This window comes from Triticum urartu, chromosome 5 (assembly GCF_003073215.2).
Source record: "Triticum urartu cultivar G1812 chromosome 5, Tu2.1, whole genome shotgun sequence".
NCBI classification, from domain to species: Eukaryota; Viridiplantae; Streptophyta; class Magnoliopsida; order Poales; family Poaceae; genus Triticum; species Triticum urartu.
The window spans coordinates 122,555,770-122,626,872 of NC_053026.1; the positions used below are offsets into that span (position 1 = coordinate 122,555,770).

A 71,103-nucleotide genomic window follows, 5' to 3' on the forward strand; every position below is an offset into this window, starting at 1 on the left:
AACAGTTTTCTGTGATGTACTACTTTCCAATAAGGGAGCAGGTACAGTTACCTCGTCAAGTTCTACTTTCCTCCCACTCACTTCTTTCGAGAGAAACTCCTTCTCTAGAAAGGATCCATTCTTAGCAACGAATGTCTTGCCTTCGGATCTGTGATAGAAGGTGTACCCAACAGTCTCCTTTGGGTATCCTATGAAGACACATTTCTCGGATTTGGGTTCGAGCTTATCAGGTTGAAGCTTTTTCACATAAGCATCGCAGCCCCAAACTTTAAGAAACGACAACTTTGGTTTCTTGCCAAACCATAGTTCATAAGGCGTCGTCTCAATGGATTTTGATGGTGCCCTATTTAACGTGAATGCGGCCGTCTCTAGAGCATAACCCCAAAACGATAGCGGTAAATCGGTAAGAGACATCATAGATCGCACCATATCTAATAAAGTACGATTACGACGTTCGGACACACCATTACGCTGTGGTGTTCCGGGTGGCGTGAGTTGCGAAACTATTCCACAATTTTTCAAATGTACACCAAAATCGTAACTCAAATATTCTCCTCCACGATCAGATCGTAGAAACTTTATTTTCTTGTTACGATGATTTTCAACTTCACTCTGAAATTCTTTGAACTTTTCAAATGTTTCAGACTTATGTTTCATTAAGTAGATATACCCATATCTGCTTAAATCATCTGTGAAGGTGAGAAAATAACGATATCTGCCACGAGCCTCAATATTCATTGGACCACATACATCTGTATGTATGATTTCCAACAAATCTGTTGCTCTCTCCATAGTTCCGGAGAACGGTGTTTTAGTCATCTTGCCCATGAGGCACGGTTCGCAAGTACCAAGTGATTCATAATCAAGTGGTTCCAAAAGCCCATCAATATGGAGTTTCTTCATGCGTTTTACACCGATATGACCTAAACGGCAGTGCCACAAATAAGTTGCACTATCATTATCAACTCTGCATCTTTTGGTTTCAACATTATGAATATGTGTATCACTACTATCGAGATTCATCAAAAATAGACCACTCTTCAAAGGTGCATGACCATAAAAGATATTACTCATATAAATAGAACAACCATTATTCTCTGATTTAAATGAATAACCGTCTCGCATCAAACAAGATCCAGATATAATGTTCATGCTCAACGCTGGCACCAAATAACAATTATTTAGGTCTAATACTAATCCCGAAGGTAGATGTAGAGGTAGCGTGCCGACCGCGATCACATCGACTTTGGAACCATTTCCCACGCGCATCATCACCTCATCCTTTGCCAGTGTTCGCTTAATCCGTAGTCCCTGTTTCGAGTTGCAAATATTAGCAACAGAACCAGTATCAAATACCCAGGTGCTACTGCGAGCTCTAGTAAGGTACACATCAATAACATGTATATCACATATACCTTTGTTCACCTTGCCATCCTTCTTATCCGCCAAGTACTTGGGGCAGTTCCGCTTCCAGTGACCAGTCTGCTTGCAGTAGAAGCACTCAGTTTCAGGCTTAGGTCCAGAGTTGGGTTTCTTCTCTTGAGTAGCAACTTGCTTGCCGTTCTTTTTGAAGTTCCCCTTCTTCTTCCCTTTGCCCTTTTTCTTGAAACTAGTGGTCTTGTTGACCATCAACACTTGATGCTCCTTCCTGATTTCTACCTCCGCAGCTTTCAGCATTGCGAAGAGCTCGGGAATAGTCTTATTCATCCCTCGCATATTATAGTTCATAACGAAGCTCTTGTAGCTTGGTGGCAGTGATTGGAGAATTCTGTCAATGACGCAATCATCTGGAAGATTAACTCCCAATTGAATCAAGTGATTATCATACCCAGACATTTTGAGTATATGCTCACTGACAGAACTATTCTCCTCCATCTTGCAGCTATAGAACTTATTGGAGACTTCATATCTCTCAATCCGGGCATTTGCTTGAAATATTAACTTCAACTCCTGGAACATCTCATATGCTCCATGACGTTCAAAACGTCGTTGACGTCCCGATTCTAAGCCGTAAAGCATGGCACACTGAACTATCGAGTAGTCATCAGCTTTGCTCTGCCAAACGTTCATAACATCTGGTGTTGCTCCAGCAGCAGGCCTGGCACCCAGCGGTGCTTCCAGGACGTAATTCTTCTGTGCAGCAATGAGGATAATCCTCAAGTTTACGGACCCAGTCCGTGTAATTGCTACCATCATCTTTCAACTTTGCTTTCTCAAGGAACGCATTAAAATTCAATGGAACAACAGCACGAGCCATCTATCTACAATCAACATAAACAAGCAAGATACTATCAGGGACTAAGTTCACGATAAATTTAAGTTCAATTAATCAAATTTAAAGAACTCCCACTTAGATAGACATCCCTCTAATCCTCTAAGTGATCACGTGATCCAAATCAACTAAACCATAACCGATCATCACATGAGATGGAGTAGTTTTCAATGGTGAACATCGTTATGTTGATCATATCTACTATATGATTCACGCTCGACCTTTCGGTCTCCGTGTTCCGAGGCCATATCTGCATATGCTAGGCTCGTCAAGTTTAACCTGAGTATTCTGCGTGTGCAAAAACTGGCTTGCACCCGTTGTAGATGGACGTAGAGCTTATCACACCCGATCATCACGTGGTGTCTGGGCACGACGAACTTTGGCAACGGTGCATACTCAGGGAGAACACTTCTTGATAATTTAGTGAGAGATCATCTTATAATGCTACCGTCAATCAAAGCAAGATAAGATGCATAAAAGATAAACATCACATGCAATCAATATAAGTGATATGATATGGCCATCATCATCTTGTGCCTGTGATCTCCATCTCCGAAGCACCATCATGATCACCATCGTCACCGGCGCGACACCTTGATCTCCATCGTAGCATCGTTGTCGTCTCGCCAATCTTATGCTTCCACGACTATCGCTACCGCTTAGTGATAAAGTAAAGCATTACATCGTGATTGCATTGCATACAATAAAGCGACAACCATATGGCTCCTGCCAGTTGCCGATAACTCGGTTACAAAACATGATCATCTCATACAATAAAATTTAGCATCATGCCTTGACCATATCACATCACAACATGCCCTGCAAAAACAAGTTAGACGTCATCTACTTTGTTGTGGCAAGTTTTACGTGGCTGCTACGGGCTTAAGTAAGAACCAATCTCACCTACGCATCAAAACCACAATGATAGTTTGTCAATTTGACTCCGTTTTAACCTTCGCAAGGACCGGGCGTAGCCACACTCGGTTCAACTAAAGTTGGAGAAACTGTCACCCACAAGCCACCTCTGTACAAAGCACGTCGGGAGAACCGGTCTCGCGTAAGCGTACGCGTAATGTCGGTCTGGGCCGCTTCATCCAACAATACCGCCGAACCAAAGTATGACATGCTGGTAGGCAGTATGACTTATATCGCCCACAAATCACTTGTGTTCTACTCGTGCATATAACATCAAACCATAAAACCTAGGCTCGGATGCCACTGTTGGGGAACGTAGTAATTTCAAAATTTTCCTACGCACACGCAAGATCATGGTGATGCATAGCAACGAGAGGGGAGAGTGTTGTCTACGTACCCACGCAGACCGACTGCGGAAGCGTTGACGCAATGTAGAGGAAGTAGTCGTACGTCTTCCCGATCCGACCGATCCAAGCACCGTTACTCCGGCACCTCCGAGTTCTTAGCACACGTACAGCTCGATGACGCTCCCCGGGCTCCGATCCAGCAAAGCTTCGGGGATGAGTTCCGTCAGCACGACGGAGTGGTGACGATGATGATGTTCTACCGACGCAGGGCTTCGCCTAAGCACTACAACGGTATGACCGAGGTGGAATATGGTGGCAGGGGGCACCGCACACGGCTAAGGAACGATCATGAGGATCAACTTGTGTGTTCTAGGGTGCCCCCTTGCCTCCGTATATAAAGGAGCCAAGGGGAGGGGTGCGGCCGGCCAGGAGGTGGGCGCAGGAGGAGTCCTACTCCTACCGGGAGTAGGACTCCTCCCCCTCTTCCTTGTCCAAGTAGGAGAGAGGGGGGAGAGAAGGAAAGGGGGGGCGCCGCCCCTCCCTCCTTGTCCAATTCGGACTAGGGGGAGAGGGGGTGCGCGGCCTGCCCTGGCAGCCCCTTCCTCTTCTCCACATTAGGCCCATAAGGCCCATTAACCCCCCGGGGGGTTCCGGTAACCCCTCGGTGCTCCGGTTTTATCCGAAACTTCCTTGGAACCCTTCCGGTGTCCGAATATAGTCGTCCAATATATCAATCTTTATGTCTCAACCATTTCGAGACTCCTCGTCATGTCCGTGATCACATCCGGGACTCCGAACTAACTTCGGTACATCAAAATGCATAAACTCATAATAACTGTCATCGTAACGTTAAGCGTGCGGACCCTACGGTTCGAGAACAATGTAGACATGACTGAGACAAATCTCCGGTCACTAACCAATAGCGGGACCTGGATGCCCATATTGGCTCCTACATATTCTACGAAGATCTTTATCGGTCAGACCGCATAACAACATACGTTGTTCCCTTTGTCATCGGTATGTTACTTGCCCGAGATTCGATCGTCGGTATCCAATACCTAGTTCAATCTCGTTACCGGCAAGTCTCTTTACTCGTTCCGTAATACATCATCTCACAACTAACATATTAGTTGTAATGCTTGCAAGGCTTATGTGATGTGCATTACCGAGAGGGCCCAGAGATACCTCTCCGACAATCGGAGTGACAAATCCTAATCTCGAAATACGCCAACCCAACATCTACCTTTGGAGACACCTGTAGTACTCCTTTATAATCACCCAGTTACGTTGTGACGTTTGGTAGTACCCAAAGTGTTCCTCCGGTAAACGGGAGTTGCATAATCTCATAGTCATAGGAACATGTATAAGTTATGAAGAAAGCAATAGCAACATACTAAAATGATCGGGTGCTAAGCTAATGGAATGGGTCATGTCAATCAGATCATTCAACTAATGATGTGATCCCATTAATCAATTAACAACTATTTTGTCTATGGTTAGGAAACATAACCATCTTTGATCAATGAGCTAGTCAAGTAGAGGCATACTAGTGACACTCTGTTTGTCTATGTATTCACACATGCATTATGTTTCCGGTTAATACAATTCTAGCATGAATAATAAACATTTATCATGATATAAGGAAATAAATAATAACTTTATTATTGCCTCTAGGGCATATTTCCTTCACTTGGATGGTCGAGGTACTCTCCTTCACCTTCGTTGGACGAATCTTGCCAATAGACAAGTCTTGGATTGCTTCCGAAGGGTCTTTGTCTCCTACATCAATTGGCAATTGCTCTACTTGCGATCCGTTAGATTCATAAAACTTCACATCCACTGTCTCTTCAACCTTTCGGGTGAAATTATTGTAGACACGATATGTGTGAGAGTTTGAGCCATAACCAAGTAGAAAACCTTCATGAGACTTAGGAGAAAATTTAGAGCGACGATGCTTATAAAGAATGTAGCACTTTGAGCCAAATACTCGAAAGTATCCAACTTGGGGTTTGTTACCGGTGAGGAGCTTGTATGCCATCTTGCCGGGTAGCTTGTGAATATACAAGCGATTTGTAGCATGACAAGCTATCTCAACCGCTTCTGCCCAAAAGTGTTTTGGCGTCTTGTACTCATCAAGCATCATTCTTGCCATCTCAATAAGAGTCCGGTTCTTCCTCTCAACGACTCCATTTTGTTGAGGTGTGTACGTAGCCGAGAACTCATGTGAAATCCCTTCTTCGTCAAGAAAGGTATCCACATTTGCGTTCTTGAACTCTGTTCTGTTGTTGCTTTGAACCTTCTTGATCTTCACATCAAATTGATTCTGGGCCTTCCTAGCAAAGTTTTTGAAGATCTTTTGGACCTGCGATTTGTCATCAAGAAAGAACACCCACGTAAATCTTGAAAAATCATCAACTATGACTAGTCCAAATGAGTTATCACCGAGACTCTTGTAGGCATTTGGACCAAAGAGATCCATGTGAAGTAGCTCGAGTGGTCTTCTCGTGGTCATGATGTTCTTCGTGCGATGACTTCCTCCAACTTGTTTCCTTGCCTGACAAGCACTACAAAGTCTATCCTTGTCAAATATAACATCTTTTACCCCCAAGGATATTATCACCTTTAATGAGCTTGTCAAGGTTTCGCATACCAACATGACCTAATCGTCTATGCCATAACCAACCTTTAGAGGATTTAGCAATTAAGAAAGTTCTAGGTTGAGCCTTTTTAGTGAAATCAACAATGTAAAGATCACCTCTACGTATTCCGGTAAAGACCATTTTACGATTGTCTCTACAAAACACTTGGCAATCTACTTCAGTGAATAAAACATTGAAACCGAAATCAGCAAGTCTAGAAACTGAAAGCAAGTTGTACCCAAGAGATTCGACGAGCATGACATTTTGTATGGAGCTATCATGTAAGATGGCCACCTTACCGAGGCCAACCACCTTACCCTTTGAGTTATCACCAAAGGTGACATATTTTCGAGGGCCGTCATTTTCAGCAAGCTCACGGAACATATCTTTATCTCCGGTCATATGATCAGTACATCCACTATCAAGAACCCATTCCTTTCCTCCAGCCATGTAGCCGCGAAGATTTGCCATAAGACCAAAGTGTCTCATTGCATCATTAAGATCATAGTCACTGTCATCATCATCCTCATCAGAGTATCCATGTTCAACATCATCTTGTGATTGATCAATTCGTAGAGAGGGTAATTCATTAGATAAATGATCATTTCTATAATTATCTTTATGAATTCTAATATCTCTGGAAATGATATTGCTAATGATTCCAACATCTCCTTTGGCACTCATAAGATTAGTAAACTCAAATAAGCAGTCACCAAATTTGGGATCATTGGAACTCATCTTAATCAAGGCAGTATACTTATGGAGGATTTCATCTAGATCTTTCAAGGAATAATTTGGAAAGCGTTCCTCAAGAAATCTCCATATAGTGTAGGCACACTCAAGAGTAGGCAAACATTCAATCAAGTTTCTAGGCAAGCCTCTAGCGATAAGATTAACAGTTCTAAGGTTGCGGATCATGTCAATAGACTCATCAAGGGTAGGATGCAAAGGATCAACATGAGGTGCACAAGGGCTAGTAATGTACTTGTTCAAATGATATTCATTGAAAATCTCAAGCATTTCATTTTTCCACTCATGAAAATATTCTCCATCAAGAATAGGCACTCTACGTCTAAGACTCCCCAAAGAACACTCATCCATCTTCCTCCAATGGTGTTTAAACCAAAGCAATGGAGACCAAAGCTCTGATACCAATTGAAAGGACCGAGAAGAGGTGTCTAGAGGGGGGTGATTAGACACTAAGTACCAAAAGTTGCAGTTTTTAAATTCTTTAGGTTGAAGTGGATTCTTGGCACAAGTTTAACGAACACAATACATATCACGCAAGCATGCAACAAGTAAATGAACAGCGGAAAGTAAAGCATGCAACTTGCAAGAATGTAAAGGGAAGGGTTTGGAAGATTCAAACGCAATTGGAGACAAGGATGTTTTTGTCGTGGTTCCGATAGGTGGTGCTATCATACATCCACGTTGATGGAGACTTCAACCCACGAAGGGTAACGGTTGCGCGAGTCCATGGAGGGCTCCACCCACGAAGGGTCCACGAAGAAGCAACCTTGTCTATCCCACCATGGTCATCGCCCATGAAGGACTTGCCTCACTAGCGGTAGATCTTCATGAAGTAGGCGATCTCCTTGCCCTTACAAACTCCTTGGTTCAACTCTACAATCTTGTCGGAGGCTCCCAAGTCACACCTAGCCAATCTAGGAGACACCACTCTCCAAGAAGTAACAAATGGTGTGTTGATGATGAACTCCTTACTCTTGTGCTTCAAATGATAGTCTCCCCAATACTCAACTCTCTCTCTCTCACAGGATTTCGATTTGGTGGAAAGAATATTTGAGTGGAAAGCAACTTGGGAAGGCTAGAGATCAAGATTCATATGGTAGGAATGGAATATCTTGGTCTCAACACAAGTGTAGGTGGTTCTCTCTCAGAAAAAAATAAGTTGGAAGTGTAGGTTCATTCTGATGGCTCTCTCCACGAATGAAGAGGTGGTGGAGGGGTATATATAGCCTCCACACAAAATCTAACCGTTACACATAACTTCCCAAACTCGGTGGGACCGAATGGTTAAACTCGGTCGGACCGATTCAGCAAAGCTAGTGACTGTTAGGATTTTCGGTGGGACCGACATGCAACTCGGTAGGACCGATATGATTAGGGGTAGGGCAAAACGTAATCTCAGTGAGACCGATTACACAAAATCGGTGAGACCAATTTTGGTAATAAGCTAACCAGAGAGTTGGTCAGGTAAACTCGGTGGGACCGATCGCTCATTTCGGTGAGACCGGAACGTTACGAAGGGAAAACAGAGAGTTTACATTGCAATCTCGGTGGGACCGATCACAAGTTTCGGTGAGACCAAAAGTATTGCAATAGGCAACAGAGAGTTTGCAATCCCATCTCGGTGATACCGATTTGCCTAGGGTTTGTGGCAGTGGCTATGACATTTGAAACTCGGTGGCGCCGGATAGGAAGTATCGGTGGGGCCGAGTTTGACTTTTGGTTTAGGTCATATGTGGATGTGAGAAAGTAGTTGAGGGTTTTGGAGCATATCACTAAGCATTTTGAGCAAGAACCTCATTAAGCAACACCTCATCCCTCCTTGATAGTATTGACTTTTCCTATAGACTCAATGTGATCTTGGATCACTAAAATAGAAAATGTAGAGTCTTGAGCTTTGAGCTTGAGCCAATCCTTTGTCCTTAGCATCTTGAAGGGGTTTCACATCCTCTAGTCCATGCCACTTCACTGTTGAAACATACTAGATAAAAATGTTAGTCCAACAAGAGATATGTTGATATTAATTACCAAAACCACCTAGGGAGCACTTGTGCTTTCAGTAATATGCTTTGTGTATATTACAAGCCTAGAAAATGTGTACATTTGAGATATTGTCACCTAGTGTTGATATTGTAGATTATCTTGTTCCTAGGTGGCATGTTGGCTCTACAAGTTGCAAGTTGCTTATGTGTTTGGTGTGAAGATGATGTCAGATATCCTTGCTACCTACCACCGGGAATGATTTCCAAATACTTCTTATCTTTTGACAATTGGTACTCACTTATGTGTGGTGGAAATTATTGATCATCTTCATGTTGGCATTTGCTTCTTATTGCCTTATCTCTTGCCAAGGAATATATCAACTCCCTTCCTCTTCCATACCACGTGTGGATGTTGTTAATTTCTTGATCTTGTCTAGTGTTTTCTAGATATAGTGAAAGTGGTGATCCCACCTTGTGCATTTTTTATTCAAATGCAAATTCTCTATAATGCACTACCCTTGGGAGGGCTATCCTATTTTCTATAAAACACTCATCTTGTGATCCTTATCAAGTGTGTGTTATGGAAGGCAAGCCATTTTATTTTTGGTACTTTGTGCCATCATGAAACTTTGTAGAGGGCTTGGTTTGTTTGGAACCATCCTCTCTTTTGGGAGTTTGATATCTTTTACTTAGTGTGTATCAATGGATATCTCATTCCTTGATGTATCTTTTATTGATATACTCCAAGTGATGATTTATTCATTTGGTATCTTTTCTTCACTTGGTATTTCTTTGTCAATTGGTATCGGTTCTTGAAAGTTTCGAGCATGCATATGTACTTCATGTATTTTACTTGGCATGCTTTATTTCTGTGACCCAATATATAGGGGAAACTCCACCAAGTCTCAATTTGGATGAGATGTGCATGAAATTTATTTTCATATCTATATGCACACACACACACACACATATATATGGAGTTCGTTCAATGTATTGTTGGTTCTCTAACTCCTTGGTCCCAATGAGTTTGGGTACCATTTTGTTTGTGGTGTTGTTCTAGGAACAACGAGAGATGCATTGGATGCTCGACTCATTCAAAAGAAGGTGGTGTCACCATGTGCTTATTGGAGTCAAGCTAGGACGTTCAATGAACTACTATCGTTTACATTCAATTGGTATCTACTACATCCTTCCAATGCTATCTTGGTAACAAGTATCTACTCATGCATTCATTTCTTACATATAACCTTGTGTAGGTTGCATCATGGCATGAATTTCTTGATTAGTTCTTGTGATACTTGTTTCCCTTCTCAAAGCATCTCAACAATGATCTCTTGTTGATAGTTGTGATGTCTTTGATGTTCATTTAGTTGAAGCTCATTTATATACTATAAGATAATATTAAGCCATGCGCTATATGCTTTTCAAGCAAAGATCTTATCAGTATATTTTATGACTTCCATTTGGGTATCCTATTCTTTCCTTGAGTAACCATTTCTTGTGTGCATCCTTCTTTGTGGATTGATATCATCATGATTTTCATCTACCTAGAATCTTATACACTTGAGAGAAGTTACATCTTTAGTGGATATCCTTATTCTTTCACGTCCACCTTTCTTTCCTGTGTATTTCCTAGGTGGCTCCGTGAAAGGATTTGTCTTGAGTGCGGATCTTATATCTTTGCATCTTGTTGCACTATTTTGTGGTGAATATTGTTTTCCTCTTGCTTGTCATGACGAGGCTTTTGCCAATTCAATTGGTATCCTCCTCTTAACGAAGCTTCCTTTTATATCTTCACCACGCGTTGTCACAAGCATAGGTTCTTTATATGCTTATTAATGAGCTTGTGAACCCATTTTGCTAGTTGTGTGTTGGAATGACAAGCCTTGCACCGTGTATCTCATTCAGTCAAGACTATGTTGATGCTTTATGCTCATCTGTACATTAGTCTTCTCAAGTGCATTGCCTTGACTCACACACATCGGTTTTGGTTGAGCCTATTCCTAAGTTGCCTCTTTTACATGTTGCTCAACCATGTGTTTGTTGCTGTCGGATTTCGGGTTCCGGCAGACCCTTGAGGTTCGAACACTGCGGTGCGCATGGAGATTTCGCCTCCTACCTACCTGCACCCCTCCGCCTCGCTAAGATCTAAGCTAAGGAAAGAACAACACAAGAGACACAGGGTTTATACTGGTTCGGGCCACCGTTGTGGTGTAATACCCTACTCCAGTGTGTGGTGTGGTGGATTGCCTCTTGGGCTGATGGTGATGAACAATACAAGGAAGAACAGCCTCGCGAGGGTCTGCTCTTTGCTGGGGGGACGAACTGCTAGGAGGAGTTCAGTCACCCTTATCTCTCTCTAATCTCGATCTGATCCTTGATCCTTGATCTCTGTCTCTAACCTTCATTTTACCTCGAAACCGAACCCCTTATCCTTGTGGGTGGCTGGTCCTATTTATAGGCAATGGCCCTGGGCCTCTTCCCAAATATTGAGCGGGAAGGGCGCCAACAATTGGCCATTTTGAAGGGGAACATCTAGTACACTTATCCTGACTAAAGTTGGTCCTCGCCTGCACAAAGCTCTGGTGGTGACGCCGTCTTGGGCTCCACGATGACCTCCATCTTGCGGTCCTCCTGGTCTTGGTCTTGTTGCATCGAAACGGCAACCTTTGCCTGATGCCTCGGTACTCCGCGGCTGCGCTTGCCCCCTTTGCACCAAAGGGGAAAGGAGGACACTGCGCGGGCTGGCGCCCGCCTGGCGCCCTTGGTCGTCATGGCTTGCGTCACGGGCACCTCGTGAGGTACCCTGCCTTGATCTCTCTGCCTCCTCGCGAGCCAGCCTGGTGAGGCCGTGCCTGAGGAAGCTCCGTGTCGTCCGCCCCGCGAGGCTTGGCCCCTCGCGAGGGTCTTGGGTCTGTGTTGATGAAGATGAGCCGTGCTGGGGCCCCCTTTGAGCCACGCCGCAGGCCGCAGGCAAGCAAGTCTGGGAACCCCCGTTCCCAGAACACCGACAGTAGCCCCCGGGCCCAAGGCGCGCCCGGACTTGGCCGTGCAGGGAGGCGGAAGGGCAAGAGCGAAGCGTCGCGGGCCCTAACAGCCTGCGGTCTTGGGCGCCGCGTGGCGGTTGATTGGACGTGGGCGTCTCCACTTCCCCATGGCGCCTCGGCAACTGCACGGATTCGACAAGCCCCTGCAAGCAAAGCGGGTCATGATTACCTATGATTGTGGAGGTCGACGGTTGGCCTTCGCCGGCCATAAGTACGAAACGGCGCGCGCCCTTCCAGTCCATCCCTTCTTGCTTCTCCTTCTTCCCGGTCCTTGCTCCGTCTTGCTGCGATGACTCCGATCCGCCGGTTCTCGATGGCAGAGAAGGGAAAGGCTCCCCGAGAGAAACCAAACCCGCTCCCGCCGAAGAAACGGCTCGCCCTCCACGGCCCGGACGAGGGGGCCCATCAGGTGGTGTCGAGGCCCTGGTGTGAGCGGGCACCGCCGGGGTTCCCGCTTCCCTTGTACGCCCGCATCGAGGGCCCTGAAGGAGTTGATGCTGATCGCCCCGGGCGGCGCCGCCGTCGGCGCCGACGGGTCACGAAGGTGTGGGTCGTCCCCCCTGGGGTCCACACCGAGGGCTCCTTCCGAGAGTTCGTGCTCCACGCCGCCATGCCTCCTCAGTCTTGGATTCGCCTTCCTCCCTTCTTCTCCTCCATCATCCCGCAGGGAGAACTCCTGGAGCTTTGGCCGCAGCACGCCGGTTGCAGCACCCTCGCGACCGAGGCAGAGGTCGCGGTCGTCGCCCCGGGCAAGGTCTTCATGACTCGAGGCTGGAGCGAAGTCGCCCGGGTTTGCAGGACAAGCGGCGCCTTCACGATCCACTTGGAGTACGACGGTGCTTCGGTGATGTTATTCAAGGTCTTCGATGCGAACGGGCGTCAGCTAGAGTGCTGCCCCGGGAGAGGTGGCCGGGACCCTGCTGCGGCGAGGACCGGGCCCACCGACCGCTCCCTTGGCGGCTCCTCAGGCGGCGAAGGCGTCGGAGGTCCCAGCGACTCCGGCGAGCTCTTCGCGACTCCGGAGACGCGCGACGACAGCTACGAGCCCCCGAGCCAGCGCTGCTCCTGGAGCAGGGCGGGCTCGTCACGCCGTCGCCGCCTCTGATCTGGATGGGGTTGGCACTGGTGCTTGACGGCCCACTATTGATGATGGCGTCTTTTGTAGGGGCGTGCGTAGTTAGCGTCCTTTTAGGATCTGTTCCCTGCGAGGAATCAAAGACGCATCCCATGGGGGCTTGTAAGGTGCCTATGATCCTGTTTTGTTAATATAACCCTTGTAGTAGAATTGTGCGAGTTGCTCATTCCGTCTTAGCTTAGTTCTCCCTTTCAAACCTCACGAGGGCTTGGTGCTCTGCGCCGACAGGTGCTCTGCGCCAAGGCGGCTTCAGCCGTCGCTGGTATGCCAGGTCGCGATGTCGTGGTCAAGGCCAGGAGGTGAGAGACCCGGAGTCCGGTAAGAGCCCCTGAGTCGCGATGCTCAGGAGGTCCCCTTTGGCGCTCAAGCAGCCGTCGTTCGGTGAGAAAGGAGAGCGGCGTCTCTAACACGGGATTGCATTAGGTGCGGGGATGATGCCACGGTAGCTGGCACTTCCGGGTGGTGACTTATCTCGAGAATCAGTGGTCGCTGCAAGGCGCTGGAGGACGAGCTGCAAGGCCTGCGGGACCAGCTCGCGAAAGAGGTCCGCCTTCGCCAAGAGCAGGAAGAAGGTGTGAAGGCTCGCGAGGCGGCCGTCAAGGAGAGGGAGGTCAAGCTCAGGAAGCGCCACGACTGCCTAGGTGCGCTGGAGCAGGAGTTGGGGGCGAGGAAGGCCGAGCTGGACGACAAGGCTCTGGTTCTTGCCGAGGACCGCATGGCCTTCACGGAGATGGAGGCGAAGGCTCGCTCCTCGCTGAGGACGCTTTACGACAGCGGCCTGGAGAGCCCGCTGGCTGGCGCCGAGGACGGCCCCGCCAAGCTGCTTCCCTTCCTGGTTCGTGCTCTTGAAGATGTCGCCCTTGGCCTTGGCCCCACGGCCGAGGCCGAGGCGCGTGTCCTGTCTTCTGCAGCGCTGATGCGGGTCCTCACCCACATCTACCTTCGCGATCCCGGCGTCGACCTCGACAGCCTGCTGGAGCCAGTAAGCGGCGAGCGTGCCGCTGCCGCTGCCGAGGCCGTGAAGGGTCGTGCGGAGGCTCTGCTGGGGAAGTTCCGGACCTTCAGCACCAAGCCGAAGCAAGGCGCTGCCGACCCCACTGCTCCATGAGGCGAACCCACTCCGTGCTGCTCCACCGCCAACAAGTGACTCCGTTGTGGCTCCCGTCCTGCCTTTAATTCCTGCACATGTATCATGCCTCGGGGAGGCGTTTAAACTTGCGTTTGGCATTGAGATAACAGTGTGGACTGTAATATTTGCTTTGGAATTCCTTGAGATTTACGCTTTTCCTTCCTACTTGCTTATGTTCTACGCCGGCAGAGCCCGGCCCCGCGCATACCTCAGCCGCCGTTAGCCCCGACCGGAAACCAGGACGGGACCAAGGAGTGAGGGGCTATGTGACAAGTTAGGCTCCTGAGTCGCGATGCTCAGGGGTCCCCCTTGGCGCACGAACAACATGTAGGGAGGTATGATGTGGGTGGATCTACCGTTCTACGTCTGCAGAGCCCGGCCGCGCGCATACCTCAACCGCCGTTAGCCTTTCGGAACTAAGGAGTGAGGGGCTACGTGACCAGTTAGGCTCCTGAGTCGCGATGCTCAGGAGTCCCCCTTGACGCTCAAACGGCCTTCGTACCTTGGCTCCGCTCAGGGAGAGACGCATGACGAACCAGGCCCAGGGGGGGCCTGGCTGGGCGGCGTGCGTCTGGGCGTGACCCAGGCGCAGCCCCCGTGCCCAGCCCCCTCGCGCGGCACTCCCGAGGGGAGGCGTTACGATGAGGCTAGACAATGAGCTCTGGGCTCCCTGAGGTTGATGCGGCCCGGGGGCCACCCTCAGTTGTTTATCACCAGCGCGAAGCATAGCGCTTCCGTATGTGTATGGGCATAGCTGCTCCTCGGCAGTGTCGTCAGCCAGCGCGGAGCATGGTGCTTCCACTGGTACGTGGGAGGGGGGCCCCCTTCGGGAGGAGCCCCCGGGGCGTGTACAGCCTCGCCTTGACACGTGGCTGGCACGGTAGGGCCTGGTGAGGTGTATCTGGGCACCCGTGAGCCAGCGCGGGACTCACGGGGCCCTACCTCTAGGCGGGTTGCGCCTGGCACTGGGCCTTATCTTGTGACGTGTCCCTGCAAATTTGGTTAGATGCCGGCACTCTACGTCCTCGGGTCCCGGCCCTCGAGCTGGTCTCAGCCGTCGCTGGTATGCCAGGTCGTGATGCCGTGGACAAGGCCAGAGGGTGAGGGCTGGAGAGCCAGTAAGAGCCCTGAGTCGCGATGCTCAGGTACCCCCCCTTTAACGTGCAAGTGGTTGGCATGGAGAAGAAGAGGTGCCGTGGACTGGCATCAAATAATCAAGCATGGCGGGTCGAACGCATAACTGGAAATAAACGCAAAAGGGATACATGCCGCTGGGTCTGGCCCGAGCGACTTGGGGATGATGCACCCGAGGGGCGCCCCCAACAAAGTAAGCTATCAACATGAAATAAAAGGGATACATGCCGCAGGGACGGACCCACGCGGCCTGGGAATAATGCAGCCCTGGGGGGCGCTCCCAGCTGGAAATGAAACTTGTAAGATGTCACCTGATGATGTTGAGGACGAAGGACCGTTGGTGTAGCAGACTCGGTGGGCTGCGGAAGCCGATCCTCACGAGCCCCCAGGCCTAAGGGCCTCGGGAGGCTCCGGAGGCGCTGGTGGCTCCTCGCGGACCATTTCCATCTCTGCCAGGGTTGTGGAACGCCTGGCCTCTTGTGCCTCCATGATGCCCCTCATGAGGCGCTGGTACGTGGCAGCCGCGTTCGGTAAGCCGTAAGGCATGCGAACGTAGCTGTGGGGTGGACCTCCGCAGCCCCCACTCACGAGGGCCAGAGGCGCTCCAGAGAGGCGACTCAATTGAGCCCTGGTATGTCGATGCAGACGCGCAGCCCACCATCCTCGCCTGGATGGGGAGCCACTGCTGGTAGGCGGCGGCCGCCTTTCATGACTCTTGACTCCTGTAGCTCCTGAATGGCCTTGGTGACGAACTCCTAAGGGTCTGGCTCTCCTTGACTTACTCCTTCTTGAGGGAAACGTGCTTCGAAACACGCCTCCATGTGGTGCCCAAGCGCCTCCCTCGTGACCCTAGCCAGGTCGGTGGCCCTCCAGGGGAGAGCCCCCGAGCCCTGCCTGAGGAGGGCGCCGGGCGCGCTTTCCTATGCGATGGAAGGAGGTTCCCCCTGGGCAGGCGCGGGCCCAGAGGGGCCTGCCTCCTGAGGGGCCGGACCAGACGATGTCTTCTTCTTCTTGGGGGGCGGTCTCGGGAAGCCTCCTGCTTCCGCGATCCGGGTCTTCCAGTGACGCGGCCTGAAAGGCTCGCTCCAGGGAACACACCGCGTCCTTCTCTTCACAGGGCACCGTGATGACTCTGCCACTTCCTGGCATCTTGAGGACGTTGTAGCCGCGGTGAGTTACGGCCATGAACTTGGCCAACGCTGGGTACCCAAGGATGGCGTTGTACGGCAGGCGAATGTGAGCGACGTCGAAGTCGATGAGCTCGGTACAGTAGTTGTCGCGTGCCCCGAAGGTGACAGGGAGGCGGACCTGCCCAATCGGGACCGTGGAGCCGTCGGAGACTCCGGAGAAAGGCTTGGTTGGCTGAAGCTGGCTGTAGGGCACTTGGAGATTGTTGAATGTTTCCACGGACAGGACGTTGAGCCCTGCCCCGCCATCGATGAGGGTCCTGGTGACCACCACGTTGCTAATGATTGGGGAACAAAGCATCGGGAGGACTCCGGCTGTAGCCGCACACTTGAGCTGATCCGCTGGGCTGAACGTGATGGCGCACGCCGACCACCTGAGAGGACGCGTGGCTTCGAGCTTGGGGAGGACTGCATTCACTTCGCGGGCGAACTGCTTGAAGATGCGTTGAGAGGCTGGGGCTTGAGCCCCGCCCAGGATGCAGGCGATCGCGCGCGAATCCTGGAAGCCCCCAGCCCCCTCGTCCTGGTGGCGGTCCTCGTTCCTCCTTGGCTGCAGCGGCAGCGGAGGGAGGCCTGCGTTGCCTTGCGGGCGATCCTCGCGAGGCTGATCCCTCCAGTCTCCCTCGCGAGGCGGATCTTGCCAGCGATCCTCGCGAGGTTGATCGCGCCACCCTTGGCGCGGGCCACGGTCTTCCCAGAGTCCTGCGTTCCTTCCTCCTCCTCGGCCGTAGCCCCGGTCACCGCGGTCGGGGCGACGGCCGATCCTTCCTTCTCGCACGGCTCGGAGCTCTTGACATTCGTTGGTGTTGTGGGTGTGGAGGTCGTGGTACACACAGTATCGACTGCCCTTGGGAGGTTCGGGCAGATCTCTGCCCCGCTTGGTGTCTGGTTCTGCCGTGAGCACGGCAGCCCCCTTGCGCTTCACATCCTTGGCCTTGGGCTTCTTCTCTTCTGGGTCTGCGGCAGACAGCTCGAGGAGGGAGAGACGCCCTTCCTCAGCCCTGGCGCACTTGGTTGCCAAGTTGAACAGCTCCAAGGAAGTGCACAGGTCTTCATGCATCGCCAGCTCCTCCATCATCTTGACATCACGCACGCCGTCGGAGAAGGCTGAGATGATGGCCTCCTCAGTCACCTTGGGAATCTTTAGGCGTGCGTTGTTGAAGCGCTGGATGTACTTTTGCAGGGTCTCCCCAGGTTGTTGCTTGATGCGGCGCATGTCGCTCATGGTGGGTGGCCGGTCGCGAGTACCTTGGAAGTTGGCAATGAAGCGGGTGCGCATCTCGTCCCAGGAGGAGATCGTGCCTGGGGCCAGGTTCAGGAGCCAGGTGCGGGCCCCGTCCTTGAGCGCCATGGGAAACCAGTTCGTCATGACCTTCTCGTCTCCGTTGGCAGCTTTGATGCCCAGCTCATAGAGCTGGAGGAACTCCGCAGGGTCGGCCGTGCCGTCGTAACGAGGAGGCAGGTCCGGCTTGAACTTGCCGGGCCATGCGACGCTGCATAGCTCGGTGGTGAAGGCATGGCAGCCTACTGTGGCCACGGGAGGCCTTGGATGACGGAGAACTTGGTCTTGCATGTCCCCACGCGCTGCAGTTGGGAGCAGCGCGGGGTCTTGGCGTGCGGGAGCAGGAGCATGGTCGCGACGTGCTGGAGCAGGGAGCGCCCGGGCAGCTTCTTGCGTGCGAGGGACTTCTTGGCACCTCTGCTCTTGCCGCGCTGGCACCTGACGGAGCGGGTTCCGCCCAGGGGCCACGCGCCTTGGAGCCATGGCGCCTTCTTGAGGAGGAGGCGGCCGGGGCGCCGCCGGAGCCTCGTCGCCCGCGCGGGGCGGGGCGGGGTGCGGTGCAGCGGAACGGACGGCGCAGGAGAGCCCCCTGTGGCGCGGACGAGCTCGGCGACGCGGTCAAGCCATTCTTCGTAGACGTCGTCGACGGGATGGTAGCGCAGGAGCTCGTTTGCCGCGATGAGGGCAGCTCGAGCCTCCATGGGTGCGCGGAGCGTGCGGGACGAAGAACCAGCTGGGGTGAGCGAGGGAGTAGCGGTGCGGCCGTCTTGCCGCACTGACGGATGCTGGGACGATCCTTGCTACTCGTCCCCCGCCGGGCCGGTGGCGGTGTTGACGGCAGGTGACGGGGAACGGCAAGGATGCCCGCCGACAGGAGCCGTCTGGGCGATGCAGGAAGCGAGAGCGGCCCGGCGCTCGGCGCGGGCCCGACGAGCGTCAGACATGGGCGCGGTGGTCGGAGGAGAACAGGGTGGTGGAAGACGAATTCCGGCGCACCCCTACCTGGCGCGCCAAATGTCGGATTTCGGGTTCCGGCAGACCCTTGAGGTTCGAACACTCGGGTGCGCACGGAGATTTCGCCTCCTACCTACCTGCACCCCTCCGCCTCGCTAAGATCTAAGCTAAGGAAAGAACAACACAAGAGACACAGGGTTTATACTGGTTCGGGCCACCGTTGTGGTGTAATACCCTACTCCTGTGTGTGGTGTGGTGGATTGCCTCTTGGGCTGATGGTGATGAACAATACAAGGAAGAACAGCCTCGTGAGGGTCTGCTCTTTGCTGGGGGGACGAACTGCTAGGAGGAGTGCAGTCACCCTTCTCTCTCTCTTTGATCTCGATCCGATCCTTGATCCTTGATCTCTGTCTCTAACCTTCCTTTTACCTCAAAACCGAACCCCTTATCCTTGTGGGTGACTGGTCCTATTTATAGGCAATGGCCCTGGGCCTCTTCCAAAATATTGAGCGGGAAGGGCGCCAACAATTGGCCATTTTGAAGGGGAACATCTAGTAAACTTATCCTGACTAAAGTTGGTCCTCGCCTGCACAAAGCTCTGGTGGTGACGCCGTCTTGGGCTCCACGATGACCTCCATCTTGCGGTCCTCCTGGTCTTGGTCTTGTTGCACCAAAACGGCAACCTTTGCCTGATGCCTCGGTACTCCGCGGCTGCGCTTGCCCCCTTTGCACCAAAGGGGAAAGGAGGACACTGCGCGGGCTAGCGCCCGCCTGGCGCCCTTGGTCGTCATGGCTTGCGTCACGGGCACCTCGTGAGGTACCCCGCCTTGATCTCTCCGCCTCCTCGTGAGCCAGCCTGGTGAGGCCGTGCCTGAGGAAGCTCCGTGTCGTCCGCCCCGCGAGGCTTGGCCCCTCGCGAGGGTCTTGGGTCTGTGTTGATGAAGATGAGCCGTGCTAGGCCCCCCTTTGAGCCACGCCGCAGGCCGCAGGCAGGCAAGTCTGGGGACCCCCGTTCCCAGAACACCGACAGTTGCAAGTGCTAGGATTAGTTTCTTATATGCTTACTTGCACTTGTTGTGTGTTTCTATTGATTTTAGGGGAGTGATGATCCTATTTGTGCACTTTGTATCCAAATACAAAAATTCTTATTTATGCACAAATCATGTGGAGATTCTCTAGTTTCTTTAGAACACTCCTTTGCTCATATCATAGTATCCATTATTCATGTGGCTCATAGGATCTTTGGTCTAGTTGGTTCAATTGATATCCTTTGATTTCTTGCTTCAATTGGTATCTTTTGATTGCTTGATTGCTTGTGTCTCTCTTTGTTATGTCTTTGTGGCATATCATTCTTTAGCAATCTTTGTGCCTCAATATAGTTTGTCTTCCTCCAAGTATTTACCTTTGGATATGCGTATTGCATTCCACTCTCTTGTTGAGAAATACACAATTTATGGAGGACCACAATTTATATTGGCCTTCTAAGCTATTCTCCCATTTTGGCAATTGATGTCAATAGGGGAGAAGTTTCACAGAGTTTTGTGGAGAAGTTTAGAGAGTTATTTCTTATTCTTGCTTTGGTTTTGTTCCTAAGCATTTGCATCTCATACGCATGCATTCTTGGTTGTTGCATTGCATGGTGATGCATAATTCCTTATATAAACTCTCTTGAAAGTGATTGTCATCAATTACCAAAATGGGGGAGATTTAAAGGACATGCGGTGCCCCCATGTGTGGTTTTGGTAATTGATGACATTCTCTATGAACTAATGGTTGCATTGAGTTATATTTGAAGGATTTGTCCATAGGCATTTCTTGAAGTCCATGTGTTGGTTTCAAGGAGTTTATGTGTTGACCAAGGTGATATTAAGGAATTATCCAAAGACTGGTCATGTGAGAGTTGATCTTATTGCAAGCATGTCTTGAAGAAGAAGATTGTGTGATCATTCATGCTTACCTTCAAGGCATCCAAATGAAGAGAGTTGGAAAGGTTCAAGGTTGATCAAGACTAAGTCAAGAGTAAATCAAGTTGATCAACTCACAAAGCATAGAAGATGTACTAAGAGGGATCAAGTGATCCCATAGTATGGTAAGCATTGTCCATTACGCTTTGTGTACTAACCCATGATCTATATGTGAGTTCTATGTGGGGTTAGGTTTGTTTCCATGGGTTTGCATCAAGAGGAAGATCTCATACAACCCATGGAGGATGACATCAAGTGGTGATCGTAATCAAGATTGCGGTGTGCAAGTTCAAGTGGAGCATCACGAAGAGATCATCCTTGAAGCTTGCCGTCCATTGTGGTGTCAATGGACTTGTGAAGATGTGCCAAAAAGTGGCTCACCCATAGTGGAGTATGGGGGAGCAATCAACTAGTCTTCATCGAGCCAACACAATCAAGAAAGGTGGTCCAACTTGAGGGAGTCGAGATCCTCATCATCTAGCTCAAGTGGACTATGTGCAAGGCAAAGGTTTGCCCTTGATAGGTTTTCTATTTTACCGGTCTCATGGTGGTAGTTGGGAGACCGGGTTATAGGATCGATTGCCGTACTATCAAGGGGGGGTCTCGATGAGTAGCTTGATCGCATCGTTCGTAGAGAGCTCAAACCATTGCACCCTTGCATCATCTTTATTGGTTATTGTTTGGTTCTTCTCCTTGTGAGATTTGAAGCTTATGGTCATTTTCATGACAAGCTCGAGTTCATAGAAAATGGAGTTCACATGCATCTTCTATGATGTTTTTGATGTTGGAGGTTATGTTGGTTCTTCTCTTTTGGAGGTTTAACTCCTCTATATCTTAGGCATACCTCCCCTGCCTCTTCTTACTATAATCACTCGTTGTTGGATGCTACTCATCGTCATCTATCCAACAAGCTTGAATTTGCTCAATTCGGAGCTCATATGCAGAAGTTGTGGCAGTTTAGGCTTTATTGCATTCTCAGTTTTCTCTGGTGTGTTCCTGAAAGCCTCAAGTGGTAGTACTGCTCTCTAGAGTGGTTGTACCTCTTGTAAGCGGCAGTACCGCGGCCCTGTGCTGTGCATAGTACCGTTGCTTCTGGGGATGCATTTTTTCGTGTGGGTTTCGTGGTAGTGGAGCGGCAGTACCTCTTATAAGCGGTAAGCGGTAGTACCTCTCCGCCCGAGTGGTAGTACCTCTTATAAGCGGTAAGCAGTACTACCTCTCCACCCGAGCGGTAGTACCGCTTATAAGAGGTAAGCGGTATTACCTCTCCCCAGAGCGGTACTACCTCTCTGGTAGAACTACAACTCGTGTTTTTCTCTCTCGTTGGGCTGTTTTGACCGTGCTAAGCGGTAGTACCGCTCCTCCAAGCGGTAGTACCGCTTGTACACAACCTGAGCACATAACGGTTGGATTCGGGAGGTCCTATAAAAGGGGGTCTTCTTCCCCATTGAACTTTATCCCTTAAGCTTGTGTTCTTCCCCCATTGTTGACCTTCTTCGAGTTTGCTATCTCTCAATCCTCCCATGGATTCTTGCTAGTTTTGGGGGGAAAAGAGAGAGGAAATCTAGATCCACATTTCCACATATCACTTTCTTCGCTATGTGAGGGGAACCCCTTAGATCTAGATCTTGGAGTTCTTGGTGTTCTCCTTCTTGTTCTTCCTCTCATTTTCCTCCCTAGCATTAGTTGCTTTGGTGGGATTTGGGAGAGAAGGACTTGGGCATTCCGTGTGCCCTTGCCATTGCATTTGGTGCATCGATTTGAGTTCTCCATGGTGATACGTGGAAGTTTCCAGTTGAGAAGCTTATCACTTTTGGGTGCTTGGTACCCTTGAGCTTGTCCTCTTGGGTGCTTGGCCGCCCTAGACGGTTGGTGGTGTTCGGAGCTCAATCATTGTGGTGTAAACCTCCGGGCAAGCGTCGGGGTCTCCAATTAGGTTATGGAGATTGCTCCGAGCAATTTGACGTGTACCGGTGACCGTCCCCAAGGGTTGCCAAAGTGTACGGGTTTGGTGACCGCCCCCAAGTGTTGCCATTTGTACGGGTTCGATGACCGTCCTCAAGGGTCCCTTAGTGGAATCACGGCATCTTGCATTTGTGCGAGGGCATGAGGAGATTACGGTGGACCTAGTGGCTTCTTGGGGAGCATTGTGCCTCCAGACCGCTCCAAATGGAGATTAGCATCCTCAAGGGTGTGAACTTCGGGATACATCGTCGTATTCGCATGCCTTAGTTATCTCTTACACGAGCCCTCTACTTATGCACTTTACTTTGTGATAGCCATATTATTTCATGTTATATATCTTGCTATCACATAGTTGTTTATCTTGCTTAGCATAAGTTGTTGGTGCACATAGGCGAGCCTAGTTGTTGTAGGTTTTGTGCTTGACAAATTAACTGCTAGGTTTATTCCGCATTTGTTCAAGCCTAAACCGTAATTATTTTAAAGCACCTATTCATCCCCCTCTAGGCGACATCCTCGATCTTTCAACAGTAGTGCACACCTGCCATCAGATGGCAAGTTTGACTAACAAGCAACAAAATGACATGAGAGAGCGAGGAAGGCGAAACAGGAGGCATGCCACTTGCACATGCATCAGAGAATAGCCGACAAGCACTACCCAAATAGACGCGACCACAACCTCAGCACCCCATCCCGTCGATCGCACTAGTCACATCCCAGTACCCACACACCATTGAACACCATGACCAGTACGTCAGTCTCCCGAACCTCCATAATGCCGACAAGCGCACTTCGATAGTTAGAATTTGACAGCATGGAGCCTTACAAACATCCACTACTTATGGACAGTTACAAAACCGCACCTTGAGCTAGCGTTGGTTTTTCCCTTGAAGAGGAAAGGGTGATGCAACAAAGTAAAGATAAGTATTTCCCTCAGTTAAGAACCAAGGTATCAATCCAGTAGGAGGAACACACAAGTCTCCAATGATAGCACCTACACAAACAAACAAATACTTACACCCAACGCGATAAAGGGGTTGTCAATCCCTTCATGGTTACTTGCAAGGATGAGATCTGATAGAGATAGGTATAAAAGATAAATAAAAATGCAAAATAAGGTAAAGATAAATAAATTGTAGCAATGTATTTTTGGGTTTTTGGTTTTATAGATCTGAAAATAATATGATAAAAATAGATCGGGGGCCATAGTTTTCACTAGAGGCTTCTCTCTTGAAAGAACGCATATGGTGGGTAAACAAATTATTGTTGAGCGATTGATAGAAAAGCGCAAAGTTATGACGATATCTAAGGCAATGATCATGAAAATAGGCATCACATCCGTGACAAGTAGACCGACTCCTGCCTGCATCTACTACTATTACTCCACACATCGACCGATATCCAACATGCATCTAGTGTATTAAGTTAACAAGAACGGAGTAACGCCTTAAGCAAGATGACATGATGTAGAGGGATAGATCCAATCAATATGAAATAAACCCCATCCTTTTATCCTTGATGACAACAATACAATATGTGCCTCGCTACCCCTTCTCTCACTAGGTGAGGACACCGCAAGATTGAACCCAAAACAAAGCACCTCTCCCATTGAAAGAAAAATCAATCTAGTTGGCCAAACCAAATCAATAAATCAGAGAGAAATACAAAAGCTATCTTAATCATGCATAAAAGAGTTCAGAGAAGACTCGAATAATATTCATAGATAATTTGATCATAAATCCACAATTCATCGGATCTCAACAAATGCACCGCAAAAGAAGATTGCATCGAATAGATCTCCACGAACATTGCGGAGAACATTGTATTGAAGATCAAAGAGAGAGATGAAGCCATCTAGCTACTAGCTATGGACCTGTAGGCCTGTGGTAAACTACTCACACATCACCGGAGGGGCAACAAGGTTGATGTAGAAGCCTTCCGTGATCGAATCCCCTCCGGTAGAGTACTGGAGAAGGCCCCAAGATGGGATCTCACGAGGACATAAGCTTGCGGCAGCAGAAAAAGTATTTTTGGTGTGCCCTCTGGTATACGGGGAATATTTGGGTATTTATGGAGCTAAGATTAGGGTTGGAGGAGCCATGGGGGGCCCACAAGCTCATAGGGCGCCCCCTAGGGAGCGCCTGGTGAGCTTGTGGCTCACCCGTGGGTCTTCTGGCCTCCTACCGAAGCTTCCTAGGTGTCTTCTGGTCCGAGAAAAAAATCGTCAAAAAGTTTCGTTCCGTTTGGACTCCGTTTGATATTGATTTTCTATAAAAGACAAAATTATAGGAAAAAGCAATTGACACTGGGCAGTAGGTTAATAGGTTAGTCCCAAAAATGATATAAAATAGCATAATAATGCATGTAAAACATCCAAGATGGATACTATAATAGTATGGAACAATAAAAAAATTATAGATACCTTGAAAACGTATCAAGGCGTCATGCCATAGATGTGGACAAGCCCAATATCACCTGGAAACCACCCATAATAGCCGCCTCCATGCTACCTAGGTAACACCATCAACCACCTCATACGACGATTGTATCATCGCACCACTTCACAACCACGCCACTCAAGGAATGTCACCAGCCACCTGAGTCCACAACATGCCAGATTGTGGCCACACCACCAGGAGAAACATGAGACATTAATGTTCTCCTAGATCAAAGAGGGCATATGTGGGATTTTAAGATGCCTACACCTTTACCACCTTATTCTAATTGCCCGCATCAATACCTATACATCTAGGGTTTGGGTCGTCCCTATGGAGCCCTTGGAGCACCGATAACGTTTCCTAACCAGAAACCACCATTAATTTCAAACAAAGCTTATAATAAATGTCTACTTAGGGAATCCCCAACACGGACCCTTTAAATCGCCGAGAAACGTCCGGACCGAGATGCCCGGATGCGTTATGCCATCCGGCTCAGATTCATATATATCCGCAGACGTGCCTGCTTGTCCGAAGTCCTGCAAACCGGAAGCAAACTAGCAGGATGTTTGCGGTCGTCCTGATATCCGACTTGCCAATCAAAGCCACCACATACCCTCTTCGTCGAGATAGGGATGAAAATGGAGTGGAGATTTTCCGTTTTCCCGAAGAAAAATGAAAACGAAAATGGAAATTTGAAAAACGGGAGTGAAAATGGAAATTTTTTTATGCGGAGACGAAAAAACGAAATGGTGTTTTCTGATGAAATAGACGTGGAAACAAAACTTTCCGTTTCCGTGAATATGGCTGCTTTTTTTTGAACTTGCCTTATGGCTGCGTTGTAGCCCAACCACCAAACAACACATAATGACACAATTAGCAAAATGGATCATTTGAATCCCAACTTCTACTACCACACATAGTCAACTAGACCCTATACGCAATTATCCAGTACTACTGCAATACTATGCTGAGTTGCTAACATAATCATATCATTTGTAGCCATGTTACCAATTCATTAAATTTATTTGTTTTTCTGTGTATTTCTCTATGATTCAAGGGGTTTTTAACTTCCAGTCAACGCACACTTTTGTTTTTGTGTCCGCTCTGTATTTGCTCCGTATCTGTTTCTGATAGCATTTATTTCCGTATTCATTTCCGAAGTTTTTATATTCGTTTGCATTTTTGCAAAAAAAAAATGGAAACAGATATAGTAGCACTCAGCCCCGTCCGCTGTTGCTCCGTTTTTATTTCTACGTCCAGATGATGAAAGGGAGAAGCGCTGCTGTAGGCTTTGGTGGAAGGATGTTATTTCATATTGCTTTGTTTGGCGGGAGGTGATTTTGCAGGATTAAACACACATGGCGAAAGCCTGTGCATGAGCATGAGCATGATGGAAGGTGCATGAGCAATGACGCGTTTTTTTTAAATGATTCAAATCTATTATTAAAGTTCAGTGGAAATACAAAGCATTTCAAACATAATAAAAATTACATTGAGATTTCAAGACCCTCAAACAACCACTACTGCCGCCAGAACAAGCCGCTATCGCCACTCCCCTACCAGAGCCGGCTTGACCTTATCGATGATAGTCGGGAAGTCTTCATGCACGTGCCCCTAAGGGCTAGCGCCTTGGAGCCGCAGTCATCGCCGATGAACCCTTGTATAGATCTGAAACACCTTACACCAAATATTGCCACAAGACGAGAAACCCTAACCTTACCACCCTAAAGAGACGGCAGGAATCTACGCCGGAGCTCCGTCGACTACGTCCAGACGGATGAACTCGAGGAGGATCGAAGTCCGAAAAACAAACTCAGAGAAGTAGTGGCGCCATCCGTCAGAGCACCGCACCTGCGAGGATTAAAAAACCCTAAGCTAAACTACTAACCAGAGCGGAGACACGGGAATTCCCTTCCCTGTCACTAACCGCCCGAGCGGCGGCAGAGGGAAGGCAAGTCCATAGGCTTGCCGACGAAGTTTGCAGGGAAGAGTTTGCCTAACCACCTAGGGTTAGAGGTATTATACGTTTTGACGTGCTTTTTCGTTTCTTCCTTCACTCGACCTACTAAAATTATGCTCACCCGAGACTATTTAGCACATGTTTGGCGGAAGGCTATTGCTAGCAAATTTTTATGTTAATAAAGACGAATATTTAAGGTATAGAATTGAATGCTAATTCCCATATCCGCGGATTCGTCTAAACGTAGTCGGATCGTTTCAGATCCGTGTTAAAGATTTGCGAAAGAAAAAAGGTCCGCGTTGAAGATGCCGTTACTCCATAATATTCATCACCCTACTTGTCCACTTGCAGGGGCAACTACTACCCGATCTACGACTACGAGCTGATAGCATGACAGATCCATCCAGATCATACAAAACAAAAGAATCACACACACACGCACCATACGTGGGATTTGCCAGCACTGCACACCCAGCCGCACCCCAAGAAAGAAAGAAACCCAGCGAGGAGGAGGAGCAACAGCAACGACACTGCCAGTTGCCACCGGAACCGGAGCGTCCTCCCCTCCCCGCCTCTCTCCCTCCCGGAATATACCTCCTCCGAGCCAACCCAGCCTCCCGCGCTCCCTCCTTGCCTCCGGCCATGGCGTCGTCGGCGGAGGAGGAGGGCCGTGCGCCGACCAAGTACGTGCTGATTACCGGCGGCGTCGTCAGCGGCCTCGGCAAGGGCGTCACCGCCAGCAGCGTCGGCGTCGTCCTCAAGTCCTGCGGCCTGCGCGTCACCTGCATCAAGATCGGTCCGCATCCCTTCCCCTCCCGCCCTTCCCGCTTCATGTTTTCTCACTTCTCGCCCACTTCTGCGGCCCGCACAGGGTTGGGGTCTCGCGCCTCACGTCGCTGCGGTGTCGCGGGCGGGTCTGTCCTCATCATCTACTAGGGGGCGTCTCCCTTCCAACTTCGATTTTGGCTATTTAGAGTCTCGGCCCTAGAAAACCTTGCGACCCTGACCCATGTGAAATTGCGCTTCCCTGACCTCTTGGTCAGGTGAAAATGCCGCGTTTGTGCGCCTTCCCATGATTTCATGACGATTTCTCTTATTTATTTCCTCAATTTTGGGTGCCAAAGGGGCTACTAAGGAGATCGCATGCTAAGTTGCGTTCGTATTCCTTGTTCTGGTCAGAATTTGGGATGGGCGAATCAATCAACGAATGAAATAAACGACTGCTCCTTTTGGGAGTTCCAGTTATTGATTAAGCCTTCAAGATAGTTAGAGTCACGGTTGTCACTGCCCAAAAGGTACTGTGATTCTGGAGAATCAGTAGCTCTTGCCGCATTGAGTAATTGTCCAACTCATGTCAAGTTGCGGAGGTCTTTCATCTAACTAGTACTAGTTTTTTAGAACATTTTAATTGTTTATAAAAGGTGGCACAGGGTAGCTTTTGGGCCAAATGTGGATGCTGTGTCGGAACATTGAGGATAAATAAACATGTGATATTGTGTAACGTTTTAGTGCCTTTTCTTTACTGTGCTGGATTGGCTTTGCTACGATGACATTCCCATTTGCAGAGTTAGGAACTTGGGATCTTCCACTATTTTTAATATTGTCTATTTCCTGTGTTTTTACAGACCCATACTTAAACACAGATGCTGGTACTATGTCTCCCTTTGAGCATGGTGAGGTGTTTGTGCTTGATGATGGTGGAGAGGTATGCCCTCTTGGGTGCACATATAAATTTTAATCTTACACTTTCAGTGTTTGTGCTGTCTTGCACCTGACTTTTCAAATTTATAGGTGGACCTGGATTTAGGGAATTATGAGCGTTTCTTGGATGTTCCCCCCCCACACACACACACACACACAGACACAGGAAAAGGTTTCCTGATTGTCGCTTGAACTTCTAAACAGTGGATGCCTTTTTTTTTCAGTCTGTCATTGAGAAGGAGAGGAAGGGTGATTATCTTGGAAAGACGGTCCAGGTAACCACCTTGTGTTATTCAAAGCTATGTTCACATATGCACGGGATGCCAAATATGACAGCGTATGACACTCTTACAACTAAAATTTATCCAGGTTGTTCCTCATGTAACTGATGAGATAAAACAATGGATACAATCAGTATCCTCTGTTCCTGTGGATGGGCAGACTCGTCCAGCTGATGTTTGTGTTATCGAATTGGGCGGCACTGTAGGTAGGGTTTTGGGACATCTTATGTATGATACTTTACTTATTTCTATTGTAGAGGAGAAGTTGATTTTGTTCATGTTTCAGGTGATATTGAATCAATGCCATTCATTGAAGCTCTACGTCAGTTGTCATTTTCTCTTGGTATAGTTGGGTTTTCTTGTTGTAATTAATTCCCATATCCATGGTTGCTGAGAATGTGCTAGTTTACTGGGCTTCTGTGTCTGTTGTATCATTTCACATTGTCTCTCTTCTCTATTTATTCATTGACAGTACACTAATTTAGTCTTTCCTGCCTTCCTTTTTTGTGATTAACTGGACATACCGGTCATGTGGGGTTGGACTTATGGCTAGCACACAAACAGTAGGATTAGTTGGATTCTTTTTCCATTAAAATACGTATCTATAGGATTGAAGATGAGTCAAGGAGAGTTTGAATTAGGAAACCTTAAATTAAGGAATCTGCATCACGAAAGTATGGATAGGGTAGTTGGATTCTATCCCAGTTGTAATTTGATTGCATAATAAAGGGCAGTCAAGCAGTTATTAATATTTTTCCCAACCCGTTATTTTCTAGCCAGTTCATCATGCCTCATGTGCCTATCTCATGCACACTTCTTCTGTCTAATTACCACCATGATCACGGCACTTGATCAAGGTCATCCTGGTAGTGCCAAGGCCTCCCACCAATTACAGCTACACCTCTGATCTAACTCAGGCCATAAATTCTATGCTATGGAGTCAGACAATATTTTCTTTATTAAAAAACTTGTTTTTCTTGTTAGTGGTCGTACTTGGACATGTCACTCATCCATATATATTTTGTAGGTAAGGACAATTTCTGCCTCATACATGTGAGCCTTGTTCCAGTATTGGGTGTAGTTGGTGAGCAAGTAAATAATTCTCCCGTCATGAATTATACTAATCAGATCGTACTTGGACATGTCACTCGTCCTTGTATATTATTGTGTTGCAGTGTTTTGTCGAGGCAGCTAATCGTAAATATATGACCCTCATATTCTTGTCTCCTTTTTTTTTTGTAGAAAACTAAGCCAACACAACACAGTGTACGAGAACTAAGGGCCTTGGGTCTTACTCCTGATCTTCTAGCGTGCCGATCAGCACAGGTAACATGAATAATATCGTATGCTTTAAGATATGTCATCTCTCACATTGATAGATTTTAATTGTGTAAAAGTCATCTTCTGAGTTAAGATGCTTCTCCATATCACGAACACTAGTTGAAATGTGTGGTGAATTTGGACTTTCTTTTTCTTTCATGATAACAAGTCCTTTTCCAGAAGCCATTGTAATCTGGCTTGGTTTTTCCTATGTTTATCTCAATTTTCAGCCACTAATAGGATCCGCGAAGGAGAAGCTTTCACAATTTTGTCATGTACCGGTATGCTTTTGTAACGAGGAATTTGAAAAAGGCCATTTTGTTAACAATATTTCCCTACTTACGTTCTATATTGTTTCTTGCAGGTTGAGAACATACTTAACATCCATGATGTTCCAAATATATGGCATGTTCCCCTTATTCTTAGAGTGAGTTTCAATCTTAAACTAAAAGCTTAGCATTGACTATGTAGAGGAAGCTATCGAATTGGTACGAATTACATTTAGTCATCTCTTTGGTATAAGATTTTTATATGTGCTGCTTTCCAGAACCAAAAGGCTCACGAGGCTATAATCAAACAACTAAACCTTTCCAGGTGAGTCAAACGGTTAATGAAAACCATTGCTTATGAATGTTAAATGTGCTCAACTTTGCACGTATGAACTGTAATTTTCATATTACCTGTATAATTTTGGTAAAAATGGGCGCTGCTGATATTTTATGCATAATTAGCTTACACTTTGTATTTCTGGATATATTCGTTGCCTTTTAATGAATGTTAGAGAATGCTTGTTCTTGCATGATTAGTGTGCAGTTTGTGATTTGAGATAGTAATATCTTACCAGTTTCATACATGGCATTATTATTAGTATGTCTTGAAGCAATCATGTTTTGGTCTTATAGGTCTGCTGCCCCCCCTGAATTACGAGATTGGACGCTGATGGCCGAGTCATATGATAACCTCAGTACCTCTGTTAGCATTGTTCTACAAGTCCTCTCTTTATTGATTGCATGCTGCAAAATCAAATTTACTGAATATGGATCCATGCAGGTTAAAATTGCTTTGGTTGGGAAGTACACTAATCTGTCAGATTCTTACTTATCAGTGGTGAAGGTGGGTCAAGAATCAACTTTTAAACATATAAAAGCGTCTTTCCTAGTTACAAACATTACATCTCATACAAGGTTTATTATAGTTTTAAATCAAGCTTGCCAATGATGAAAATGATTCCAATAACTAGAATTTCTGCTTCTGCTGCGAAATAACTATTCAGTCAAAACTCTCCATGGGTGTCTACTGTAGAAGCAATCGGCTGGACTTCCCCATTTTTATGCTGTACTAATGATAAATATTGTCTCATTTATTATAGATGTAAACACTGTTTTTAATTCATGTATGCATCTCATTTTGTTCCAGGCTCTCCTACATGCCAGTGTTGCATGTTCACAGAAACCTTCTATCCAGTGGGTTTCAGCTTCAGATCTTGAAGATGCAGCTGCTGCAAGTGTAAGCCGCTAACAGTTTGCTTTTCATAAGATATGTTGGCTAGAGTACTAGCACAGTAGACCCGATGAACTTAATATGCGATGGGAAAGTGTACGTGAGCAATAGACATGTTGGTGTCCACAGGAATAGTAGTGACAGAAGCATTTACACAAGTTAGGGTGCAAGCGAAGGCAACACTACTTTTGCAGGTGTGCTCTGTGTCTGGCTGGAGGTAGGACTTTTTGTCCAGGAATGCCTGAGGCTGTGAGACACAGAGCACACCAGGCTTTGCTTCCTTGTATTATGCATCGGGAGAATGTGTGGTACAATCCTAAGTTATATACTCCCTCCATTCACAAATACAAGATGTTTTGGATATTTCAATATGGACTACATACGGAAAAAGTTAGAACAACTTGTATTAGTGAACGTAGGGAGCACCATTTATATACGCTTGTAACCCTGTGCAAACGATCTGAATTCATGATTGATGGGGCTACTAAAGCCAGGAAATTCCACAAGGGATGTGGTCTACAGTCTTCCATGGGACCCACCAAACAGGTTGATATATGCTGGTTTTCTCTCAGGCTGTACGGATTATCCTCAGAGGTTTTCTCCTGCCTCTGGAGACATTGACACCTTATCCCGCCTGGATATCTTTATCATTTCTCCAGAGCAAATGCTAAGGCTGTAAGAGTGGTACAGCCGGGGAGAAACTCATCTGGTGCACTGGAACTTGTGGTGCAACCAGTGCACCGAACCTCCGCCTACATATTTAGAAATTTTGCAAAATTCTACGAAAAATAGATGGTATAGACACAATGAGTACACTGCAGTCTAAAAATTTCAAATCCAAATTCAAAACATAACTTACGAAATAGAAATGACAAATTAAGTTGATAGCGATAATGGGTCGAATTCGCTGCCGAATTTAGATTAGCTACTATGCAGAGAGATTTGTCCTTTTGTTTCTTGAGCCGTATTCAAATTTTTATATTGGAACTTCACAGCTGTTAAATATATATACTGTGTCTGCATGCTGAATTTTTCCAAAACCTTTTAACATCTTCTAGACGAGTGAACCAAGGTTGGGTGCACCGGATACATACCCTTCCTTGGACACTGATGGGAATGGCCATGTGAGCCCAAGAAGATCTTGTCGTCGTTAAGCTCCTGAGCAGGGCTGCAGGCGGAATATTCATTGTTCTGCCAACACAACTGATGTTGATGATCTGTTCTATCTTGCTGCCGATTAGTATCTCAGTGCTGTAGATATCGATGTAATGCATACTATGCTACTAGCTCAACATGCTGCTGTACAAAGTCATTTTATTTGCAATGATTACATTTGTAGTGCATTTAGTATCTGTAGTCAATTTAGCAATTATATGACGTGTGTCCTTGCTTTGTTGTTGTGTCTTTGACTACCTTACTGTGGTATCATTTTTGTACAGGCACCAGATGCTCATGCTAAAGCTTGGGAAACTCTTAAGGTTAGTATGCTGATTGTCTTGGTTCCTCTGTGGCTATGTAAGCTCAGTCTTCTAAAAGTGTTCTAATTCTAAAATAAATCAGGGTTCCTCGTGCATTTTGATACCTGGAGGATTCGGAGATCGTGGAATATCTGGGATGATATTGGCTGCAAAATATGCTCGTGAGAATAAAGTACCATATCTTGGCATATGCTTGGGAATGCAGATATCGGTGATTGAGATGTCCAGACATGTGTGTATGCTTCCTTTTATTACTTGTCAACCAATTATCTTTGTAGACCCTGATTTTTAGGAATACTGGTGTAGGTTTTGGGCCTGGGAAATGCAGACAGTGAAGAGTTCAACACAGACACACCAGATCGTGTTGTTATGTACATGCCTGAGGTACTTCTCTGTCCAGTTATGTGCAAGACAAGGAGATGATGTTGCTTTAATGCTTTTGTAATTCACTGTAAAGGTATCAAAAACACACATGGGAAACACGATGAGGTTGGGTTGCCGTCGAACGTTCTTCCGTAAACCAGATTGTCTGACATCGAAACTGTAAGGATGTTGTATCCTTTGTTTGTTAGACAGATATATGTGAGGCTTCTGAATGCTAGTGTGTTAAAACATTTATCCACTGCTACAGCCATGAAATTTAACTGTTTGTGCGGCATGTCGTCAGGAGCTTTCGTTGAACTCTTAGTGTTTCTCATTGACCATCTGTTACATATATGCTGCTCTGTCACAATCTTGTTCACCTTCTAACATGGAGATTAATGCAAATGTCAGGTATGGAAATCCTCCACATGTAGATGAGCGCCATCGTCACAGATATGAGGTTTGCCATGACTGTTGGTTATTAAACCCCGTGTTATTCATGTGTCTATTATACCATTATTACCTTATGCTCCTTGGAAGTGATAAAAATTTCTTCTGTTTAAATAGGTCAATCCTAGCTTTGTTCCAATGCTTGAGAATGCAGGACTTCAGTTTGTTGGTTGTGATGAAAGTGGAAACAGGATGGAGGTACCGAGCAAACATCCCATTTCATCATTGTCTTGATGTTTTTTAACCTCTCCAGCCTGAACCTGCTTGCACTTACGATCAGATTGTAGAGCTACAAGATCACCCATTTTACATAGGTGTTCAGTTCCATCCAGAATTCAAGTCGAGGCCTCGAAAACCCTCGCCTCCATTTACAGGTACGTTTATCCGTTACGCTTTTATGCTGGCCTGTTAATTGCTCTCCCATGAATGCAGTGCCATAATTTGCCCCTGTTCTCGTTTATCACCGTGATATAGCTGCTATATAATTTGGTATGAAGGTCTGATACTGGCAGCGACTGAACGCATGCGAACACTTACAAATGTCTCCAATGGTGATGCTGGAGCTTCTGAGTAGTGTCATTTGCACACCGTCAGGTACTGTGTTCTCAAACTTGATTATCCCTGAACGTTTTCCTGGGATACCTATGCCCATCCGTTTTATGAGTGGAACTATTGTGTTATTGCTCCAGATGGATATCGCCCAATGTGTGTGCAGTTCAAGCATCTGCTTGTCGTCAAAGCAGTTTGCATCATGTAGTCATGTACCAGAAATGTACCTAAGCTGAGAGATACGTTCTGTTTTCCGTGGGGAGTGGCTTAACCGATCATCATACAATGGGGTCGTAATTTCGTTGGCACTTGTCGATGGCCATGCCAAGGCACTTGTTGACATCATTTGAGGTACAACCTGTGTATCAGTCTGAGATGATCATGTAAAGAGTTCTTTGACATGCCCCCTCTTTATTACCATGGTAAATATGGCATGCTGCAATGCGAAACCCTGGTGAAATAAGTACCCTTTTAGAAGAAAAAAATGCTATATATTTTTCTTTCTTTTTCGGAACAGTACCAGTCTTCTATTCATCGCAGTTTACACTTGTAGACATTCTGAAACATATAAACATCGATTTAACGTCAGTGGGTGCACGCAGACAACAAAATGTTTTGCCTAAGTTGCAGCACACCCTCAGATCCTACGCAACATCATTGTACAACGTTTAGAACATCAAATAGAAAGAATGGGGGCAAAGCACTTTGTGTCCAAACATACAGTCTACAAGGCCTGATACTGCACATCATATATCACAACCTGTCACCTAAGTTATAATGGCACAAAACCATGATGTTACACGACCTAAACTGCATTGCAGAATGGGCCCGCTTGCTAAAGGTTTCCATGATCCAGCCCATGATAAGGATAAGCACTAGGCTCCGGTTCGGTGATGGGATCATCTTGCCATATCGTTGGTCCAGAGACATGGTTAGGTGGATTCTCAGAGTAATGGATCCCAGGCATGCTTTCTTGGAATTGAATAGGCACAAATGGTTCGGAAAATGCCAACGGAGGCCAAGCTCCAGTGAGCTCGTTTTCAATTTTTATTTTTTTAGAGTGCGAAAAATTCCAAATTTATTTTTTGAACACACATGCACATGTATACTATGTATATGCAAAATTTCACAGTATTATACGTTTACATGTGGCGTACAGGAAAAAGACAAATGCACATTTTTTAATGGGCCTTTTATTTTTGTTATTGGGCCAGAAATTTGTTATTTTTGTACAGCCTACGAATCACAACATTTTTCGACGAAATTTAACACGTTCTTGCGGAATACATATAGGTTTTCATGGTATTTTTTTCAGATTTTTTTGGAACTTTTAAATACGCTTTTTGATTTTTTTCAAAATACCAAGCTTACTGGAGCTCGGCCTCCAAAAATCCGCACTTCAAATGGTTGCGCTAGAAGGTTGTGTTGGACAGAGGTTGATGCCTCCATGGCACTGCCACAATCCATGGATATGGGAACTTGCATCTGGCTATGGATGTTTGCTTGAACTGATCCTGGAAGCAGAGTAAATTGTGGGTCATCTATCAGGTCTGTTCAGTTTTGCTGTTGATAAGTTAGTGCAGAAACCGGTTGCTCACCTTCTAAGATCCATAGAAATTCACCATCCAACTGTGAAGGTGCCATGAATGTTGTAGGTTGCTGCTGGCCAAGGGGTGGGACACCTTAAAAAATGGCCAAGTATGAGCATATCCAAGTCACCGAAATTGTAAGGAATCCCATACATAAAACAAAGGGGATAAAGAGATAAGAGGGGAACAAGAAGCAACAACTACCTTGGTAATAATGTGTATTAACTGCATTCTCATCACCATGAACATGCTCATTGGAGTGAGATGGTTCAGGCCCTGTTTGGTTCATAAGTCCTAGGACTTTTTTTAGTCCCAACTTATAAGTCTCAAGTCTCTAAAAAGTCCCTACATGTTTGGTTCCTGGGACTTAACATGGACTAAAAGACCATATTACAACTATAAGTTTCTATAAGTCTCTCCATGAGAATCTTATTTCATAAGTCCCAAATGCCCACTTTAAGTCTCTATAAGAGCATCTCCAACAGGCGCCGAACGCGCCGCGCGCAAAAAACAGCTTTGCCGCGCACCCATCGCCTGGTTTGGCGCGGCGCGCAGCGCTGGCTCCAGCAGCCGCGCTAAGATGCAGCGTGCGCGCGCTGCTCCAGCACCGCGCAAAAAATGCAGCACGCATGCTTATTTTACAACATTTTCGGAAGCATAGATAATAAGATAAAAAACGATAAATTGCATAGATAAAAAACGATACAAAGGTATTTTACATCGGTGCAACTAGATAGATAGTTCGAAAGCATAGATAGATAGAACTACGGTGCAACTAGATAGAAACTACTGCAAGTCGCTATCATCACCATCAATCATCCTCGTCGGTGTTGTCTGAGGTATCGAGCCACATGTCGTCCCAACGTTCATCGTCTGACGTGAAGATCGACCTCCCACCTGCTGCAACGATATCGCACTGCGCATTCGCCAATGCCTTCCGCCAACGCCGGTCCGCCCGCTCCGCGCGGCGCCTTGCCGTCCTCTCCACCCAGTAGGCACGCTCGTCGGCGACGTCCTCCGGGTGGCGTCGGCGCCACTCCGCCATGGCTCGCTCGTCCTCCTCGGTGATGAGGAGGCGGCGGCAGCGCCGAGCGTGGTCGACACGGTCCATGTCGGTGATGAGACGCGGCGGAGGGGCGACGCGCTCGCGCGTGAAGACGTCCCGGAAGTTCATTTGCGACCGGGGCCTATCCAAGCGCTACGCCGCCGCGTCGTATGCGCGGGCCGCCTCGTACGCGCCCCGGAACGACCCGACGCCGAGCCGGACGTCGCCGGACCGGATCTCGGCGGAGTACCAGCCGTTGGGGCGCTCGCGGATGCCACGGTAGCCCGAAGAACCCCGGCGGCGCGGCGGCATGGTGGCGCGGTGGTGGCACGGAAAGCGGCGAAGCGGCGAGGTGGCGAAGCGGCCAGGTTGCGAGGGAAGGGCGCGTGGCTATGTCTGTGCGCGTGGCGAGCGCGGCATTTTATAAGTGCGCGCGAAGCGGCGCGCCAAATCTACCGCACCGCGTGCCGCTTTCTCCCGCGCGCGGTAAGTTCCCGCCACCGCTGGAACGCGCGGAACCAGCCGGCGCGCGCTAAAACCAAATTTTACCGCGCGGGCGCGCCTTTTACCGCACCTGAGAGCATCTCCAACAGGCGCCGAACGCGCCGCGCGCAAAAAACAGCTTTGCCGCGCACCCATCGCCTGGTTTGGCGCGGCGCGCAGCGCTGGCTCTAGCAGCCGCGCTAAGATGCAGCGCGCGTGCTGCTCCAACAGCGCGCAAAAAATGCAGCACGCACGCTCATTTTACAACATTTTCGGAAGCATAGATAATAAGATAAAAAACGATAAATTGCATAGATAAAAAACGATACAAAGGTATTTTACATCGGTGCAACTAGATAGATAGTTCGAAAGCATAGATAGATAGAACTACGGTGCAACTAGATAGAAACTACTCCAAGTCGCTATCATCACCATCATCATCCTCGTCGGTGTTGTCCGAGGTATCGAGCCACATGTCGTCCCAACGTTCATCGTCTGACGTGAAGATCGACCTCCCACCTGCTGCAACGATATCGCACTGCGCATTCGCCAATGCCTTCCGCCGACGCCGGTCCGCCCGCTCCGCGCGGCGCCTTGCCGTCCTCTCCGCCCAGTAGGCACGCTCGTCGGCGACGTCCTCCGGGTGGCGACGGCGCCACTCCGCCATGGCTCGCTCGTCCTCCTCGGCGATGAGGAGGCGGCGGCAGCGCCGAGCGTGGTCGGCACGGTCCATGTCGGTGATGAGACGCGGCGGAGGGGCGACGCGCTGCGCCTGCTCACGCGTGAAGACGTCCCGGAAGTTCATCTGCGACCGGGGCCTATCCAAGCACCACGCCGCCGCGTCGTACGTGCGGGCCGCCTCGTACGCGCTCCGGAACGACCCGAGGCCGAGCCGGACGACGCCGGACCGGATCTCGGCGGAGTACCAGCCGATGGGGCGCTCGCGGACGCCGCGGTAGCCCGAAGAACCCCGGCGGCATGGTGGTGCGGAAAGCGGCGAAGCGGCGAGGTTGCGAGGGGAGGGCGCGTGGCTGTGTCTGTGCGCATGGCGAACGCGAAGCGGCGCGCCAAATCTACCGCGCTGTGTGCCGCTTTCTCCCCCGCGCGCGCAAACGCTTCCCGCACGCGGTAAGTTGCCGCCACCGCTGGAGCACGCGGAATCAGTTGGCGCGCGCTAAAACCAAATTTTACCGCGCGGACGCGCCTTTTGCCGCACCTGTTGGAGATGCTCTAAATTCCTCCTGTTTGGTTTAGATGGGACTTATAGAGACTTTTTTAAGCCCTAAACCAATAAGTCTTTGGAAACAAACACCCTATCGGTGACATGATGAAACCGGTTTTCATCCGCTGCAGTTCCTTGAAACAACAGATTCAAGCTCAAGAGTTCAGGCCATCGCAGAAAGATGAGAACATAGTAAGGGTAAGGTAACGTATATCTGACTAACCTTGAAGTACCTCATCCGGCTTAAGCATGACCGCATCCAGAGATGAATGTGTGCTAGAGGGAGCTTGTTCAGGAGGATTGACATTCATCACATAGTTAAATGGAACTTGTTCAGCAAGATTGCCATTTTCTGGATTGGATTGACCTACTTGAAAAATGGCAAGTATGAGCATGGCGGAGTAACTGAAATCGCAAGGAATTCCACACAAAAACACAGAGGGGAACAAGAAGCAACAACTACCTTGGTAATAATTTGACTTAACTGTGTTCTGATCACCATGAACATACTCATTGTGGTGAGATGGTTCAGTGAGATGGTCAATCTTATCATGAAACCGGTTTTCGTTTGCTGTGGTTCCTTGAAACGACAGATTCATGCGCGAGAGTTGAGGCCATCGCAAAAAGATGAAAACATGGTCAGGGAAAGATAACAAGTATCTAACTAACTTTGAAGAGCCTCATCCGGCTCAAGAATGACTGCATCCAGAGAAGAATGTGTGCTAGAGGGACCTTGTTGAGGAAGATTGTCATTCATCACATAGTCAAACGGAACTTGTTGAGGAAGACTGACATTCATCCTATCATTTATGTCTGTGAGACAGCATCCCTTAGCATGCTTAACCATTTTTCCCCAGGAGTTGTTCACCTTCTTTATCAGAAGAACCTGCATGTCAAGAATTTGCAGCAATATTGAGCATTGCGGTAAAAATATTACAAGTATAGAAAGAGAGAAGTTCCAGACCAAGTATCTTTACCCTTACACGGAGGTCGTCTGCGTCCTTATTCAGAGCCTTCAAGAAGTCTTCCACTGTGTAGATTTTAGCATTTTTAAGCCTCCTGTGGTAAGTTCCATCGTTGGCTATTTCTTCCAGACGATACACTTCATCATTTGGTTTTGGAGGGTACCTCTTCTCATTTGCTGAAGCAAATAAAAGATTAAGAAACAAAAACACAGAACCTCTGACAGATCACAGTGTTCTATTGGTACCTTCATTTCTACGATCCAGCACCGTGACCGGCTTCATGACAGCTTCTTGGACTCAAACACCAGTCTTTTCGCTCATACAAACTCTTGCTCCCACGACGAACTTCCTACTGCGAGTCCTGGATGATCCTTCTTTGAAACGAATCCTGCTGAAGGAGGCCTCTCCATTGTTCAACCACACACTGCAATCACCCCCTAACACAAACCTGTGTCCATCCCGGCCTTGCACGATCTGACTATTGAACTCCTCTCCGGTCCAGTTTCCCAGGCAGTCGTTGCAGAAGTCTCCATGGAGAACCAAGATCTCAATTTTCAGCTTTGAAAGCAGGCCTTCCTTGATCATGTTATCACCATTAAAGATGCCAATCCTGATAGCCGCATCGCTTTCAGATGTTATGTTCTTCTCTGTGTAAACTGGAGTCTTCAGGCCATCCAGGAAACACAGGCGAATGTTGGCGTTTGGTTCACTCAAAGTGGCACCCTCCTGATATGGTTCTGATCTGAAACAGAAACATGAATGGCATTGTGATAAACTCATGCGATATGTTGTTCGATTGACATTTTCTGAATTAACATTCACATACTACTTTGTTCCATTAAGGGAACATCAGATGGGTATTGTGAACTACATAAATGGCATCTTGACAATGGGAAAATATTAAATATTTCAGGATGAGGCTAAAAATGAATGAAGAAACAGTGGACCCGGCGCGACTACAGATCCCCCTACCTTGGGTGTTGATCAGCATGTCGGTCGGAATGCAAACAAGCCAATTTCTTCTGCAGTTTGTACACGACAAAACAACTGTGAGCAACAACAAATACCAGAAAAAAAGGACGACCATGTTAAGACATTATTTTAGAGTAATATGAATCTAACCACTTCATGCCTTATATCCTCCATCTGCTGCTGTAAACTTTGTCGTTGCCGATGGGATCGAGAGGAGCGAGATAGAGGAACGAGAGGATGAACGAGATAGTGATTTCTGTTCGCCGGGCGGACTCCCCAGCTTTTCCGTTGTATTCCTTAGATCGTTATTCAGTTTACAAAACAAACGAGCTAACTAAACCCGGCCAGCCTGCTACGATCCGGAATTGTCGTGCCATCCCACGACTTCCATCACGATAGCTTGCCACGCTGACCGGGAAGAACGAAACAGAAAGAAAAAACAACAGCGGGCGATCGTGCACACGACCCGGCCCTTTCCTACGCCTACGTGCATGCTGCATGGGTGCGTCACATCACCAGCCATGCAAGGCTTATTAAAAACAGAAAACGCCACCACGTCCCTGGAGCTTATCAGTCCAACATTTCTCCCCCTTAAGCTCCAGTCTCCTCGCCAATCACCCTGAGGCCCAGCCTCTGCCGCATCTCCACATGGTGCACGTGACCCAGGGCCTTCGTTAGCATGTCGGCGAGCTGATCTGAGGTTCTGACGTGGTCTAGCTCCAGCTGCCCTTCTTCCACGCACTCTCGAATGAAATGATATTTCACACCTATGTGCTTGGATCTGTCATGGTGAATGGGATTCTTCGCAAGTGCAATCGCTGACTTATTGTCCATCATAAGCTTGAACTTGACAGGTTCTTCTCCTCTCATCTCAGCAAGCAAACGACTCAGCCAAAGCCCCTGACAAGTGGCTGCAGCAGCTGCCACATATTCAGCTTCGCACGAACTGATTGCCACCACTTTTTGCTTCTGAGAAGTCCATGAGATGGGATTGCCTCCAAAGAAGAACACCTGCCCTGAAGTGCTCTTTCTGTCACCAACATCACCTGCGTGATCGCTGTCACTGTACCCCAACAGTCCATGTGTCCCTCCTCGTGCATAGCTGCAGCCATAGCTCAACGTACCTTGCACATATCGAAGGATTTGTTTGACTGCTGTCCAGTGTGTCACGGTTGGCTTCTCCATGAATCTGCTCACTATTCCTGCCGCGTAAGTGATGTCAGGCCTTGTGTGTGTCAAGTACCTCAAGCTTCCAATGACGCTGCGGTAGAGAGAAGAATCACATGGCTTGGAATCGTCTTGTTTTCTCAGCTTGAGTCTGCACTCCATTGGGGTGTGACATGCATTGCAACCAGTCATCCCGGCTGTCTCAAGTATCTTCTCTGCATAGCTGCGTTGGCACAAAGTGATTGCACTCTCTGCCTGAACCACTTCGATCCCCAAGTAGTAACTTAGGAGACCAAGGTCGCTCATTTTGAATAGCTGCTGCATTTGATTCTTGAACTCATGTATGTGATCTTTGTCAGTGCCTGTGATGATCAAGTCGTCAACATACACCCCAACTAGCAAATATGAGTGTGCATGCCCACGCCGATAAACCGCATGCTCAAGTGGGCTCCTGTTGAAGCCAAGTGTTCAGAGAGTTTCATCCAGCTTGGCATACCAGGCCCTTGGTGCCTGACGCAACCCGTACAGTGCCTTGCTCAGCTTCAACACCTCGCCCTCTCTGCCGTCGATGACATACCCCGGCGGCTGCGCGACGTAGGCCTCCTCCGCCAGATCGCCGTTGAGGAAGGCGGACTTTACGTCCATATGATGAACCTCCCATCTGGAGTGCGCGGCAAGAGCGAGGAAGAACCGCGCAGTCTCCATTCGCGCCACGGGCGCAAAAACCTCCTCAAAATCAACTCCCTCGCGCTGAGCATAACCCTTGGCAACCAACCTGGCCTTGTGCTTGAGGATTTTTCCACTGGGATCGCGCTTCACTTTATACACCCATTTGAGGCCGATCGGTTTGTGCCCGCGGGGAAGAGTGGCGAGTTGCCAGGTTGAGTTCTCCATGATTGCGTCCATCTCTGCATCCATGGCTTCCTTCCAGGCCGCACTATCCAAAGCTTCATTGATGTTGTCTGGCTCCTCTGCACTGAGGAGACAGTGTTCCATAGCCTCGCGAATAGCCTCCCCCTCTGTCTCATCAAGTATGCAGGAGATGCGCCGGTATCGGATGTTGCTACTGTCCACATCTCGGCGGTTCTCATCTTGACTCAGGGGAGTGGCCCAACGAATCTGGCGAGCCACATCCGGGGTGTGCGTACCTTCTGTTGGCGTCGCAGGTGTGCCCTGCGATGACGAGCTCGTGCCCGCGGACATCCCTTGCTCGGCCGACATTCCACGCGCGCTCTGCACCGGCGTGCCCGCGTCTGGAGTCGCCACCCCTGTGGTTGGTGTAGTAGGAGTGGCTCCCCCTTGCGGTGAAGCCAGCGGTGTAGCAGCGCCAGTGTCCAACTCGTGGACGCCGTGAGCCGTAGTGTACACCATGGTGAATGTGGCAGACATGGGCGTCGCTCTGGGCGCGTCCGGTGCGCTCCAGTCCCATGGCCGTCCTTCCTCGAAGACGATGTCGCGTGTCACCTGCACCTTCTTGGTTACGGGGTTGTACGCACGGTAGGCCTTTGAGCCCTCCTCGTACCCAACAAAGATCATGGGCGTCGAGCGGTCAGACAACTTAGAGATGCCCGACCCTATCCTTTTCACATGCACCATGCACCCAAACGTGCGCAGGTGCTGCACGTGGGGCTTACGGCCGTGCCACGCCTCATATGGGGTGACACCCTCCAGACTCCTTGTTGGCACGCGGTTCAGCAAGTACACCGCTGTCTTCACTGCTTCAGCCCAGAAAAACGCTAGAACACCCATGCTTTTGAGCATGCACCTCGCCATCTCCACGACCGTCTGATTGCGTCGTTCGATGACACTATTTTGCTGAGGTGAATAAGGTGCTGTGGTGTGGTGCTTGACCCCCTGCTGCTCACAATAGGCCTTGAACTCGATGGAGTTAAACTCACCTCCACGGTCCGAGCGGAAGGCTCGAAGTTTGCACCTGCCCTCCGCCTCGGCCATGACCTGGACTTTCTTGAAGCGTTCATACGCCTCGTCCTTTGACCTCAGCAGCCCAAGCCACATGTAGCGACTGTAGTCATCAACAATAACAGGAAGTATCTGCTGCCGCCTGGTGTCGTTGGAGTGATAGGCCCGCACAGATCAGTGTGCACGAGCTCCAGAGCACGCTCTGCACGGTATGCCGCGGTCTGCGGAACGGGGCGCGATGTTGTTTCCCGAGGGCGCACCCGTCGCAGTACTGCTCGACTCGGTCGATGACTGGCATTTCCCGCACGAGCTGCTTGGTAGACATGGTCCGGAATGCGCGAAAGTGCAGGTGTCCCATGCGCGCGCGCCAACGCCACGACGCATCATCGCCTTGCGCCATGAGGCATGCAGGGCTGTTAATGGTGAGCATGCCAGTGTAGAGCCAGCTGCCCGACCGCATGATGCGCGCTAGCATGCGCCTTGACGGATCCTTGATGGCCATGACTCCGTCTTGTATGCTAATGATGCAGCCAGCTTCATCCAACTGTCCCACCGAAATGATGTTGCTGCGCAAAGTGGGGATGAAGTAGACACCGGTGAGCGCGCGCTGGTTCCCGCTCTTGCAGCGAAAGATGACGGACCCGCGCCCCTTGATGGACACCAGCGAGCCATCGCCAAACTTCACCGTCCCGTGCACGGACTCGTCCAGGGACGCGAACGCCCGCCGATCACCGGTCATATGGCTGCTAGCTCCAGTGTCGAAGAACCAAACATCATCAGGAGATGACACAGGGACCACCTTTTCTTCATTGAGATACACCTCTTGAGGCACGCCGACAGTGGATGTGTTGACATCGGTAACCATGGCCATGAGCAGGCCCTGCTCTGTCTCGTCGCCTCCTTGCGCCAAGTTGGCTTGCTCCTGCTGCCCTTTCCTTTCCTGTTCGCGGAGCCATGTCCTGCACTCCTTCCAATGTCCAGGGATGCCGCAATGGTGACATTTCCCCTTTTTCTTCTTGACGCCCGATCCGCCAGATCCGCCTGCACCCTGATTCCATGCCGCAGCCTTACCGCCGCCAGCACCTTTGGGTTTAGCAGGCGACTTGTTCTTGCCGCCACCCGCACCGGACGACAGCCGCCGCCGCCGTGCTTCTCTCTGGCCAGCCACTCCTCGTGCGTGAGCATGAGACGCCAGGTGGCCTGCGTAGCGTCGTCGAGGTCATAGTGATCCTCGCATGCCGAAAAACGGCCGACGAGCTCCTCAATTGTCATGGCCTTCAGATCGAGAAGCGACTCGATCGCCATCGCCATTGGGCAATAACGGCGCGGCACTACACGAAGGAACTTGAGGACGGCCTTGTGCTCGGTGACGGGGTCGCCGAACAGCTCGAGATCAGCGACGAGGGCGGAGAGCCGCAGCCCGAAATCCTCGATGGACTCCCCGTCTTTGAACCGGAGATCCTCAAACTCTCGCCGGCGCACCTGCGCCTTGGCCTCGCGGGCGCGCTCGCTCCCCATCCTCATCGTCTTGATGGTCTCCCACGCCGTCTTTGCCGTGTCCTTCGCAGCCAGCACGCGCAGCATCTCCGGCGAGACGCCGGTGAGAATTATCTGCATCGCGCGCCGATCATCGTTCTCGTCGGCGCCATCTTCGATCACCGCCGTCCAGACGCGGGCGACTTGCATTTTGACCTGCATTAGAAGCGCCTACTCCTGGTAATTGGTGCGGGTGAGCATCATCGACGCCCCCGACTCCTCGCGCACGACGCGCTTCACCACGCGGAACTCGCCGCTGCCGCTGCCGTTGAGGCGCGCAACCGGCGCCTTGGATGAAGGCGTCTGCGATGGCGATCTGGCGCCGCCCTTGCTCTTCCTGTACGATTCGTCCCCCGACATAAGCGCCGCCGTGGATCAGACATCGCCGGCCACCGGAGCAGGATCAAACACCAGGCTCTGATGCCAATTGTCGTTGCCGATGGGATCGAGAGGAGCGAGATAGAGGAACGAGAGGATGAACGAGATAGTGGTTTCTGTTCGCCGGGCGGACTCCCCACTCCCCAGCTTTTCCGTTGTATTCCTTAGATCGTTATTCAGTTTACAAAACAAACGAGCTAACTAAACCCGGCCAGCCTGCTACGATCCGAAATTGTCGTGCCATCCCACGAGTTCCATCACGATAGCTTGCCACGCTGACCGGGAAGAACGAAACAGAAAGAAAAAACAACAGCGGGCAATCGTGCACACGACCCGGCCCTTTCCTACGCCTACATGCATGCTACATGGGTGCGTCACATCACCAGCCATGCAAGGCTTATTAAAAACAGAAAACGCCACCACGTCCCTGGAGCTTATCAGTCCAACAAACTTTCCAATTTGCTATGACCAAAGAGCATAGAGACAAGGCAGAACCACAGGTAAGCATTTTATTTTTTTCCAAAATAATGAAACTTGCGAAGCTTGCATATTTTCATTAAGAGAAGCACAAAAAGTGGATGGTTCATGGAACTCATGAATACATCAATCACCACATAAAAGAGGATATAAGTACTTGTAATTACACCCTGTGAATTTGTTATGACCGGGCAGACTTATGCCCGTAGAAGGCCCACCGGGCAAGTTTAGATTAGGGGCTTGACCCACAAGTTATCTTATTTTCAGCATTGTGGTTATATATACTAGCTGTAAGACTATTTTGAGATTAAGCAATAAGACATATTCTATTGCCCCTCTCCCTGAAGGAGCCGGAACCCTAACCCTAGCCGCACCACCTCCCTCTCGCCGCCGTCTTCCTCTTCCGATCAGGACAACACCCACGCGCCGGCCATGTCGCCCTCGCCTCCATCTTCCCCCTGCCTGCCCCTACAACCTAAGGAGCAGGTCCGGTAGGACCCTGGGTTCTACCAATTTGGTATCCAGAGACTCGGGTTCGATCATGTCTTCTTCAACGCCCTCGTCGCCGATGACCACCGCCCCGATGTCCACCGCCCCGATGACCACCGCCGGGGCCCCCACGCTATCGGGCCCGGTCACCACCGTGGGCTTCTCACCGCCGCCGGCCCCCATCACTTCCGCGTCGCCGACGAACGCCGTTTTCAAGCCCGAACAGGTAACCAATACCTTGCGGGATCTCGTGACGGCCATCCAGGGACTCCATCTGAACCAGTACCACCAGTACATGGCCGGGCTGTACGCACCTCCGCCGGCTGCGCCGATTGCCGCATACGGCCACCCCACGCTGCCGTGGCCGTCCCAGGGCGCGCCGGCCTACAGCGGGTAGCTGCTGCTGCCGTTCCAGGCAGGGCCCCCCGTGCTGCCGTGGCCGGCCCAGGGCGTGCCGGCCTGCACCGGGCTACCGCTGCTGCCGTTCCAGGCGGGGCACCCCGGCGGGACCACTGCGGCCGCGGCTCCTCTGTGGAATCTGCCGTCGCCGCCAGCTGCGGCTCCCCTCTGGCACCCGCAGCCACCCTCCCCCGCGGCAACCGACGCACCCGCCCACCCTCCACAGCCGACGCTGCAACCACCAGCGCCACCCCTGCCCAGCTCGGGGGCGGCCTCGCCGGCCGGCCTTCCGATACATCAGGTCCGATTCCCGCCATCCTCGTCGCCACTACCAGCTTGGGCGGCTGGGTCTTCGCCATCGCCGGTCTACACCACGGCTCCGGAGCAGCCGACCCCTTTTCGGCAGTTCGGCGGGCCATCTGGCTCCGTGGGTCCCTACCCGGAGTACGCCAACCAGGCGCCACCCGCCTCGCTGCTCCGCACCTCCGAGTTAGCTCGACGCGGTGCTCCAACCCAGACACCGCCGCGGTTCGCCAAGATCGACTTCGCCACCTATGACAGCACGGAGGACCCCCTCAACTGGCTCAACCAATGCGACCAGTTCTTTCACGGGTAGCGCACCCTCACATGGGAGCGTACCTGGCTCGCCTCGTACCACCTCTGCGGCACGACATAGACCTGGTATTACGCCCTCGAGCAGGACAAGGGCGCCATGCCTCCTTGGGAGCGCTTCCGCGAGCTCTGCCTCCTTCGCTTTGGGCCTCCGGTGCGCGGGAGCCGACTGGCGGAGCTCGACCGCCTTCCCTTCACCTCCACGGTGCAGGACTTCACTGACCGTTTTCAGGCCCTGGCGTGCCATGCGTCGGGTGTGACGGCGCAGCAGCGGGCCGACCTCTTTGTCGGTGGCCTTCCGGATCACATCCGCGTGGACGTGGAGCTTCGCAGCCCTCAGGATCTCCAGACGGCCATGTATTACGTCCGCGCCTTCGAGGCTCGCGCCCAGGCCATGCAGCCGGCTGCCCCGGCTCGAGGAGGCCGATAGGCCACCCGACCACCCCCGGCGCCGGGACGGCCACCTTTGGCCGCTCCAGCGACTACTACACCAGCCACGACGCGACCCTTCCGTCATCTCTCACCGACGGAGCAGATGGAGCGGCGGCGCCAGGGCCTCTGCTTTAACTGTGATGAGCCCTATACGCCGAGTCATGTTTGCCCGCACCTCTTCTACTTGGAGATGGTCGACTTCATTGAGGAGGACGCCTTGGCCGACGGGGCCGACACACTGCCACCTCCAGCGACTGCTGAGGCTGCACCCGCAGCCGCCCCGGCGACGGCTCTCGTGGTCTCGCTCCACGCGCTCGCCGGCATCCGCGACGAGCGGACCATGCTCTTGCCGGTGATGATCCACGGCGAGCGCTTGGTGGCCTTGGTGGATACAAGCTCCACTCATAACTTCCTGCCCGAGGCAACCATGCGTCGCTTAACGCTTCAGCCGACGGGCGAGGAGCAACTTCGGGTCAAGGTGGCCAACGGCGATCGCCTCCGGTGTCATGGCCTCGCACGGGACGTACCCATCACCATCGGCGATGAACACTTCTCCATCACGTGTGCGGGCATTGATTTGGGCTATTTCGACTTCATCCTCGGCATCGACTTTCTGCAAATACTCGGTCCCATACTTTGGGACTTTGACGCTCTGACGATGACCTTCTGGCGGCTCGGCCGCCGCATCCGGTGGGACGGCGTTGGGGGCGCTGTACCGGCGACGCCACCGCTTCAGCTGGCCGCGGCTACCTCCGAGGCCGATCACCCACTATTGGATCACCTTCTGCAGCAACACAGCGACCTCTTCACCGATCCGCAGGGCCTTCCGCCAGCTCGGGTTTATGATCACCGTATCCATCTCCTGCCGGGCTCTGCACCGGTGGCAGTGCGTCCTTACCGTTACCCGCAGCTGCAGAAGGACGAGTTGGAGCGGCAACGTGCACTCATGCTCGCCGCGGGCATCATTCGGAACACCGCGTCGCCGTTTACCGCGCCGGTTCTCCTCGTCTGCAAATCGGACGACACGTGGCGCTTCTGCATCGACTACCGCGCCCTTAAGGCTCTCACGCTCAATGACAAGTTCCCTATTCCGGTGGTTGATGAGCTCCTGCATGAGCTACATGGGGCGCGCTTCTTCACCAAGCTCGATCTCCGGTCAGGGTACCACCAGGTGCGCATGCATCCGGACGACATCGCCAAGACGGCATTTTGGACTCACCACGGCCACTTCGAGTTCTTGGTGATGCCCTTTGGCCTCGCCAACGCCCCGGCAACCTTCCAGGCTTTGATGAATGACGTCCTCCCGCCCTATTTACGTCGGTTTTGAAGGAAATATGCCCTAGGGGCAATAATAAAGTTATTATATATTTCCTTATATCATGATAAATGTTTATTATTCATGCTAGAATTGTATTAACCGGAAACATAATACATGTGTGAATACATAGACAAACAGAGTGTCACTAGTATGCCTCTACTTGACTAGCTCGTTGATTAAAGATGGTTATGTTTCCTAACCATAGACATGAGTTGTCATTTGATTAACGGGATCACATCATTAGGAGAATGATGTGATTGACTTGACCCATTCCATTAGCTTAGCACCTGATCATTTAGTATGTTGCTATTGCTTTCTTCATGACTTATACATGTTCCTATGACTATGAGATTATGCAACTCCCGTTTGCCGGAGGAACACTTTGTGTGCTACCAAACGTCACAACGTAACTGGGTGATTATAAAGGAGCTCTACAGGTGTCTCCAAAGGTACATGTTGGGTTGGCGTATTTCGAGATTAGGATTTGTCACTCCGATTGTCGGAGAGGTATCTCTGGGCCCTCTCGGTAATGCACATCACATAAGCCTTGCAAGCATTGCAACTAATGAGTTAGTTGCGAGATGATGTATTACGAAATGAGTAAAGAGACTTGCCGGTAACGAGATTGAACTAGGTATTGAGATACCGACGATCGAATCTCGGGCAAGTAACATACCGATGACAAAGGGAACAAAGTATGTTGTTATGCGGTCTGACCGATAAAGATCTTCGTAGAATATGTGGGAGCCAATATGAGCATCCAGGTTCCGCTATTGGTTATTGACCGGAGACATGTCTTGGTCATGTCTACATTGTTCTTGAACCCGTAGGGTCCGCACGCTTAACGTTACGCTGACAGTTTCATTATGAGTTTATATATTTTGATGTACCGAAGTTTGTTCGGAGTCCCGGATATGATCACGGACATGACGAGGAGTCTCGAAATGGTCGAGACATAAAGATTGATATATTGGACGGCTATATCCGGACACCGGAAGTGTTCCGGGTGATATCGAAGAAAACTGGAGTGCCGGAGGGTTACCGGAACCCCCCGGGAGAAGTAATGGGCCTTATGGGCCCTAGTGGAGAGAGAGAGGGGCGGCCAGGGTGGGCCGCGCGCCCCCTCCCCCTCTGGTCCGAATTGGACTAGGAGAGGGGGGGCGGCGCCCCCCTTTCCTTCTCCCTCTCCCCATTCCTTTCCCCCTCCTAGTAGGAGTAGGAAAGAGGGGAGTCCTACTCCTACTAGGAGGAGGACTCCTCCTCCTTGGTGCGCCCAAGGGCCGGCCGGCCTCCCCCCTTGCTCCTTTATATACAGGGGCAGGGGGCACCTCTAGACACACAAGTTGATCCTCATGATCGTTTTCTTAGCCGTGTGCGGTGCCCCCTTCCACCATACTCCTCGATAATATTGTAGCGGTGCTTAGGCGAAGCCCTGCGACGGTAGAACATCAAGATCGTCACCACACCGTCGTGCTGATGGAACTCTTCCCCGACACTTTGCTGGATCGGAGTCCGGGGATCGTCATCAAGCTGAACGTGTGCTAAAACTCAGAGGTGCCGTAGTTTCGGTGCTTGATCGATCTGGCCGTGAAGACGAACGACTACATCAACCGCGTTGTCATAACGCTTCCGCTATCGGTCTACGAGGGTACGTAGATAATAATCTCCCCTCTCGTTGCTATGCATCACCATGATCTTGCGTGTGCGTAGGAATTTTTTTGAAATTACTACGTTACCCAACAGGTTTGTGCTCGTTTTCTTTGATGATATTCTTATCTACAGCGCCTCCTAGGCGGAGCACCTCCAGCACATCACCATCGTCTTCAACGAGCTCCGGGCGCACCATCTTCATCTTAAGCGCTCGAAGTGCTCGTTAGGGACGCCTTCAGTCGCCTACCTTGGCCACGTCATCTCGACCGACGGGGTTGCAATGGATGCAGACAAGGTGGCGGCCGTCGCAGCCTGGCCGACACTGCACTCACCATGGGCTCTTCATGGTTTTCTCGACCTCGCAGGATACTACCGGAAGTTTATTCAGGAGTTTGGCCTCATCGCATCGCCACTCACGCGTTTGCTGCGCCGCGACGCTTTTGCATGGGACGACGAGGCGGAGGCGGCATTCGAGGCCCTCAAGGGGGCCCTCACGACGGGCCCCGTTCTTCAGATGCCGGACTTTGACCGCCCATTCGTGGTGGACTGTGACGCCTCGGGTGCGGGGTTCGGCGCCGTGCTTCATCAGGGCGAGGGCCATCTCGCCTTTTTCAGCAGGCCTTTCACTCCGCGCCATCTTAAGCTCGCGGCATACGAGTGGGAGCTCATTGGCTTGGTACAGGCGGTGCGCCATTGGTGGCCCTATCTGTGGGGACGTTCTTCTGGATTCGCACGGACCTCTACAGTCTCAAGTTCTTACCGGACCAGAGGCTCTCGATCGTGCCGCGGCATCAGTGGATCAGCAAGCTCTTCGGCTTCGACTTCTCCGTCGAGTATCGCCCGGGTCGTCTTAATACCGTGGCCGACGCCTTGTCTCGCCGCGACGCCGACCTCGACTCCACCATCGACGACTCCACGGGGGGCAGTGATGTGCATCTGCTCTGCGCCGACCTTCAGCCTCTTCGTCAACATTCGCCGAGCCACGGCGACCGCGGCCGATGCCCTTCTTCTCCAGCAGCAGCTGGCGGCGAGCAAGCTGGAGGAGCCTTGGCGCTTCACCGACGGTCTGCTCCTCCATGGGCGTCGGGTCTTCGTGCCGGCGCATGATGATCTCCGTCACCAGGTGTTGCTGCTGGCCCACTCGGCGGGCCATGAGGGTGTGCAGAAAACTCTCCATTGTCTCCGCGCCGACTTCTACATCCCTGGGATCGGGCCCTGATCCGTGACTGGGTTCGGTCTTGTGTGACATGCCAGCGCAACAAGACGGAGACGCTACGGCTGGCTGGTCTGCTCCAGCCTTTGAAGGTTCCGTCTCAGGTCTGGACGGATATCTCCATGGACTTCATTGAGGGCCTCCCCAAGGTGGGCGGCAAGTCGATCATTCTCACGGTGGTCGGCCGCTTATCCAAGTATGCTCATTTCATTACGCTCGGTCATCCCTACACTGCTGCCTCCGTGGCCCATGCCTTCTTCGACGGTATCGTTCGTCTGCACGGGTTTCCTTCTTCGATTGTCAGCGATCGGGACCCAGTGTTCACCGGACATGTCTGGCGCGATATCTTCCGTCTGGCGGGCGTCAAGCTCCGCATGAGAACAACATTCCATCCTTAGACAAACGGTTAGTCCGAGGTTGTCAACAAGGTGATTGCCATGTATTTGCGTTGTGTCACAGGTGATCGTCCTCGCGCTTGGGTGGATTGGCTCTCCTGGGCGGAGTACTGCTACAACACCTCCTACCACTCCGCCCTGTGCGCCACTCCTTTTGAGGTGGTCTATGGCCGACCGCCACCGCCCATCATGCCGGTGGATCCGTCGACGGCTCGGACGGAGGTGGCCGGTGAGCTTCTGCGGCGCCGTGACAACATGTTGGCCGAAGTTCGCCAACGCCTCCTTCAGGCCCAACAGTTGGCCAAACACTACTACAACGACCACCATCGCGAGGCGGAGTACGCGGTGGGCGATTGGGTGTGGTTGCGTCTTCTTCACCGCTCTACGCAGTCATTAGACCCGCGCGCGAAGCGCAAGCTGGGCCCTCGTTACGCGGGGCCCTTTGCTGTCTTAGAGCGCATCGGGAAGGTGGCTTACCGTCTTCAGCTTCCTGCCGGAGCCCGCATCCACGACGTCTTCCATGTGGGGCTGTTGAAGCCTTACCGCGGGGAGCCACTTGCGGCCCCTCGCGCGCTCCCTCCAATCCTCGACGGGCGCATTCTTCCGGGACCGGAGAAGGTGTTGCAGGCCCAGCTCCGTCGCGGCGTGTGGTACGTGCTGATTCAGTGGACTGTAATTCCGGCAAAGGAGGCCACTTGGGAGCAGCGTGACGAGTTCCGCCAACACTATCCAGACTTTCAGCTTGAGGACGAGCTGTTTGCGTAGGCGGGGAGAGATGTTATGACGGGGCAGATTTATGCCCATAGGAGGCCCACCGGGCAAGTTTAGATTAGGGGCTTGGCCCACAAGTTATCGTATTTTTAGCATCGTGGTTATATATACTAGCTGTAAGACTATTTTTGAGATTAAGCAATAAGACATATTCTATTGCCCGGCTCCCTGAAGGAGCCGGAACCCTAACCCTGGCCGCACCACCTCCCTCTCGCCACCGTCTCCATCTCCCGATCAGGACGACGCCCACGTGCCGGCCACGTCGCCCTCGTCTTCATCTTCCCCCTGCCTGCCCCTACAACCTAAGGAGCAGGTCCGGTAGGACCCTGGGTTCTACCAGAATTACTACTACCCCTGTTCTTTCTTAGATTCTCTTTAATTTATTCAAATTGTCTCCAATACACAACCTTGATCATCAAAAAAATAATAGTTCGCATTGTAATTATTTATTTGCAAGTGCAATTATTTTTCTTTTATCATTAAATACAGTCACGAATATATCAATGATATCAGGAAATCTTGAAATGTAAATTCTGGGAAAAGGGGAGGAGTGCCCTACTGCCTTTGATGTACTCTCTCCGTTTCTAAATATAAGTCTTTTTAGGGATTTTAATACAAACTACATACGAATTTATATAGACATATTTTAGAGGGTAGATTCACTCATTCTGCTCCGTATTTAGTCCCTTATTGGAATATCTAAAAAAACTTATATTTAGGAACGGAGCGAGTATATTTGTTTCTAGCAAATATGCAAGCCACTTACCTACATGTGGATATAATATAGGCCCCTAAAGAGGTCGGGTGAGTGGTCACGACCCATGGGGTACATGAAACACTTGTGTGTGTTTTTGCAAAAGTTCCTATACACTACCTATTCTCGTGACCGTGTTCTGAGAAAAATGGAACTGATGTTTTTGACCCTGCAAATAAACACATTACTCGAAGATAATGAGAACAATCATTGTATTTTATGGAACAAAACTAGAATATCATTTTAGAACATGGAAAATATCCTTACCTCATGATAAGAGTCTGAACCTTGTGAAGTTTCTGAACCTATGGGAGTACATAAAGGTCAAATCAGGCACAACAGGAACAGAATAAGGGGGAGATAGCCAAATCACGTGGAACTGTGAATACACTGATAAAATGCAAGGAAATACATTATTTTTGTACAAAGATTATGGTATTTGTATAGGATGATCATGCAAAACTAAGAAGAAGAACTATACCTTAAAGGTGCGGAAAGTGTATATACAAAACACAATCAATATGTATTTTTTTGCGGGGTCACAATCAATATGTATTAGCAGTATCAAAACCTTATTTAGCCAAAAAAGAGAGTGCAGAATGTTTTATACACATTGTGAATCTTGTCCATTGATTATTATTATTATTATTTGTATATGTGCATCAACTATGAAATATTCTTTCTCTCACTCTGAACTTATCACCCATCTATCTACTCTGCTTACACCCTCTCCATGTATGTAACTGAAGCCTCAAATACTTTTTAACCAAACAACCAATTCACGACCTGTCTGAACTTTTGTGACAGTGATGACGATATCTTCAGAACAAGACCAATATTGGATTTTATTTAACATTTTTTGGATTTTAAATATATGCTTCCGTTAAATAATAAACTATAATAGTGTGTTTAACTTGTTGCATGGGGATTGCATGACAGTTTCATGGAATTTTTATATAATTTTTAAAACATGATAGAACATCTCGTATACATGCAGCGATTTCACAAAAAATGCATGGTAATTTCAGCAAGCTTCACAAAAGTTTCGGAAGTTCAATATCAATTGAAACATAACCAAACATCCAATGTGCGCACAACCTATTTTGCAAAACCTTCACACAAATGTCCATACAAGCCCCAGCAAGTTTCAAAATATTTGAAGGCCTCCAATTTAAATAGATGGATGGTCGACCTGATCATTCTCCAGGCTGGGCCGGGCTTGACAAAGCTCGATCTAAACACCTCAAGCCTAGGCCCGGCCCAAAACACAAACGATGGTTCTTTATTTTCGGGAGCAACTAATCAAGCGGTACCTCTTGGAGGACTCCACTGGAGGTCACTTTCTTTGGCATGGTAGCACGCCAAGTGGTGCGCCCAGCCGCCGTCACGCGTCGCATACTGGATACATCCTCAGGATATTCTTTTTGCACGTGTTTTTGGAATTTTAGTTTTTTTTGGGTTTTCAGGTTTTCTTAGGTTTTGGTAGATTTTTTTACGGGAAGCAGTGCTTTTTAGCAAGAAGTACAACATATGTTTATGCGAGAAACATAGCTATGGATGCTTTCTGAAAAGGGGAAAACAGTCTATGCTCTCTAGAAAGCGAAAAGCACAGTTGTGCTTCCCGTAAAAAAAGTTTACAGCCTGTGTTTCCACGAAAAGCACAATTGTGCTTTTTGAAAATAAAAAAGCACAATATGCGCTTTCTGAAAATGGAAAAACACATCATAATTGTTATACCGACCCCGTCAATAACGCATATTGATAGGTAGCTGGTAAAATCTCAGTATTCCACACCAGGTGAATTACTGGTTGCAAATTTCATGCAAATAAAATTAAAATGAAAGTCATATTTGATCTGTGCTCACCATGCGTCCAATGTGCGACATACTTTCCGTCACCGTGATCTTTTCGCTCCTGCACACACAAATTGGCAGGGACAGTAGAATTAAGAATCTCGAAACAGAAGTTAAAAAAAAAATCTAGAAACAGAGCTGAAGGTGCAGACGAGAATCAAGAGCAGGTAGCCAGCCAATCGAAAAGAGCGAACGCACATACATTCGCACAAGAAAGAGCACGACGAACACTGTCTGCCGCAGCAGCCGCTTTCCCGGCGACGCCGGCACCGACCGCTCGCTCTCGCTGCCGCCGGCGCAGGCAGCTCCAGGGACCCCCACGCGCAGGCGCTTCGCCTCCGAGCCCCGGGCGCTGGCCAAGACCAGCTCCCTCTTCGGTGCCATGGCCTTTTCCTCCCAGTTTTTCCTTTTCTTTTTGAGGAATTTTCCTCTCAGTTTTCTCTCGTGCAGAAGAGCAAAGAAGAGAAGAGCTTCGTGGAAAAGGAGCAAGAATAAGGATTAGTGCGGGTGCTGCTCTTGCCTGCAGTGTCTGGTCCGATTATATATGCGAGAGTACGGCGACGACTGACGGAGGCAGTCGAGTCTGCCACTTCACTCGCCCGCGCCACGACGACCCAGCCGCGTGAGGCGGAAAGGGCAAGGAATCTGGTTTGGTTGATCGACACGTAGTCTTGGATTACACGGTACAAACGTACATGCCCACGTATATATATATACACATATACTTATCTCTATAAATATGTGCATGCACGTATACCTTACCCTTACCTTTACGAGCACCTCAAAAATACTAAACCGACCAACATCTAAAAATTGACAAAGTTATCATTGACACCTTTATAATCAACACGAAGGTCTTCTCTCACCGAACAAATATTTCTGAAAAATGTGAAAGAAATTCAGAAAAATGCGAGCACTAGTGATAACTTTGTCAATTTTTCAGAATTTCACAACTAAGACGACTTCAAAAAATAGAAAGCCCAAATCTTTTCTTAAAACATTTTGCAAATGCTAACGCGTACATATATGTGTATATGCCCATCTTTAGTGTTAATACCCATCTTTATGAATGTACACTTTCAAAAGTCTAAAAGAGTGCAAGCATCTATACTAAGTCTAAGATTTAAATCCAGTTCGATAGGTGTCATTTAGAAAAATCTAACCAACTATGCCACCCAGTTCGCAACACCAAGATAAAAATATAAAACCTACTCCCTCCGTCCCATAATGAAGTGTCAAAAAACGTCTTTCATTATGGGATGGAGGGAGTACATTTTTTGTAAGCCCACATTTTACTAAACTCAAATCTTTTTAGGTTTGCTTTATAACAAATGGCTTTGTAAATTTTAAGTAGACTTAATATTTCTTTCTGAAGTCTCAGTTGATTCACAAAAGTAAAACTTTAGTTAAGTAAAAGTACTTGCACACATTTTCTATTACACTGAAATTGAAATTTTCTAAATCAATGAGGACCTTACTAAGGGCCTCTTTGATTCACAAGATTCTAAAAATAGAAAAATAGAAAAGTACAGAATTGGAGTGTCATGTCCACTTAAATCCTATAAAAGCATCTCTAGCAGACCCGTAAAAGGGTCGAACCCGTATAATTTCGGCGAGTATACGGGTACGGCCTGTTTTTCTGGCCAGAAAAGACACCGTATCTTGGGCCCGGTCTGTAATTTTTTTACTGTGGCCCGAAAAAGTCCCACTCCACCGCTATATATGCGGTTTCACTCCGGTCAAGAGAGAGTCGGAGGAGCTCGGGCCGTGCGCCGTCAAGCTCAGGGCCGACGCGCCGCCGCCTCGAGGAGTAATCGGCCCCGAGGACTACCTCCCCCCGAGGCAGGAGGAGCACCTAGAGCGCGTCATCATGGAGCGCTCGGCGAGGGAGGAGGAGGAGGCCGCCGCGAGCTGGAGTACGAGCAGATCTTCCTCGAGATGGGCGTCGCGGCGTCGCAGGCACACACGTCCAAGGAGGCGGACCTGTGCGCCATGAAGGCCGAGCAGGCCAAGGTCTGGATCGACCTCGACTCCAACGAGGACTGAGCTCCTCCGGCTCCTCCGCCGTGTCATCGTCGCAACGAGCTCGTCGATTTTGGTAGCATAGGCTCGGGTATGCTGCATGGCCCATAGATTCCCCCCTAGTGGTACAATGTTGTATAATGATGAACTATGTATGATCAATGTAGTATGATGATGAACTATGTATGATCAATGTCGTTGCAAGTTTCTCCCGCGAATGCTTTTTTTAAAAAATTTACAGTTTCATATACGGGATCTGGTCTGTAGCGCACAAATCCGCCCCGCAAATCAGATCTGCAACAAACTGTAAACAAGTTTTGTGGGTCGGTATTATATGGAGTCTGCTAGAGATGCTCTAAGATTAGAAATGAGTGCTTGATGCCACAGAAAAAACAAAAGAATTGTAAAAAAAAGTTAGAGTGGATGTTAGATTTCTATGAAATGTGATACAAAAAATTACATAGGAATTCAATTCTATGAATCAAAGGACCAACCTAAGAAAAATTCTAAGAATTTCAATCCTTAAAAAATTCTATAGAATTTCTTTGAATCAAAGGCGATTTAGACATAGACAAGCCCTTATAAATGAACATCTATAATACATCAGCATATTCATGAAGATTTACTAATACCCCGCGTGGTTTTTCGTAATTATTTTACTTTGTAATTAGCAAAATGAGAGGAGAAGAGCGCGTGCAAATTTCAACACGGAAAGGGCGTTGTTTTCGTGGAAGATCACATGAGCTTAACACACCCAATAAAACTACAAAAGTGTTACCGTTGTTCTGGACACCGCATGATTAATCATTCTACTGGCTCCATCGTACCACTGGGTGAGTATGCGCGCGTAGGACCGACTGCCTGGGAAAGAACAAACCGTGTGGTTTTCTGACAACTCGAGGGTTTGTCTTCCAATCAGTTGAGAAGGTCTGTTTGTTTATTTTATTTATAAAAGTATCTGCAATAGATGATGTAGATGTATAAATAAATACTATCTTTGTTTAAAAATATATGATGTTTTAATAGTCTAATTTATAGCATACCAAAACGTCATACATTTTGGAACGGTAGTAACTTCTATAAAATCTCTGCTTCAACAGATGACATAGATGTATAAATTTTTACGTCACCTGCTTCAAGTGGTATAAAATACAACACTTGAAGCTGAAAATATACATTACCAACTATCGAAGATGTAAACTCAGATGTAAAACGGACTGCCGCGCGTTAATCACCAACCGCCATTTTTTCATCTCCTCACCCACCGCGTAATCACCTCCCCGTCTCTCGCTGCACAGCCACAACCGGCCTCCCATCCACCCCCTCCACCCGCCAGTTCCACCCCATTTCGCCCGCCCCGCCGCCCCAGCTTGCCTCAATCGAAGCTCGTCTGCCGCCTGATTCCAGCTCCGTCGCACCGCCCCGCCGCATTTGAAGCTCGGCCGCCGATGCGTTTCGAGCTCCGCCGCCGCCCCGACTGGCTCCTTGTCTCGATTCGACGCTCGGCCGCCGACGCCCGTCTCGATTCGATGCTTGGCCGCATCTGTCATGTCGACGACCGCATCCTAGTAGTTGAACTAGTTTTACATCTTCAAATACACCATTTGTTGGAGCACTACTTTTTATACCACCAAATATACATCATCAGTTGGAGTCAGACTTTTTTGATGATGTAAAAGTTATTTTTTGATGATGTAAATTATACATCACATGCTTTTATATACATCTTTTATAGGAGATAGCATAGTAGCGACAACTTGTATAGTCAAGGCCTCGTGGCATACCGAAAAAGGCTTTCGCCCCGCTTTATATATAAAACACTGATCAACATCATCTAGAACAAATGCATGCCCACACAACACACGCACACACACTCAAGGCAAGATACATAGACGCTGAGCACAGCAACACCATCCCTAGCACTACACGAAGAGGTGAGAGCACATATGACGAACCGTGGGCTCCAAGGCGGCGCCTTCATGAAGGGGACGATACCAAAGCGCCGCCGCCGCCCAATCCGAGGATCAGAGTTTCCCCGGAGCAACAAAGAGCAATGAGAGCCGCGACGACGCCTTCAAGAAGGGAACGAGTCCGCCGCTGCCTGTCCATCCGAAGAAAGAGTAGGTTTTCACCCCGGCCACCATTCACCGCCGCCGAACGCCACACCCCGGCTACCAAGCCGCCCACACGACCATGGCAACTGGGCAGCACCAAGCCACGTGTGTGCCCAAGAGCCCCGCGGAGCCACCATCAAGGCCGCCACCTCGACAATTAAGACCTTGACACCTCCTCACATGAGATCTGCCGCTACCCCGACCAAGGACACGAGCGGAACGGACCCGCCTTTCGCACCCGCGGGCAGCCCCCAGTGCCGAGACCCAATAGGCTGGCCAAGGCTAGCCTCCATCACCCCGTCCTCGGCACCGGGCGCGAGACAAGCACGTTCCTGCTGCCGGGCACGAGACAAGGTCAGTCCTGTTGCCGGGCGTGAGACGAGCTCGGTCTTGCTGCCGGGTGCGAGACGAGTGATGGACCGTCGCTGGGGGAGGGCCAACCGTCGACAAACATAGCGGACGGACGCCCGAAGAGGAGTGTCGGAGGTCCACACAGGACGCACACCGACAGGTTGACGCCGGAGAAGTCCCGCCGCCGCCGAGAACGACCCGGACCACCGCCATGAGCCACCACCTCGAGGAGGAGAAGATCATGGCAGTCCACCACCGCGCCGCCGCCACCACCTACCAATGCAGGGCGGTCGCCCGTGGCCCAAGCCGCTCATGGCCCGCGCCGTCACATGGCCGAGCAAGCAAGCCAGCCACCCACCGCCCGCCTGGACACGCACCAACCACCGCCACGCCTCCATACCACCAACCTTCAGCCCGCCCGCCTAGCCCCCATGCCGCTGCGAGGGGCAAAGATCGCCCACGCCGCCACTAGTCATAGCCACCGCCGCTCCACCACACACGCGCCGCCGCGCCCTGGCCAGAGCCGGCAAGCATCCCGCCCCCCACACGAAGCAGTCGAGCTGCCAGCCACCACGCCACCACCTGAGCCTGGCCGCCGGCCACCCCCAAGGGCATCCGCCGCCAGCAGGATCCCCGCACCCACCTCGGATCCGCCATGGGGGGAGGGCGGGAGGCACCGTTGGGACGCCAGGACGCCGAGGGGAAGGAGCCGAGCACGAGGGAGAGCCGACGACCACCGTCGCCGTCGAGGAGGACCGTGCCCCGCGACGCATGACTCCAGGCATGGGAAGAAGGCGCCCCGCCGCCTACGCCATGCGGCCTTTGGCCGACGACGCCACCGGCGGCGGCGGGGGACGGGAGCCGGGGGGAGGGGGTTGAGGGAGTCCTAGATTAGGGGTCCTCGGACAGCCGGACTATATACTTTGGCCATACTGTTGGACTATGAAGATACAAGATTGAAGACTTCGTCACGTGTCCAGGTGGGACTCTCCTTTGCGTGGAAGGCAAGCTTGGCAATTCGGATATGTAGATCTCCTCCCTTGTAACCGACTCTGTGTAAGCCTAGACCCCTCCGGTGTCTATATAAACCGAAGGGTTTAGTCCGTAGGACAAGAACAATCATAATCATAGGCTAGCTTCTAGGGTTTAGCCTCTACGATCTCGTGGTAGATCAACTCTTGTAATACTCATATCATCAAGATCAATCAAGCAGGAAGTAGGGTATTACCTCCATCGAGAGGGCCCGAACCTGGGTAAACATTGTGTCCCCCACCTCCTGTTACCATCAGCCTTAGACGCACAGTTCGGGACCCCCTACCCGAGATCCGCCGGTTTTGACACCGACATTGGTGCTTTCATTGAGAGTTCCACTTTGCCATCACGATAAGGCTTGATGGCTTGTCTTGTTGTCAAGGAAAACATTACCTCTAGGGGAGCCCTGGCTGTAGGCCAAACTCTCCGACTAGGCGGCTTCATCATGACCGCCCGTTCGGCCGCCGCGCCAATGATGACTTCTCAGGTCATCAAAAACAGCCTCCACGTCATCTCGGGATTCACCGAGCAGATGGATCCAATGGAGCTCTCTTCCTTGAACGAGCTCTTGGATCGCATTGCCGCCTTGGGAGTCGCTACGGACTATGATTGGATCGGGCTTAAACCCGACCAAAGGGAGATTAACTCTCCGCCGGTCACCCATCAGATAGTAGTGGTGGAGGAGCAATGCAGTGATTCTTCCTCTATTTTGAGGACAAACTATGTCCGGATTCCCGAGCTCTTCGAGCCGGATACCCGTCTACGGGAGGACATGGCCCAAGCTTCGAACCTAGAATCGGACAGCGGGCCAGTACTATTGGGTAACGTCTTGGAGCCCGAACTTCCAAGCTCGGAAACTCCTCTGCCCCGGGGTCTCAAATCGGGTCAGGGTTTGGACCTAAATCTACCCACCCACCCTCACATAAGTGATCTTTCCCACATTAGACAAGAGCCCCAAGAGACAGTACATCACTATTGGGCCAGATTCCTCCTTGTAATGAGCAAGGTCAAGGACTGTCGCGAGGAAGACGCCATTTCATTCTTTTTCAAAAATTGCATGGACAAGGGAATCCTCAACGCCATAAGTCGCCGTGACATAGCACACTTCGCTGACTTGGCGGCCATAGTACAGAAGTACTGTGCGATGGAAAACACCTGGAAAACCCAAACAAAATTCTGGGATCCTCCGGCTCTCACTAAACCCCCCGTCCGAACTAAAAGGGTGTACTCTCGTAAGTCACCCGATCCAATTACAAAGAAACCAAAGCCCGCTACAGGGTGTGGAACCGTATTGGAGGGATGGCTCAATTAGCCATGCAAAATTCACAGTACACCGGATACCATGCCAACACACAGCCTTAGAGCATGTTGGATACTCCGGCAGGTGGCCAAGAGCGGCGAGGATTTCCTCATCAACAATACCACATAGCACCATCCCGTGGAAAATAATAATACAGTACTCACATAATAGGCGCAAGCGAGCACTCCACAGCCTCGCCGAAGTCTGCCACGTTGCAGCAATAAATCCATGGAACGATACGGCCATAACCTTCAATGCCAGTGACGAACCTCAATTCCGAACAGCCCGAGCACCTGCCGCTTTGGTCCTTAGTCCAATTGTGGACGGCTTCCGGCTTACTAAAGTGCTCATGGACGGTGGCAGCGGATTAAACCTCATCTACGAGGAGACTCTTAGCAAAATGGAAATAGACAAGAGCCGCATTGAGCAAAGCAGCACGACCTTCAGAGGAATCATCCCTAGTCGGGAGGCACGATGTGCGGGAAAAATCACACTAGATGTGGTATTCGGCACGACGGAGAATTATAGGTCCGAAGAAATCACACTCCAAGTGGCCCCGTTTAGTAGTGGATACCACGGCCTTTTAGGGCGGGAGGCATTCACGATCTTCCAAGCTATACCCTATTACGGGTACATGAAGCTCAAGATGCCTGTGCCCAATGGAATCATCACTCTAGCTAGTGATCCGGACATAGCACTCCGCGCCGAAAATAAAACAGCCGCACTGGCCCTCGAGGCGTTATCCGAAGCCCTCGCGGCCGAAGAACTAACTGCGCTACGCTCCACAGTGGACAGGGACGATGTGATACTCGACAAAAGACCCAAGTCCACCTCTTTTAAACCAGCGGATGAAATAGTCAAATTCCAGGTCCACCCAATGGACCCTACAAAAACAGCATCCATCGGGGGTACAACTGAACCCCGTTGCGGCTTGATCGGACTCTGCCATGCCGTCCTCAAAATGTTAGATCGGTTCTCAAGTATGGAGACGATGTGGCTCGGTCCTCAAAATGTTAGCTCGGCAAAACACAAATCAAGCTAAGGACCCAAAAATGGCGGCTTACCGCAATGCCGTCCTCAAAATGTTAGCTCGGTTCGAGGGGCTCGAATTCCACCATGTGGTCCAAGAAAACAATCAAGCGGCGGATATCTTCGCCCGCATCGGCGCTAAGCGCGACCCTGCCCCACCTAATATCTTCTTGGAAAGGCTATTTAAGCCATCCGTGGTGTGGGAAGGGGAGACCAGCAACAACAGTCCGGATCCGGCCACAACACCAGATCCCAAACACTCTGACGTAATCGGAGGCTCCGCCACTGAAATAACACCTTCGGCCCATGTGATTATGGCTGTCATTGCCCCGTGGACAGAACCCTTCTTGGCTTACCTAAATAGGCAAGAACACCCTGAGGACCCAAACGAGGCACGTTGCATTGTGCGGCGGTCTAAAGCCTACAAGGTCCACGAGGGAGAGCTTTATAAGAAAAGCGCTACCAGAGTACTTCAAAGGTGCATCTCCGAAGAGGAAGGACGGCAACTTTTGACAGAAATTCATGTTGGACTCGGCGACCATCACGCTGCAGCTCGGGCCCTTGTAAGCAAGGCCTCCCGTATAGGTTTCTACTGGCCGATAGCCCGAGCAGACGCACAGGACCTCGTCCAACATTGCGTCGGTTGCTAGCTTTTTGCAAACAAAAGCCATATGCCACCTACCGCTCTCCAAACAATCCCCATTACTTGGCCCTTTGCGGTCTGGGGGCTTGATATGGTCGGACCCCTTAAAGGAGGAGGCCATAAGAAAAAGTACCTATTGGTCATGGTGGATAAATTCACCAAATGGATAGAAGCCAAACCAGTTAAAACGGCCGAGTCCGGACCAGTGATAGACTTCATATTCGGGGTTGTACACCATTATGGTATCCCCCACAGCATCATCACCGATAACGGCTCGAACTTTACAGCTGACGAGGTAAAAACTTGGTGCGGCAACATGGGCATTAAGCTTGATTATGCCTCCGTCTATCACCCCCAAACAAACGGTCAAGTCGAACGAGCAAATGGTCTTATTATGAGCGGCATTAAACCCAGATTAGTGCGACCCTTGAAGGAATCAGATACGCACTGGGTTGAGGAGCTCGACTCCGTACTATGGGGGCTGCGGACCACGCCGAATCGCACTACCGGATACACACCGTTTTTTATGGTGTACGGTGTAGAGGCAGTACTGCCCTATGACATCATTCATGACTCATCTCGAGTGCGCATGTACGAAGAGAAAGAAGCCGAGCTTGATTGGCAGGACAGTTTAGACGCCCTGGAGGAGGAGCATGACGTTGCAAAAGCCCGCTCCGCATTCTATCAGCAACAGGCTCGACGGTATCAAAGCAGAGAAGTACATGCCAAAACTTATAACGTTGGCGAACTCGTTCTACGCCTACCCGAGAAGAAAAAGGACAAGCTCAAGCCCAAATGGGAAGGTCCCTTCATCATCGACAAAGTTCTAACCGGTGCAACGTACCGTATGCGTGATGCATCGGACAATCGACTCGAGCCAAACCCATGGAACGCGGCCAGACTCCAAAGGTTCTACGCCTAGTGCCGGACTCTATGTTCGTCTCCTTACCTCCGCCTTTTTTTATATATATCCACTATCTTTCTTTCTTTCTTTCTTTCTTTCTTCCCTTTTCCTTCATGGCCTTAAAAGGTTAAAATGTGTCTTGACTACACAATCTCGACGCGCCATGCGTGCTCATTACACCTGGGGGCTTCTTATACAGAAGCTTAATATAATTATGTTCCGGGCTCTATGCCCCCTGCACATGTGTTACTTTTCCACATGTACCTTTTCTTCGCCATTATATGCATCGATATGACTTAAGTTTTGGCCAAGCTGGGTTGCCTGGATCTTGTGTTTATGCCGTACGTTCCCGTTAATTCGGCTAGGGAATAAGGGGAGCACCTCTGCGATTGTTACTGCCGGGTCAGCCGGATGTGTACCTCAGACTGTGTGAAGCCGAAAGCTAGCGTTCTTAAGGGAATATTCGGTCGGTAAACAAAAGATGACTTTTACTTATTGCAATACATGCCCCCAGATGTTTATATCCCGCATCTCTTTGTGCAGTTCGGACATGTACATTAATGCATGCGTACCCAGGGAAAGGAACCCTTAACGGAACTATTCTCCCTGGAAGATGTTTCTTACTATCCATGTAATATAATATTGCTAGTTGGGTACTTTTCTGTTCAAGCACTTATGACCCCTACGCCTGGTTTTCACGCGTACCCCGGTTTTTACATAACTGAGTGCGTATTCGGATATACTCCGGACTGTCGGGTCCGGAGGTCGAAGTGAAAAGGTCCGCCATGACAAATGATTTACAATCCGGCTAGGGACAAAATATGTCACTTGAAGTACACAGTCACTTAGACTGACTAAATTCTTCTTCTATACCATCCAACAGGCTGTCTAGCCTACAATCTTGTTGGGAATACTTGGCGGCCCTGTTCAAGAATTCATTCGATTAACCAGTTAACTTGCCGATTAATCCCTACTCACAGGGTCCCCGAGTAGCCGATTACCCGATAAATCATCCGATTAATTGATTAAATGGCCGATTAACTTGCCGATTAGCCTATTAATCCCCTACTCACCAGCCGACCGAGCAGCTATCAGTTAACGATTTCCTCAACAATGCTTGGCGGCTAACTTTACCTGGTCATATACCAGACTAACAGGGATCTCTTTCCCATCAGACCCCACAGGTCCGACCTCGGCCATGTGGTTCGGGTCAGCCTTGGTATATCGCGTCTTCACCATGGCCCAGGCTTCCCTTGCACCTTGTCGGCAGGCAGATATCTTCCATAATCGGAAGCACCGCCGTGCTCCCTTGAGCATCTCTACGAGCTCCCCCATGCCTCCTGGCAGGGAGGCGGATGGCCACAAGGCCTGGGCAATGCCCTGCATCACCTGCCGAACTTGTTTGTGCAGTTGCGAGAGCTCTTGCAGAAGATCGCCTGCAGATCTGGGCATCTCCTCTTTGGGACAACCCGTCAGCATACCTACAGATATAACTCTGTTAGCCGGTTTCCTCGCCGAACTCTATAAAAGTTCGTTCAAGCACTTGCTAAAAATGTCGCACCGAAGGCTCTTATTCTCCTTTATGTAGTCAGCGAGCTGGGCCCGAACATCTTTCAGTTCAACGCCCAGCCGGGTATTGGCATCTTGGAGATCGTTTTTCTCCCGCCTAACCCGCGTAAGCACGCGCTCGCCAGCCTCTAGCTGCCGTTGAGCATGTTGCTCATCCCCTCGCACGATCTTCGGATTCACTCCGGGATTATCTGCAGAATCTATTGTTAGATTTGCATGCATGCTGAATACTACCTGGTACATGTCATTTCATTCTTTTCGATCAGGACAAGTGTTACCAGATGGGGCCATCTTGGACTCCTTCATTTCGGCAACTGCAGCCTGTAGCTGGGCTTTGCACTCCTCCAGCTCTTGAGACAACTGGGTATTCTTCTCCGTAAGAACCTACACATATAATGATCCCTAAATTAGTTGTGCCAACTATTTCAAGTCTCAAGGGCTACTGATATACATAATTATCAGATTTTCTTACCCGTATATCCTTTACATACTGGTCTGTGGCTCTGGCAAGGCCATTTTGAGCAGCTCGAATGTACGCGTCTCCTGAGTTGAAGGCATCGAACGCCTCTTAGGAGAAACCAGGGTCGTGGAGTACGGCCCGACGACGCCTGTGATTCATGGCACTCTCCACTTCAGAATTCGCAGCGGACAACCTATCTGCATCCTCTGTAGGAGGAACATCCGGTGTTGTCCCCATGTTAGCATCTGCCCCTATGTCCGGCTCTGGAGTCCGGCTGGTGGAGGCGTGGCCGGCAGGCTCTCCGGACACGGTCGGGCGAGCGTTTTTTCCTGCCAGGAACCATGGACGTTATTATATTTTAAAGACGACAACCACGGAGCAGGGTTTTTTTTCATACCTCTGCGACGGCGACTCAGTCCTGACCGCCTTCCTTTTAAGCCTACCCGGCTTCGGTGCCCCTTGTTGATGAGTCACCGCGGGTTCGGCATGGCGCCTCGAGGGCCTTCCTTGTAAGATGCAATATGTGTGCGGTGGGTGAAGTGCAAAAAAGGATCCTTCTCAGAAGTTGGGACTCCGGTTTTACTTACATGCGATGCAGGGAGCAGGCCAGGATAATCGGCTATGATGGCCACCAAGGCACCGTCACAGCTTAACTGATAGAACGTCATGTCGACAAGCTCCACAAATATGTTCGGATCTTCTTTGAGTCCGGGGTCGAGGGCCCGGTCATGGTCCTTTGGCTGTGGAGACGGGCTGTGGACCTCCCTCACAGCTTTTCGTAGTTCCTGCTATGAAATAGCAATGTAAATATTTATGATGAAGAATGCGGGAAGGTCCGGAGTAAAAGGTAGCAGCTCACCCAGTTTGGGGGGTTGTACATGGAGAATCCATCCCGTGGCTTAATGCGGATGAACTCCTCTTCCTCTCCTTTGTACAAATCGGATAGTATTTTTGCTAGAGCAGCGGCGGAGTCCAGACCTTTACGACCGCAGCGGGTGGCATCGTCTTCTCCATTGAAGTTCCACATGGGTTTCCCCCGATACTGAAGTGGTTGCACCCCCCACATTATACATATTGACATAACCTCGATTATTGTCAGTCCTGATTTGGCCAGCATTTTTATCCTGCCCATCAGATAAAGGACCTCTCTGTTATGTTCCTCCTGGGGGCTCCTAGGGCGCCAGCTGCGGCGTTTCTTCAAAGGGGCATTATTAAACTCAGGAAGGCCCATCCAAATAGGGTTCGGAAGGGGGACGTCCTCCATATAAAACCACTCTGAAGGCCAGTCTTCGGATGTCTTCTTCGGAGTACCAGACAGGTATCCGGTCTCGGCCACGCGCCATATTTTGGCTCCGCCCACTTGATATACTGACCCCTCATGTGTACAGGGTACGAGGCAGAATAGCCTCTTCCATAGCTCGAAATGAGCTTCGCAACCCAGAAACAGCTCGCAAAAGGCGACGTAGCCGGCGATGTGTAATATGGAGGTGGGAGTAAAGTTATGCAGCTGGAGGCCATAGAACTCCAGGAGCCTGCAGAGGAACGGATGGATTGGAAATCCGAGTCCCCTCAATAAGTAAGGGACAAGGCATACCCGCTCCCCCGTGGATGGGTTGGGAAAGCTCTCTGCTTGCTCCCCGCCATTATAAGTGGCTAGTCCGGCTCGGACGGGGACCATATACGCAGGAGGGAGAAACCCCTGGGTCTGCAACTCTACTAATTGAATGTGGGGGACGGAACACTTCTCCCAATTGCCTGGCTTAGTGCTACGGGAGCGAGAGGAGGAGCTGCGATGGCCGACCATGATGGGATGGACTTTTTCGGGCGCGCTCCGATGGATACTCGCTGTGGGAGGATGGTGTGATCTGGATATGAGGATCCCCGACTCTTTAAATAGAAAATTACTTACATGGTTAGGGTGGCAAATGTAAAAATGCCCCTACTTCTCGCATTCGCTCGACACGTGGAAGATAGCCATTATTAAAGCACAAAAGCCGAGGAGTGCAACATTCATGGGAAGACGGACACTACTTGTTACGACAGGTACTCGGGATTTGGAGAAGAACCCACCTTGCAATGCTGAAGACAATCTACCCGCCGGACTCATTGTCATTGAAGCCTGGTTCAGGGGCTACTGAGGGAGTCCTGGATTAGGGGGTCCTCGGACAGCCGGACTATATACTTTGGCCGGACTGTTGGACTATGAAGACACAAGATTGAAGACTTCGTCACGTGTCCGAGTGGGACTCTCCTTTGCGTGGAAGGTGTGACGCCCTCGATTCAATCGTACACTAATCATACACGCAAATGTGTACGATCAAGATCAAGGACTCACGGGAAGATATCACAACACAACTCTAGACACAAATTAAAATAATACAAGCTTTATATTACAAGCCAGGGGCCTCGAGAGCTCGAATACATATGCTCGAATACACAAGAGTCAGCGGAAGCATCAATATCTGAGTACAGACATAAGTTGAACAAGTTTGCCTTAAGAAGGCTAGCACAAAAGCATCTACGATCGAAAAGGAAAGGCCTCCTGCCTAGGAGCCTCCTAACTACTCCAAGTTGTCAGCGGCCGTCACGTTGTAGTAGGCACCCTCGGGGTAGTAGTAATCAACAGTGGTGTCGTCTGGCTCCCGGGATCCGTCATCTGGTCGCAACAAACGGGTATATGGGAAAAAGAGGTAGCAAAGCAACCGTGAGTACTCATCCAAAGTACTCGCAAGACTTACATCAGATCTAAACTATGTATGCATTTGTATCAAAGGAAAAGGGTTGTATCTGTGGACTAAACTACAGAATGCCAGAAAAGAAGGGGAAAGCCTAGCCTACCAAAGACCAGTATCTTCAAGCATCTTGCAGCATATAGAACAGTACAGATTGACATAATGTAAAGTAGTAATAGTGTTATCAACCTCGGCCAGAGATCCTTTCTCGACTCCATGCGAGAAAGCAATCCCAGAGCCATACTATCCATTTCTCATCACAAGTATCCAGTTCTAGTTGTATTGATCGGGATACAACTCCAAGTGTCCGTTACCGTAGGACAGGCTATCGATAGATGTTTTCTTCCCTGCAGGGGTGCACCAACTTACCCATTATGCTCGATTAACTCCGACCGGACACACTTTTCTGGGTCATGCCCGGCCTCGGCCAAACAATACGCCGCAACCCAACCTATGCTTAATAGAGAGGTCAGCACGCCGGACTAAGCCTATGCCCCTAGGGGTCATGGGCCATCTCCTCGGGAACTCCTGCACGTTGCGTACGTGGCTGGTGAGCAGACCTAGCTACCTC

The 71,103-nt window shown here is 49.8% G+C and overlaps 3 protein-coding genes and 1 pseudogene across 4 annotated transcripts; 1 reads left to right on the forward strand and 3 right to left on the reverse strand.

Annotated features, from left to right (window-relative positions):
• The first annotated feature begins 27,519 nt into the window (after positions 1-27,519).
• Positions 27,520-35,252, forward strand: LOC125508149 (CTP synthase). Of its 2 annotated transcripts, XM_048672750.1 has the most exons (23): positions 27,522-27,890; positions 28,720-28,799; positions 28,886-28,967; positions 29,000-29,070; positions 29,165-29,282; positions 29,363-29,419; positions 30,104-30,168; positions 30,319-30,402; positions 30,627-30,677; positions 30,761-30,823; positions 30,944-30,990; positions 31,299-31,368; positions 31,447-31,509; positions 31,813-31,902; positions 33,336-33,374; positions 33,457-33,606; positions 33,681-33,758; positions 33,832-33,917; positions 34,149-34,197; positions 34,305-34,385; positions 34,468-34,561; positions 34,685-34,781; positions 34,877-35,252. In XM_048672750.1, exons 1-22 carry the CDS (start codon positions 27,737-27,739, stop codon positions 34,759-34,761), a joined length of 1,749 nt encoding a protein of 582 aa, XP_048528707.1. In that variant the 5' UTR covers positions 27,522-27,736; the 3' UTR covers positions 34,762-34,781; positions 34,877-35,252. The 2 variants fall into 2 exon arrangements, with proteins under 2 accessions (XP_048528708.1, XP_048528707.1); XM_048672751.1 differs by lacking the exon at positions 34,685-34,781 and having other exon boundaries at positions 27,520-27,890; positions 34,782-35,252.
• A 40-nt stretch (positions 35,253-35,292) lies between these two features.
• LOC125508148 lies at positions 35,293-36,616 on the reverse strand. Its single transcript, XM_048672748.1, has 4 exons — positions 36,530-36,616; positions 36,335-36,418; positions 36,143-36,250; positions 35,293-35,732 (listed from the first exon to the last, which is right to left on the reverse strand). Exons 1-4 carry the CDS (start codon positions 36,612-36,614, stop codon positions 35,572-35,574), a joined length of 438 nt encoding a protein of 145 aa, XP_048528705.1. The 5' UTR covers positions 36,615-36,616; the 3' UTR covers positions 35,293-35,571.
• A 1,514-nt stretch (positions 36,617-38,130) lies between these two features.
• LOC125506847 lies at positions 38,131-39,313 on the reverse strand. Its single transcript, XM_048671552.1, has 2 exons — positions 39,309-39,313; positions 38,131-38,998 (listed from the first exon to the last, which is right to left on the reverse strand). The coding sequence occupies exons 1-2, from the start codon at positions 39,311-39,313 to the stop codon at positions 38,263-38,265; spliced, it is 741 nt and encodes a 246-aa protein (XP_048527509.1). The 3' UTR covers positions 38,131-38,262.
• Positions 38,986-56,872, reverse strand: LOC125508147 (annotated as a pseudogene).
• Between the last annotated feature and the right edge of the window lie 14,231 nt (positions 56,873-71,103).

What these genes read in the sequence shown, in the direction of transcription:
- LOC125508149 (XM_048672751.1), top strand. Translation starts at nt 27,737, where the DNA reads ATGGCGTCGTCGGCGGAGGAGGAGGGCCGTGCGCCGACCAAGTACGTG. An exon ending in ATCTTGGAAAGACGGTCCAG is followed by an intron (nt 29,071 to 29,164) that starts GTAACCACCTTG and finishes AAATTTATCCAG; the next exon opens with GTTGTTCCTCATGTAACTGA. An exon ending in TGGGTGTAGTTGGTGAGCAA is followed by an intron (nt 30,169 to 30,318) that starts GTAAATAATTCT and finishes TTTTTTTTGTAG; the next exon opens with AAAACTAAGCCAACACAACA.
- LOC125508148 (XM_048672748.1), bottom strand. Translation starts at nt 36,614, where the DNA reads ATGAACCAAACAGGGCCTGAACCATCTCACTCCAATGAGCATGTTCAT. An exon ending in ATTTCTATGGATCTTAGAAG is followed by an intron (nt 36,251 to 36,334) that starts GTGAGCAACCGG and finishes CTCTGCTTCCAG; the next exon opens with GATCAGTTCAAGCAAACATC. An exon ending in ACACAACCTTCTAGCGCAAC is followed by an intron (nt 35,733 to 36,142) that starts CATTTGAAGTGC and finishes CATTTTCCGAAC; the next exon opens with CATTTGTGCCTATTCAATTC.